Source organism: Copadichromis virginalis, linkage group LG4 (genome assembly GCF_057382275.1).
Source record: "Copadichromis virginalis isolate Kocher_CV1m ecotype Utaka linkage group LG4, C_Virginalis_male_GT1.1, whole genome shotgun sequence".
Classification (NCBI taxonomy): domain Eukaryota; kingdom Metazoa; phylum Chordata; class Actinopteri; order Cichliformes; family Cichlidae; genus Copadichromis; species Copadichromis virginalis.
Window position 1 is genome coordinate 15060688 of NC_140621.1, and position 72089 is coordinate 15132776.

Genomic DNA, 72089 nt, shown 5'->3' on the forward strand with positions numbered 1-72089 from the left:
TATATATAAACACCCAGCACGCCCCTGCGGGCGGTTTATCCTTCAAGCTCGGGTCCTCTACCAGAGGCCTGGGAGCTTGAGGGTCCTGCGCAGTATCTTAGCTGTTCCCAGGACTGCGCTCTTCTGGACAGAGATCTCCGATGTTGTTCCCGGGATCTGCTGGAGCCACTCGCCTAGCTTCGGAGTCACTGCACCTAGTGCTCCGATTACCACGGGGACCACCGTCACCTTCACCGTCCACATCCTCTCGAGCTCTTCTCTGAGCCCTTGGTATTTCTCCAGCTTCTCGTGTTCCTTCTTCCTTATATTGCTGTCATTAGGAACCGCTACATCGGTCACTACGGCCATCTTCTTCTGTTTGTCTACCACCACTATGTCCGGTTGGTTAGCCACCACCATTTTGTCCGTCTGTATCTGGAAGTCCCACAGGATCTTAGCTCGGTCATTCTCCACCACCCTTGGAGGCATCTCCCATTTTGACCTCGGGACTTCCAGGTTATACTCGGCACAGATGTTCCTGTACACTATGCCGGCCACTTGGTTATGGCATTCCATGTATGCCTTGCCTGCTAGCATCTTGCACCCTGCTGTTATGTGCTGGATTGTCTCTGGGGCATCTTTACACAGCCTGCACCTGGGGTCTTGCCTGGTGTGATAGACCCCAGCCTCTATGGATCTTGTACTCAAGCTTGTTCCTGTGCTGCCATGATTAGTGCCTCTGCTGTCTTTCAGTCCAGCTTTGTCCAGCCACTGGTAGGATTTCTGGATATCAGCCACCTCCTCTATCTGCCGGTGGTACATACCGTGCAGGGGCCTGTCCTTCCATGATGGTTCCTCGTCTCCCTCCTCTTTCTTGGGTTTCTGCTGCCTGAGGTATTCACTGAGCACTCGGTCAGTTGGGGCCATCTTCCCAATGTATTCTTGGATGTTCGTTGTCTCATCCTGGACTGTGGTGCTGACACTCACTAGTCCCCGGCCCCCTTCCTTCCGCTTAGCGTACAGCCTCAGGGTGCTGGACTTGGGGTGAAACCCTCCATGCATGGTAAGGAGCTGTCTTGTCTTTATGTCAGTGGCTTCTATCTCCTCCTTTGGCCAGCCTATTACCCCAGCAGGGCCCTGATCACGGGCAGGGCGTACGTGTTGATGGCCCAGATCTTGTTCTTACCATTCAGCTGACTCCTCAGGACTTGCCTGACCCTCTGCAGGTACTTGGTGGTTGCAGCTTTTCTAGCGGCCTCTTCATGGTTCCCATTCGCATGTGGGATCCCCAGGTACTTGTAACTGTCCTCTATGTCTGCAATGTTGCCTTCTGGTAGTTCAATCCCCTCAGTTCTGACTACCTTCCCTCTCTTTGCTACCATCCGACTACACTTCTCCAGTCCGAACGACATTCCAATGTCATTGCTGTATAGCCTGGTAGTGTGGATCAGTGAATCGATGTCTCGTTCACTCTTGGCATACAGCTTGATGTCATCCATGTACAGGAGGTGGCTATATATATATATATATATATATATATATATATAATCTTCTTCTTTAGCTCTCAGCGAAGGCGGTCGCACTTTTCTCCTCTCCTCCTCACCCTTATCTTCCCTGTCCTTGTCTTGTCTTGTGTGCATTACTTTCCCTGGAATAGCCTCCCACTGTCGTTCTCTAAAACCTAAAAGAGAATTATGGATTTAGGCCCAAGGCTGGAGCCGAACAATCACTCCCTGATAATGACTGTGTTACGGCTATTCTTCCCATCCCATGCAAGGACACCTAGATTGGCTGGAGGACTGTTTACTTAGCCTGATAGGCCGAAGGACACTGGCTCAGCTAAACTATGGACACGCACACACACACACTTACACTGATAAGCACTCACTCATCCCCTCTCCCTTTCCAACGCCTTCGATGCTTGTGCCCTACCGGGGAAGATAGCAGTCAACTGGACCAGCACAGATGCTGCAGAACCGGATGCGCTGTCTACACCGGCTCTCTCTTACCCTTTACCCGCCCCTGTTGCTTGTCTTGTGTTTCTATGGTGTATTGATAGTCATGTGCTTTTGTGCTGAGGTGTTTTTTCTGTTATCAAGCTGTTCTCCCACTAGGAGCTCAGTCTGAGTGGAGTTTTTTTTCCACATGTGTATATATATATATATATATATATATATAGGTTTGTAGCTTGAACCTATTCGCTGGAACGTTGAGGACAATATAATTACACAGCAAGCAAGACACGAAGTAGGCAAAGTTCTTCATGTTACTCATGCATGAGGGAGACCTGCCTGGAGCCAAGTGTCGTTCCACCACTTGACCTCCGTCAGACTCTCAGCCAGGCTCCCCATAGCACTCCTTTTATTGTGGTTACATGAATATGCATAGGGTCATTAACATATAGCATCTTACATAGGTATACATGTGAACAAAGAATACTGTGTGTGTGTGTGTGTGTGTGTGTGTGTGTGTGTGTGTGTGTGTGTGTGTTACTGCTTTTCAAAGGGTCATATAACATGAAAGCACGAAGGCAAACATCCTTGGTCAGGAAGAGGCTAGACCCCCCCTCACCCTAGATAACACGGTGAGGAAGTCAAGCAGTTAAAGCACTTAGACTAGAACAGACACAACTACGTTAATCCTACCATAAAACAATAAGACACGGTACGACCTCTCATGCTCCCAGAGTGCTGTCTAATACACACAAGGTTTGCAGACTATCAAGGATCAAAACCTCTACCAATCTACAACTAATTACAAAACTCTAAGCATATATAAGTAAATATTTCTAAGCATAAATGACAATCAACAATACAAATCTAACATATATATTTTAGAGATGGCACGATACAACATTTTTATGTCCGATACTGATATCATAAATTTGGATATCTGCCGATACCGATATGAATCCGATATAGTGTGTTTTTTAATCAATAAAACTGTTTTATTCAATATCTTGCTGCTTTTTGTATAAGTTAATACTCAAGTTTAAAAAAAACAAAAAACCACTAAAGCTATTCTGTTATACCTGTATGCAAAAAATACACTGCACCCAAAATATTTCATAGTTCAGCAATACTGATCAATCTAATAAACTTAAACCTACTCCATCCTCCCTATTCTGGTATTTTAAAGAGTAAGCAACCTAACTAATAGGGCTTTAAAACACCCAGCAAAAAAAAAAAAAAAAGGGAACCACCCACCACCTCGTGGTGCTTAATCGACGTAATAAACTTTCATTTGATGCAGTGTGAAAAAAAATGCACAGAAATCAATTCTTTTTCAAGAATAATTAAATAGATTCAACATCTTTCTTCAACAGAATTGGAGACTGCACAGATTGTACCTTCCCAAAGGAAAAAGTACTATAGCTTACTAGGGTATATTAGACTCAATAGTTACTATATACAGTAATGGACTTCTATACATTTTACATCAGATTAAAACTTTGGGTGTAAGATTCGGATAATTTATTTATTAAAAGCTAGACATTTTAAATGAGAATAAGAAAGAAAAGTATGTCTTTGTGCCCCCCTTTTCCCTGAAAGTTTAGCCAGGCCCCCCTGGGGGGAGATTTTCCGTTTTCGTTTTAAAAAATAATCCCGTCCACACGTAAATGCAGAAATGAATGAAAACGCTGCTAGGAACATGCCAAAGCAACAGGTGGCAATATGTTCCTGACAGTGTAGAAATGTTGGCCAATCAGAAGTCTAGAAGCCTCGGTGGGAAATAGTAAACAAGGATGGGGCATAGAAGCAGAACCGAGTCCTATGTGTGGAGGGACAGTAACTGTGTGTGTATATGTAAGCATTTAAACACTGCAGAGAGTACAATTAACAGTAACAGTATTGTAGAAATTCATTTCACCGAAACAATAACGCGGTGCACAGTGTGACGTCAAAAAAGGCGCACACCTTTGACGCTGCGTTTTCTCCGTTTTTCTCATCCACACGTAAATGCAAAAACTGAGTTTTCAAAAATATCCACCCTGGCCGGAGTTTTTAAAAATCTCAGTTTTCAAATCAAATTCAAATTCAAATTTTATTTGTCACGTACACAGTCATACACAGTACGACATGCAGTGAAATGCTCAGACAACTGCTCGTGACCTAAAGAAAAAAAGAAAAAAAAAGGAAAGGGCTATGAATAAGATAGGAAATAAATATGAAAAATTAAGAAATGTGTAAATTTAACTAGGAAGGAATAAAATATAAGAATATAAAATATAAAAAATGAAATAACTGTACAACACAAATTAGAATGAAGGGTAAATTTAACTGGGAAAGAATAAGATAAAATATATAAATTAAAGTTGAAAATAAAATAACTGTACAACAAAATACACAATACACAGTATAGAACTATATAAGAATGTATGAAGAAATATAAATAAATAAATATATATATATATATATGTTAAGTCTAATTGTTGAATGTCGCCATTGTGTTTCTTAAATTTGTATAGTCTTAGTTTAAGCAGTAGGATCAAAGCCATTCCTTTGATCCTGACCACCTCACCAGCCACTCTGTGCTGGGGGAGGTTTTATTGTAGATACATCCTAACTTGAAGATCTGTTTGATGTTTGGTAGAGCTTCCTACCCTTTGTATGGTTTCACTGTGTTATCTTTGGTAAACCATACATTGGGTGTGGGGGAAGACTACCCTCTTTATGACCAAGGATGTTGTTCCTGCTTTTAGGTTTTATGACCCTTTGACCAACACACACACACACACATTCTCACATAACACACACACATTCTCACACACACACACACACTCAGTGTATACATTTACATACAGTGCCTTGTCTTTGTAACCAAAGGGGGGTTGCAAGGGGAGGTGTTTTGTAAACTATTGTTTGAAGTTTGTCAATAAAAGGCGGCGAGAGGAGGCCACCAGTGTGGTCATTTCAACGTGCTGGTCACAGACGAGAGGCCTCCCTTGCGCAAGAAATCGATCGAACACTGTTGCCTTGCTTTTCTTTCATGGGAATAAGTCTTGGATACAGCGGGGTCTGAGTTTAGACCCAACATTTATTTGGTCCTTCGGAGCCGGAGCCTAACACATTGCATCCACCGAGGAGAGGGAGAGGACGCCACCGCAACGTCTGGGATGATTGACGTAAAGCCCTGGTGTTTTTGGCTTGCCACCAGGCCGGGAAGTTTGCGCCTGACCTCCCCTCGGGATGGATGACGATTGACGGGATCCAGAGACTCTTCCCATGAACGTAAACAAACAGTGAGTACAGAAGGCCTTAGAGAGCGTCTCTATAACCGTGTGAATGAATGTGGGATCCTAGATACGCGTCACCGTGATTCTGCGTGAAACGTTTGAGTCCCGGGGAGCGCTGGTCACGAGAGCGCACGTGGACCCAAAACAATAGAGAGCGGCTACGGGCTGTGCGTTAAACGTGAGTCCGGGAGCGCGCTAGCCGCGTGAGAGAGACGCAGGCTTCTCCGCCGTTTGGGGCGTAGAGAGTTCTCCGCCATTTGGGGCGTGGAGAGAACCTAGGTTCAGAGTCCGGAATCTCCGCCATTTGGGGCGTTGGAGAGTGTCCGAAGGTTGAATTCTCCGCCATATGGGGCGTTTGAGAGTTTTCAACAGAGAGCGCTAGCTGTGCGTGCAGACGCAAGCGATAGGCCTATGTTGTGTGTGTGTGCGGGCCAGACGTGGTCTGCGTGAGTGTGGCTGATTGTTGTCTTGTAATGGAGAATAAAATGTGTAAGTCTGCCTTAGAAGGAGATGTAAAATTTATGCAGAAAGTTTTACCAGGCAGCACGCAGTATGTAGGTTGTTGGTATAAGAAATGTGGATTTGAAGGGACATTAGTGGAAGTTAAGTGTAAAATGCTGGTAGAAAGAATATCTGTAAGTGTAGCAGGTAAAACAGGTAAAGCGAAGCAGAGGAAGGAATTGCAGTTAGCAGTTGCTAAGTTGTGGCTGGAGCAGGCTCAGAAGAGGAGAGAAGCACAGAATGTTAAAAGAGCAATATTGCAAGAAGTAGTTGTGAAACCTGAGGATGAAACTACAGCTCAATCCACTGCAACTACTCTAGAACAACACCGTAGAAAAGCATTAGGAAGAGCAAGAATGTTAGCAGAAAGTAGAGTCAGAGAAGAGCGTGAGAGAGCAGAAGTGGAGGAGAGATTAAAGGCATATTAGGAGCAGCATTGAGTCCAAGACAGACTAGGCAAGAGAGGAGACAGAAAGGAAAGAAAGTGAACACAAACGTTACAACTACATATCCATCCCTGACACAACACACACACAAAAAAAAAACATGGTGTTTCTGTAACAGAGTGTGAAGATGAAGAAAGTTTTTCTCCTGATCAATTCCGCGAGTGTGAGAGTGTCTGACGTCATGGTGTGTGTGAAAGGTATCCAGCTGGGGCAGACGTGATTCTGCAGGTCACCTGCCCAGTGGACAAAAAGAAATAAAATAGTTGTGTGGATGAATGATAGCACGAAGAGTGTTTGGTGTTTCTCAGTCTGAAACAGCTGTAATGCTATTTTCTGTTTTGGAGAAAAGTACAGTTAAAGAAAAAAAACAGAGAGAGATGTGTGTTGTTTTAAGCAGTGATGAGAATAATGGAAGTGTGATGAGAGATGAACACAAAAACATACTGAAAATGCATTAACTATACTAACCCCACATGCATATACACATACAATGATACTCATGAGACCAGACAGCATCTTAAGCATGAGATTCTGTTTGTCATCTTGTCCAAGTCACTAGTAAGATGAAAGTGATACATAGACTAGTGGACTGAATATTATAGGAGGACAGATGGTTGCATCATAGAGGAGGAAACAGAATGCTGATGAGAGGTCTTAAATGAGTGAGTTGAGTGAGCTGATTGTGAGTTTCTGGTGTGTGAAGAAGTTTTACCATGGCACACATTTAGTTACATGAGAACTAAAACTGATTATGTGCTAAGACAACAGGGTTATGCTGTATGTTGTGTGTATGGCTGATTGGATGAATGTTTGAGATTAAACTGGCTGTTTGATTTGTCTTTTATTACTAAAGTTGAACCTGCCAATTGGGTTGTTACGATTTATCCCCCTGGCATGAAGAACACGTGTCATGATTTAAACAAGACCTATCTTTCCTTTATTTTCTTTGATTTCTTTTATTTTCTTTCTTTTATTTTGTTACTTTCATGGTGCACTGAAAGTTTTGTTTGATGATCTCTGTTTGAGCAGATCTGCACGATTAGAACCGAAGCGTCGTCGAGAAAACTGTTGCAAAGTGAGCTTCTCCAAAATTAAAATGGGCTCTTATTTGGGACAATCAGGAAACAAATTCCTGTCCAAAAGGATTCAACGAGGAAATCCAGTCTAAATTATTTTTCTTTTTGAAATGACGTTGTTTTGCTGAGCGTGGAAACGAATGCGACGATAATTTCCACAATTAGCAAAAGAAGGAATCACTGAGTGAATGAGTAAGAATTTTAAAATAAATGGGGAACTGACTGACTGACTTAACACCATTGTGTGAAGTCAACCCCCACCTGACAAAGGTGTGGATGTATCTCTGTGTGTGTCTCTGTTGCAGGAGCAGGAGACCACAGGAGGAAACTTGGGTCACATGACTATGTGAACTCTGAAAATTTAACCTTTTAGTTTATATTTTTCTGTGTCTGTGAATTTACCATGTGTGTGTTATTCATAGGCTTGTGTTGCTCACAGAGATAACTGTGACAAAGTATGCACACACCTGCGCAGCGCTAATATTTGCATTTTCTTTTCTTACAGCATGCCAGTTCTTCATGTGAATTGATGATGCGATTTATACCAGGACAACTGGTTGATGTTCTTTCCCACTACAGGATTTCTGGGTTTATATGTGAATGACATTCTTTCCACGGCTAGGGTTAGCTAACTTTATGGTGTTTTTATGGCACCTCTGGAACCTGTTGACCTGTGTCTGACCTCCGTCTGACCACAGTCAATGGGTATTGCTAATGTTTGTTTCTCTGAGAATGCTGTGGAGGATTCGGCAGAAGCGGACAAGTGACATGAGTAAAACAAATAAGAGATTACGATATTTATGGAATAGTTTATTATGGGCTCATTTGCTGGCCACTTTTGGACCCATAATAAATATATGAGTGGAGTGACTTTGCTTAAGAGAAGTCACCGATTACATTAATGTTAACTGAGCACATGGGATGATCCATGTTTGAGGCGAATTATGGTAATGATAGTGATTTAATGATTTGAGAAAACCTGCACATGACACTTGTCTCGCCCGTGCTGAATGCTTATTACTTTTTGATATAATTGTTTATACGTGTGAAGTTTGATTTTATTTCCAGATCTTGTCTTCCAGGCCATGATGGCCAGTTTTTAAGACAGGGATCCAGGTTTGGTGAGTTGACGCATGAGAGTGTCCATGCGTCAAGAGGTGGGGTCCAGAAGTAACATTAAACAATGTTTTCTATTATTGTTGCAGTGATTTGTGTGATTAGCTGTTTATTTACAAGTATTAAACCTATGCAAGTGGTGCATCCATGTTCAGATGAGGCTTTGATGGCCTATAAGTGAAGTTCACTGATTATAATGTGGAATGACGTTGAGATGTTAAATAATTTGGAACAAATTATGGGAAAAAGTAGAAGTTTAATGAGTTTAGAATAAACCCGCAATGATACTTGTCTCTGTGATGCTGAATACTTTATTACTCTTATGATCTACAGTTGGTTGCAAATGTGAAGTTGTTTAAATTTAAGACTTTGTCTTCTGTGATACAGGAGCTGGGAGTTAAACAAGCTGAACATTTAAGTGCTGATTAATGTTCTTACACAGGGTTACAGCTTGGAGTGAAGCTGCTCCAAGGGACAAACCCTGGAGATTGTTTTAGGGAGACTGTGCAACACTCTTGTACATGTCTCATTGGGGAGTTGACACATGGCGAAAGCCGTGTGGCGAGAGGAGTGTCATTTTTTCAATTTGTAGATGTCGTGAGATGCCATGATGAGAAGGAGTGACTGAGAGGATCGCCCACAAAATGGAACCTGAGGGAGCGTGCCAAGCTCCAAAAAGTGACAGCGCAGAGGAGGTCCAGCGATGGACTTGTGGTTCTGTGAACAGCACAAATGCAAGGTGACTGTAAAATAACTAACAGCACTTTTTCCACAAGTGAAGCCAGTAACTTACTATCCTAAAAGATTAGCTCTAGTTGCTCGTGCTTTACCTCCATGCGTGAGACCAGTATGTGCAGCAGCTTAAGCTGTACAATGTTTCAATAGTTTATTTCACCTTTTGCAATTGTTAGTTCCACACGAGGTAGATGTCTACTACTGCAGACTAAACTTACATTTCTGTCACCTACAAGACACTTGTCTTTAATGTTACTGTTACTCTCACAACCACACATATTACCATAAAGTGGTGCAGAATTCTGAATCTGTCCAACCCTTTTTGCCAATGGAGGAGGGCACTTCTCATGAGAGTAGAGAGCGCGAGGAGAAGAAGTGTAAGCTGAGGGATGACTTAATAGATGTGCCACTCGTTGAGGGAAAGGTTTGGTTTGTTGATGATTTGAGTTTTACAACAGCAGAGGGACAGACTAGAACACGTTTTACTGTAGCTGACAGTGAGAGAGAGTTATCTATGTAGGACAACTAGCATGTTTCATATTTGCTTGAGCAGCAGAGATGCTAGCTTTAACAGAAGCGTGTAAAGCTGTAGAGAGACAATATACACTGATAGGTAGTATACATTTGCTACTGTACATTTCTTTGTAGTGCAGTGAGTGAGATGAGGTGTGACAACCTCTACAGGGAAACCTGCAGAACACACCAAACTCTTGCAAATTCTGCTGGATGCAGCGTTATTAACCAGTGGAATTGCCGTTTGTAAATGTGCAGCACACATGTGAGGGAAAGATCCGGTTGCATTAGGGAAAGTTCTTGCAGATAAGATCACAAAAGAGGCAGCTGTAGTTAAACATGGTGTTAACCTTTTATCAGTACAGCATTAGCAGACATGCAGGCCCACTCACCTACTGCAGGAAAACAGTTGTGACTTACAGAGGGAGCAAGCTTGCAGGATGATTTTTTTATCTGTGTGATAAACCAGTACTGCCTAATAATTTGTATAAGACTGCTGCTATTTTGAGCCATTGGCTATGCCATGTCTCAAACAGGAGGGAGATGAGCAGTCGTTATACTCACTCTAGGATTATTAAATACTTTTAAAAAAAAAACTTTTTTGCAGAGAGAACTAATGGAACAGTAAAGTTAAGATTTAGGAAGACAGGCAGGACATGGTTAGACTGTATAGAATAAGTACACGAGGATTACTCCAACAGAGAATGGTCTGACTCTTTGAGATTACACATGTTAGAGGATTTAGAGTTAGAGTTAGAGTTCCAGTCTTCTGTAGTGATGATAGAAAAGCAGAAGAGAGAGCATATTAGCAGATTAGATGCTTGAAAATGTTTAAAAGTAAAGTAGTTATGAGAACAAATGATCTGCCAGATGATTCTGTTTCTTCGCAGGAGCAGAGCCTGAAGTCTGGAGATTGGATGATGATAAGGCCATGGAGAGGAAGTGCTGGTCCAGTCCACGATGGGAAGGTCCATATCGGATGCTGCTGACGATGACCACAGCAGTGAAGATTGCTGGAAGGAACACTTGGATACATCAAGCGCACTGCAAGAAGGTGACACACATCCAGGCCAGCTCGGAGTAAGTGGCAGGAAGACCGGGAACAAAGGGGGGGGGGAAAGCCTCCAGGGCCCCTCGTCTCAATCCGGTGAAGAAACCAACTGAGCCACAGGTACTCATCAGAATGGCTGGGAATGTGCTGTGCATCTTCTTGTGCCTGTGGACCCTGAGTGGGATGACAGGGAGCGCACTGGGACAGAGCGAACCACACCAAGTACCCGCATGGGTTTTCAACAACTACTGGTGGCAGTTTAAGAACACAACCGCTCACATAAACAACGAGACCAATGGTTATGCTTGTGATGCCACTGGCTACACATTCTTCTGGACTGTGGCCCTGTAGCATCACTGAGAGCGAGACAGTTTGTTTGGTTGCTTTAGCAACACATCCAGGAACACTGCCAACTTTTCAACTGCTCTGAACCTGAATGGAAGGTTGATTCACCAGTAGCTGGGAAGGTGAACTGCTCTGGTAGGACAGACCTGCTCGTCTGACTCAAAGAATATGACTTGTTGCAGGACATTATACAGTTAAACGAACTGGAAACAGGCCAATTGCCTATGTGTATGAAGGACAATGGATTAGCCCAAGTTGGAGATTAACCATGGAACATGGCAACATCACCTATTCTTTTGTCTTTTGCAAGAAGGATGTAAACAGAGAAGCCTTTTGTCTACATTTACATCATGAACACTTGAGGTTTTGAGCCAAGAAGATCAAAACACCTTGATCCAATTTCCTTTACAAAGCTTTTTCTGCGGTGACAACAGGACAGGAGAAGAGTTGTAAATGCAGATAATTCACAAGTTGACTCTAACCCCCACAGGATGCCTACAGTGAGAAGATTTGGGGGGTTGATAGGAGTCATAAAGAAGGGTGTTGACTTGCTGCAGCTTTGAAGTTAGCTGAGAGCCATATGGACAAACAATAAAGTCAACTGATGCATTTAAATACCTATGTCTGTATACAGTTGGATTGTAGAGACATATGATTTTTGAGAATGATGATTCTTCTTGTTTGACCTTTGACATTCAGTTGTTTACTTGAAGAAATACATAATGAATTGCACGACAGGAGTAGATCCGCCACAAGGCTGGATAGCTTGGTTACCGTCTGGTCCTTGGTGGCATCTTCTTTTGAAGATATTAATTCCTGTTTTTGAACTGTTGATACTGATTTGCTTATGTATAGGATGTAGTTTACTGTGCATGAATGAAATCTACACTGACACTGTCTAAACAAAGGGTGCATAAGTTGAAATTTAAGAACAATGACAAAAAGGAGGGAAATGTTAAGTCTAATTGTTGAATGTCGCCATTGTGTTTCTTAAATTTGTATAGTCTTAGTTTAAGCAGTAGGATCAAAGCCATTCCTTTGATCCTGACCACCTCTCCAGCCACTCTGTGCTGGGGGAGGTTTTATTGTAGATACATCCTAACTTGAAGATCTGTTTGATGTTTGGTAGAGCTTCCTACCCTTTGTATGGTTTCACTGTGTTATCTTTGGTAAACCATACATTGGGTGTGGGGGAAGACTACCCTCTTTATGACCAAGGATGTTGTTCCTGCTTTTAGGTTTTATGACCCTTTGACCAACACACACACACACACATTCTCACATAACACACACACATTCTCACACACACACACACACTCAGTGTATACATTTACATACAGTGCCTTGTCTTTGTAACCAAAGGGGGGGGTTGCAAGGGGAGGTGTTTTGTAAACTATTGTTTGAAGTTTGTCAATAAAAGGCGGCGAGAGGAGGCCACCAGTGTGGTCATTTCAACGTGCTGGTCACAGACGAGAGGCCTCCCTTGCGCAAGAAATCGATCGAACACTGTTGCCTTGCTTTTCTTTCATGGGAATAAGTCTTGGATACAGCGGGGTCTGAGTTTAGACCCAACAATATACACACACAATAACAGCAGCTGTACAAGTATTAAGTGGAAATGAAGAATATAGTGACCAGTGTTGTGGAATCCACATTATGTCTTGTGCAGTGCAAATATGCTTAAAGTGATTTAAGTGATGAAGTGAAAACAATGTCCAGAAAGTCCAGTGTGTGTGTAAGAACCATATGTGTGGGTCAGTACTGTGTGGTGGTGTGATTGAGAGACCGTATCGCCTGCGGGAAGAAGCTCCTCCTCAGTCTCTCTGTGTTGGTCTTCAGGGAGCGGAATCGCTTTCCTGACCTCAACAGAGAGAACAGTCTGTTGTTGGGATGGCAGAGGTCCTTCACGATCTTCCTGGCCTTGGTCCAGCACCGCCTGCTGTAGATTGAGTGCAGGTCAGGGAGCTCGGAGCGGATGGTGCGCTCAGCTGACCGTAGAGCTCGTCTGTCCTGCATGGTGCTGTTCCCGAACTAGGTTAAGATGTTTCCCGTCAGGATGCTCTCTATGGTGCACGAGTAAAAGTTCCTGAGCACCTTGGAGGGCAGTTGGAAGTCTCTCAAGCGTCTGAGGTGGTAGAGACGCTGACGGGCGTTTTTCACCACGGTGTTGATGTGACAGGACCATGACAGGTCCTGCGTGATGTGAACTCCGAGGTATTTGAAGCTGTCCACTCTCTCCACTGGGCACTCGTTGATGACAGGGGTCTGGTAGTTCCTCTCCTGCTTAGTGCTGAAGTCCACTATCAGCTCCTTTGTCTTACTGACGTTTAGAAGGAGGTTGTTCCTCTGGCACCAGTTCTCCAGATTCCTAATCTCCTTCAGGTAGGCCGTCTCGTTGACATCAGAGATCAGGCCCACCACGACGGTGTCGTCAGCAAACTTGATGATGGTGGTGGAGCTGGTAGTGGCCACACAGTCATATGTGTACAGAGAGTACAGCAGGGGGCTCAGAACACACCCCTGGGGGGCTCCAGTGCTGAGAGGGGTGGAGGCTGAGACATGTCCGCCCATCCTTACTGCCTGTGGTCTGCCAGTTAGGAAGTTGGAGATCCACTGACACATAGATGAGCTGAGTCCCAGATGCTCCAGCTTGGTGGTGAGTGTGGAGGGAATTATGGTGTTAAATGCAGAGCTGTAGTCTATGAAGAGCATTTTAACATAATTCCCCCTTCTAGTGTCCAAGTGAGTGAGTGATGTGTGGAGGAGATGAGAGATGGCATCGTCTGTGGAACGATTTGGACGGTAAGCAAACTGTAGTGGGTCCAGTGTGTCTGGTAGTGAAGAAATGATGAAGTCTCTGACCAGGTGTTCAAAACACTTCATCACTACTGAGGTGAGGGCTACAGGGCGATAGTCATTGAGAGAAGCAGGGTGGGGTTTCTTCAGGACAGGAACAATGATGGACTCTTTGAAGCATGTGGGGATCACCGACTGAGATAAAGAGATGTTGAATATCTCAGTGAACACAGGAGCTAGCTGGTATGCGCAGTCTCTGAGGATACGACCTGGGATGCCGTCTGGTCCTGCTGCTTTCCTGGTGTTCACTCTCTTGAAGGCTCTCCTTACTTCATGCTCAGAGATGACGAGCACTTTTCCGGTGCTGGCAGTATCTTCCTGTCTGCAGCCGTTAGCGCCGCTAGCACTAGCATTGTTGGAGTCCTTAGCTGCAGCCTCGAAGCGAGCATAGAAAGTGTTCAGCTCGTCTGCCAGAGTCACGGCCGCGTTCGTCATACCGGTTGTTGGTGCTTTATAGTCCGTTATTGTCCTTAGTCCCCGCCATAGGCTCCTAGAGTCACTCTGTTGGAGTTGTGACTCTAGTTTCCTCCCGTAGCGCTGCTTCGCCTCTTTCACCGCCCTCCGCACGTTATATGACGCGGCTTTGTACGGGTCCATGTCCCCCGTCGTGAGTCCCGTGTTGTAGGCAGCGGTGCGGGATCTCAGAGCGTCGCGGATGGTTTTATCCACCCACGGCTTCTGGTTGGGAAACGTTGTGATAGTCTTTGTCTCCACGGTATCATCCGCTAGTTTCCTGATGAATCCCACAACCGTTTCCGTAAACACGTTGGCATCATCATCGGAGCTGTTTCTGAACATGCCCCAGTCTACGTCATCGAGTGCGTCCTGTAATGCGGCCACCGATTGATCCGTCCAGTGCGCGACCTTCCTCTGAACCGGAACTTCCTGTTTCAGCCTTTGTTTGTATTTTGGCATGAGGAAGATGGCGGCGTGATCGGATTTGCCAAATGGAGGGCGGGATTGGTCCTTTCACCTCTGGTGGGGCAGGTGATGGGCAGGTGATGTGTTGATAAAAGTTCGGCGCTGCGCGTTTGAGGTTGGCACTATTAAAGTCCCCCGTCACAATAAGCGCAGCGTCCCGGTGTTGTGTCTGGTGCTGTGTGAGTGCCTCATGCAGCTCGGATAAGGCGGTGACCGTGTCCGCTTGTGGTGGAATATAAACGGCACTTACAATGACCTATTTAAATTCCCGAGGTAGATAAAAAGGACGACACATGATGGATAGTAGTTCCAGATTTGGTGTGCAGGAGCGTGTGAGAGGAACAATGTTCGCACTGTTGCACCAGTTGTTGTTCACCATTAAACACACGCCGCCTCCCCTTGACTTCCCCGAGTCCCGTGTCCTGTCCATGCGGTGAACCGAGAAGAACTCGGCCGGCTGGATGGCGTGGTCCGGCACCGCAGGGTTCAGCCATGTCTCGGTGAAGCAGAGGAGATTGCAGTCCCGAATGTCTCTCTGGAACTTTATCCTGGCCCTGAGGTCATCAAGCTTGTTCTCCAGTGACTGGACGTTGGCGAGCAGGATGCTAGGCAGAGGTGTGCGGTGTGCACGAGCTCTCAGCCTGTTTCCTGACGCCGGCTTGCTTCCCTCTAGGCCGCCGCCACTTCCCTTTGTTCGCCCTCAAGATCTCACTCGGCCAGCTCGGATCCGGAGTTAAAATCTTCGAATTGTGAGTACATTGTATCCCAATAGAAACAAGAGTGTCACTGTCATACCTAATGTACCCAATGGTGATGATTTTGCCGATTTAGAAACGCTGAAAACTAACTTAAAAAACAAAGACAAAGAAAAAGTGGTCGGAGAAGTCGTGACGGCAGCCGACCTCACCGGCGCCATCTTTGTATATGTTCAGTGACCGAAAACGCCGTTTACGTGTGGACGAAAGGCGCAAACGCATAGAAAAATCTGCGTTTTCAAAAATACCCAGGTACGTGTGGACGTAGCCTTGAATTCATTCTTTGAAAACATGGACACCATATCCTCTTGACCAATTAAGGAGAGGGACCAACTATATTATTGCCTAAGGAATTGGCAGTTTCCTCATCTATAACGGCATTGTGGCATGGCTTCATAATAGAAGAGGTTTTTTGCCTACAATCAAGACCTTAAAACAACTGAAACATTTGATAAATTATTAAATGAAACATTTAATGATGTATCAGACAACAGTTTAAACATTTGATGATCATTTTTTATATGCTCTATTGTGAATAAAATACAGGTTTGGATTTGAGGCTTTATTTAAGATACTTATTGCAGCCATTCTGAGGGCTTTTTTATCCTTTACCAAGGTCAAAATGACCAAGTTAACGTTAAAATTATGTGTTTTGGTTGAAATTGGTGGTTTTCCTCTTTACCTACAGCAGAAGATGTCATCAAGGAGGTCTTTAAAAAGAACAAAGAATATCTAAGGCAAAAGTGTCAGTGGGAGTTGGAAGGCAATGAAAAGTCTCGTATGGATGAAAAATCATTGGATAAAATTTACACACAGCTCTACATTATACAAGGAGAGAGTGAACATGTCAATGAACAACATGAGATTTGGGAGATTGAAGATAAAGAATCAAATTGTTGAGGGTACTTGAATCAACTGTAATGATATCTTTAAACATGTGCAAGGCGACAAGGACATGACAGCAATTCGGACTGTGATGACAAAGGGAATTGCTGGCATTGGAAAAACTGTCTCTGTGAAGAAATTCATCCTTGACTGGGCAGATGGAAAAGCCAATCAGGACTTGGACTTCATCTTTATGTTTCCATTCAGGGAGCTAAATCTGGTCCAAGATTATCAGATTAGCTTTGAGAACCTTGTGAAAACATTCCATCCAGAACTTAAAACCATAGCAGTTGCGAGAGCTTTGGCTGATCGTGAAGTTTTGTTCATCTTTGATGGTCTCGATGAAAGTCAACTTCAGCTGAAATTCAAAACGACCACAGTACTGATTTCTTTTGATTTTGTGTCCTTTGGTCTTGCAGTCTTTCTGGCAATACTGAAGGTGTCCTCAGTGGACACTCTGGTGACCAACCTTATCAGGAAATATCTTCTTCCCTCTGCACTTGTTTGGATTACCTCAAGACCAGGAGCAGTTCAACGCATTTCTCGTGAGTATGTTTACCAGTGGACTGAGGTCAGAGGATTTGATGATCCACAAAAAATAGAAAGAGAGTTGAAGACAAAGCAGTCGCTGAAAAAAATAATTGAACACATGACAATGTCACGGAGCCTGTACATTATGTGTCACATACCTATCTTCTGTTGGATTGCTGTAGATGTTTTTGAGTATTTGATGCGTAAAATGAGAAACACCAAAGATGGAAACCAAAAAATACCCACAACTCTTACTGGGATGTACACACACTTCCTTCTTATTCAGACAACGATAGCTAATGGAAAATATGGCGACCAGGAAGAGCCTGATACAGCAGAGATCTTTAAGTCAAATGAAGAGTTCATTTTGAAATTAGGCAGGTTGGCTTTTGAGCAACTAGAAAAAGGCCGGATCATATTCACTGCTAAAGATCTGAAGAAGTATGACATAGATATAACGAAAGCTGGAGTTTAATGTGGGTTGTGTACAGCAATATTCAAAGAAGAGAGTGTGTTCCTAACAAAGAAACTTTACTGCTTTGTGCATCTCACAGTTCAAGAGTATTTTGCTGCTCTCTTTGTATATCACAGTTTTGTAAATAAAAAAATTGATTCTGAAAGTCTCAAGGATTTCATGCTAAAAGGGTCTGATGAAGAGCTCAAGTCTATCTTGGAAACAGTTCCAGTGGATCTACCTTTGAATGAACTGATTGAAATTACAATAGCTAATTCGGCTCCTAGAACGACCGGAGAACTGGACATGTTCCTCAGGTTCCTTATTGGCTTGTCTCTACAATCATCAGAAGAACCACTTCAAAGCCTGATTCAGCAGACTGAAGAGCATTCAACAAATATTGAGGAAATTCGGTCAAGTCTATTAGAAATAGATTTGTTTGACTGCTCAGCTGAAAGATGTCTAAACCTTGTCCACTGCCTGACTGAGTTGAAAGACAATTCCCTACATGATTCAGTATGAAAGTATCTGAAACCAAATTGTTTTCCTGAATCACCGCTCTCTCCTGTTGAGTGTTCAGCTCTGGCTGACTTGATTCTGATGTCAAACACACCTCTGGATGAATTCAATCTCAAGAAATACAGACCATCAGGAAAAGGTATCTTTAGACTTCTTCCAGCTGTGAGAAACTGCAGAAAAGCAAGGTGAGTTGGTGCTTTATACAAGAATGTTATTCAGTTTACCGCACTTTATCTATAATTGTATGTTGTTGTTTTGTTTTGTTTTTTACAATTATTGTTATTGAACAGAACCAGATACCAACTATGTGACTTTTATGCTCAGTTCCTGAATACCCTGTCCTATGCCGTTTTACCTAGGACCGGACTTTTTAATCCATACATTCATGTTAACTGATTTATCTGGCATTTTGACATCAATCATCTGTTTAAAATATTGTTCTTTTCACGCTGCAGGAGGTGTTACAGTTAGCTAATCAGCGCCTTTACCATTTTGTGTGCCACAAAAGGAATATTTGAAACATCTAATGCTTATTTTGATTTGGTATGTTGTTGTGGACTGGTTCTATATAAGTAAAATGAAATTGTAAGATCTAATTGATCTTTTTTTTTTTTAAATGTTCAATTAGGGAAAACTAAATCCTTTCCCCTATGGAAATCCCGTAATATTGGACTGTGTCAGGGTGCAGATGGAAAAGGGGTTTATTGAGTTCACAATTTTCTATTAAGTTAAGAAATAATGTATGCTTTTAAAAACTGTATCTGATATTTAAACAATTGTCCTTTTATTAATTCTACAGAATCTCAGGTGTAAATGTTGGTGTTTGGGAATATAAAACTATCTCTTCAGCTCTTTGCATGCCACACTCTGTGTTAACTGAACTGCACATAGTGAATAGTACTTTTGGCAGTAGGGCGGATAAATGTGCAGAAACCTTGGCTGATGGACTGAAAAATTCTCAGTGTAAACTAGAAGCTCTAAGGTTAGTAAAATTATCATATTTATATGATTGTTTTGTAACATTTTGTACTGATTTCTTTTGATTTTGTGTCCTTTGGTCTTGCAGTCTTTCTGGCAAAGGGCTTGCAGAAAGAGAGATGGAAGATTTTGCATCAGCCATAAAATCAGTCATCTCAAATCTAAGAGAACTAGAGTTGAGTGGTGACATACTTGAGGACTCATTGTTCTCTGTACTGTCTGTTGGTCTAGGCTGCCCTAAACTTGAGAAGCTCAGGTCAGTTTAAGATATCGTGGTATGATGTGTTGCTTTTTGAAATCTTTTAGCCTACTTTACTTTGTCAGACAGGTTCTAGTTAAAGGAAGTCTTGATTCAACAGGTCCGGAAGTAACCAGGCCTGGGTGTAGATAGTGAAATTGAATTGAGCCTTCTAAAAATACCCAGTGGTCAGAACTAGAGCTTCTTCTTCCCTGTAGCTAAAGGAGAAGATTGTGGATCACCAAGTTTTCTGGGGATGAATAAATTTTGTGTTCATGTAAAGTGCTTTGGCTCAGAATGGGAGCACTAATCTGCAGTAGTGGGTCCTGTTTGGCAGAGGAGAAACAGCCTTTGCTGATTTAAGTGGATACATGTGAGGTGACACCATACAGTAACTCTAATTGTAAACAGTGTTTAAAAGATTAACAATTAGTCAAAATCTTCTATGTAAAAGTGTCTCCCCCCACAGTCACTAAAATTCACAACTTAGTGTCTTGTTTTCTTAGATTAGAAGGACATTTGCTAAAACTTGGATAGTATAATCTATGTTTATATCTAATCTAATGTTTTTTATCCTCTGTGCCAAAAGAATGAACTGACATTATAGGACTGCGGAAATCTGCAAAATGCTGGTGACAGCATTCACATCCAAACCTTTTTACCTGAGAGAACTGGAACTAAACTACACCCAGTTTAAAGACTCGGAAATGAAGATCCTCTCAGATGGACTGAAGAACAAAAACTGTAGACTGGAGGTACTGAGGTAAAGCACTGCATCAAAAAAACATTTGAAGCAGGATTTAGATACTTGAGAATTTTTACTTTTGAGTTTAAAATAGCAAAAAATTGTATGTATATATATAGTGTGTGTGTGTGTGTGTGTATATGTACATATCTATCTATCTATCTATCTATCTATCTATCTATCTATCTATCTATCTATCTATCTATCTATCTATCTATCTATCTATCTATCTGTGTATGTATGTGTGTGTGTATATATATATATATATATATATATATATATAGCGTTTTAGGTGATCTATTCAGGCAGTTCCTGGTTTTAGTTAGCAAGGTAGCCGACTCCTGAGGAGTCAGCTGGATGGTAAGAACAAGATCCGGGCTATCCAGACCTACAACCTGCCCATGATCAGGTACCCTGCTGGGATAATAAGCTAGCCAATGGAGGAGATAGAAGCCATCGACATCAAGACAAGGAAGCTCTTCCCCATGGACGGTTTCACCTCAAGTCTAGCACCTGGAGGCTGTATGCTACACGGAAGGAAGGAGGCCGGGGACTGGTGAGTGTCAGCACCACAGTCCAGGATGAGACAACGAACATCCATTACTACATCAGGAAGATGGCCCTGACCAGTCACGCATGCTCAGTGAATACCTCAGGCAGCAGAAACCCAAGAAAGAGGAGGAAAAAGAGGAACTATCATGGAAGGACAGGCCCATGCACAATATGTACCACCGGCAGATAGAGGAGATGGCTGATATCCAGAAATCCTACCAGTGGCTGGACAAAGTTGTACTGAAAGACTGCGCGGCCATATTCTCTTAATATCATATAGCTATTTCTAGAGGCAAGAATTTTTATACTAGATTCTGTTTTAAATCAGGTTGTGATCTTAAAGTCAATAACACTGATTTTAACGTAATTACAACAATTGTAATGTCTTTTAAATCTTAAACTACCTTTTCCCCAGTAAGGGTTATGGTGAAATTTAAGTTGTCCTTCGAAAGAAGCGTACTTATAGTTACACTCTGGTGAACTGTAATCGTGTTAGGTGATCTGTTCAGGCAGTTCCTGGTTTTAGTTAGCAAGGTAGCCGACTTTGTGTAACTTAGGCTAACGCGTTACGGCGAGCCTTTTCAGTGTCCGTCTAGCTTTAACTTGTTAGCAGGCCACAAACCGTATTAGTGTCTCACTAGCATTAGCTTGTTAGTCAACCTCAGGGTTCGGTTAGCATTAAGTTGCTAACGATATTGGCTAGCAGAATGCAGCTAACATATCACAATGACCTGACTCCCGCTACGACTAGCTTGGATTTAATCCCCACTGCTAGCTCTGACTACGAACAGGCTAATGTGTTGCGATGAGCCTGGTGTAGCCTGGTCTCACCCCCTTTCCGCTAACTATGTCTACGGCTCCTACCCCCGCCAAGGGGTCAGAACCAAAGGCCAAAGAGGCTGCATCCCTCATACAATGTGTATTATCTGTATGGGTGCCAAGCATGCTCAGGCTTCACTGGTGGACCCTCAGGGATGCCCCCATTGTGCGTTTATGTCAGAGAAAGTCCTGGAAAGGAGGCTGAGAGTAGCAGCAATGAACATTTTGGACCCCCACCTGTCGGCTGCTATTGCTACGAGTGACATCCGTCATCGGCGAGCCTCCATGAGCTGGGCGGACATGATGAAAGAATAGTCCCTGCTCATGCCCCCATTGTTCGAGGACTTCCTTGATCAAAACGTGGGCGAGTCGGGTGGCGAGGACGGAGAGGGTGATGCCAACTTCGACCTACTCAACCTAGAGGACATGTATGATAAAGAGGAGCATGACTCCACCTACCCTCCCCAGCAGTCCAGGTCACTGAATGGGGCAGAATTTGCACCCCCGGCGTACAGCAATTTATACAAGGTCTGCAAATGGGCTGCTAGGTATCCCATGGCCAGCCGCCCAGGATATCGAAGGGGCAGGACCGAACCTGCATGATGGCAAGAGGCTCCCACCAGCCTCAGTCAGAAATTCTAGAAGACATGGGCTGTCAGCTGGATTCGGGTTCCCTAAATCCAGCCCTCTGGGATGAAATCTGCATGGTTAATGATCTCATCCTTCGCTCCTCCAGGAGAGCAGTCCAAGGTTGTGGGCGTGTAATGGGCCTTGCAGTCTCGGGTGAGAGAGACATGTGTCTAAACCTGTCAGGCTTAGATGATGCTCAGAAGGCTGAGGTCATGGATGCAGCCTATGACCCGACCAAGGGTCTCTTTGGCCCTACCCTGGAGAAAATAAGAGAGACAAGCACCCACAGAAAGCAGGAGGGAAAAGCATTCAATCTCTGCTTGCCCAGAACCCCTAACCCACAACCTCAGCAGGTGCCAAGAGCTGCTTTGCGGCAGCAGCAGTAGCTGTGAGAGGGAGACAGAGTGGGGCCAGGATAGAGAGAGGAGAAGGGAGGCCCTCAATCCGCTTGCTCACCAGGTCAAAGTTGAGAATCCAAGACCTTGGGGCAAGCATTCTGGAAAGAAAATAAAAACAAAAGAAAATCACTGCCATTTCTCCTTGTCCCCAGCTGGGGGAGCTTACGCTCTTTGTGAGGGGGACAGCCCCAACTCCTTCCAGGAGACAAAGGTGACGTCGTCTTTCAGTGGAGGAAAGTTGTGCAGTTTCAACACTGTCTCCGCCTCCTTGGCCTCATAGTCTCGGTGATATCGTGGTACATTTGGAGCTGCTCATGATGAGGGATTTTCAGCAGTGAATTGCCTCTCTGCGGCTCTGCCCTCACCCACATCTCGGTCACAGTGTAAAAATAACACAGTCCTGTATTGCGGCTCTCGGCCATGGAGGAGCCTGACAGCTCTCGCTGCGGGGGTACCTCTGGGGGCAGTATCATCCAGGGGGACTCTGACCATAGACTGTCCCTGTCAGGTTGGGGTGCAACTATGATGGGCAGAGCAGTGAATGGCGTTTGGTCGCGGCGACTGGCTCTGAATCACATAAATCTGCTGGAGCGCAGCGCAGTGCTCTTAGCTTTACAGCATTTTCTGTCATATCTCCGGTGGCAACATGTTTTAGTGAAAACAGACAACTCCATGGTAGTTGCTTTTAAGAACTGCCAGGGCGGTACCCGTTACCGGCAACTACACAGGTTAGCCAGGGAAGCAATTGTGTGGAGCAGCACACAGCTTCTCTCCCTTCGAGCAACTCATGTGCCAGGAATTCTAAATAGGGGGGCCGATCTCCTGTCCAGAGGGAATCCACTGTTCGGAGAATGGAGACTTCACCCACAGGTGGTGGAGCAGATATAGATAGATCTCTTTGCCTTGCGAGAAAACATTGTCCACTGTTTTTCTCCCTGTCAGACACAGATGCCCCACTGGGCGTGGATGAGCTGGCTGATCCTTGGCCAAACACACTACTGTATGCTTTCCTTCCCCTCAGCTTCATCTCCCCAACACTGATCAGAGTGAGGGATCAGGGGCTGTCGCTGATTTTAATAGCCATGAAAAGCAGGCAATCCCTTTTCAGTGTTCAGTGGTGGAGCTGTTGTGTTTTCTTCAGAACATGCTGGACAAAAGGAGAGCTTTTTCCACTATAAAGGTCTGTTTGGCAGCTATCTCAGCCTGCAATGTGGGGTTTGGTGATAAACCTTCCTGTCACCACCTACTTGTATGACGCTTCATGAGGGGTCTGTGTCAAACGCTCCCAGTCTCTAGACCACTGGTCCCTTTATGGGATCTGTCAGTTGGTTTAGACACCCTCTCCCACCACCCCTTTGAGCCTTTTGGGGCAGGGGAGTTGTAGTTTATCTCGTAAGACCGCTCTGCTGTTAGCTCTAACCACAGCTACGCAAGTAAGTGAATTGCAGGCTCTGTCTATCCACCCCTCTTGTTTACAGCTGGCTCCTGTACTCACTAAAGCATGCCTAACCCAGCCTTTGTCCCTAAGGTGATGGAAAGATCATACAGGTGCTCTACAGTAGAGCACCTGTACTTATGTTGACAGGAAAGCTGGATTCAGGAAGGCAGATCAGCTGTTTGTTTCCTGGGCCTCCCCTCACAAGGGCAGGCCCTTACCACGCCAGAGGCTAGCTCATTGTAGAAGCCATACCTCTGGCTTATAGCTGTAAGGGCTCGCAGGCCCCCCCCCCCCGGGACACTGAGCTCAGTCTACTAGGTGTGTGGCCACATACTGGGCTTTGTTCAGAGGTGTTAGTCCAGGATATTTGCGCTGCAGCAAGCTGGGCTACACCACACACGTTTGTCCGGTTTTATAGGCTGGATGTAGTGCCCCAGGTTTGACCTGAGATCCTGGAGTTGTACTGGAGCGTAGCTTTGGAAGCTGGCGCAATCTGGGAGGGTGCCATATCTCCCATAGTGAAACACTGAGCTAAGTTAAAAAAAGAATGTTAGGTTATTTAATGTAATCCCTGGTTCTTTGATAACAGAGAGGGGTATTTCGCCAACACTTCCCCCTTGCTTGGGCACAGAAATCTGCTTGGAATGGGACTGGTCGGTCGTGTTAGAAGGAGGGGGTGGAGCCCTGAGCACGGCTCAACAAGTCTTTCATAGACAGACGTGGTGTCATTAAAGCTTCTGTAGTTGGTTAGGTCAGGGTGATTCCCATAGTGAAACACTTCACTCTGTTATCAAAGAACCAGCAATTACATTAAGTGACCCAATATTCTGAGAGCAGAAACAGTCTGTCTTATAGTTCTCAGATGGATGAATGAATGAATGAGCACACACACACACACACACACACACACACACACACACACACACACACACACACACACATACACACACACACATATACATGTGTGTTTGTGTGTATAAATGTATATCTGTGTGTATGTGAGTGATAAGATTAGAATTACTGAAAAAAATGTAATTGCTAATATTTTTAAAAATTTTGTTAATGATTATATTCCTATATTTTTCTGTCAGCCTCAGTCATAACAGACTCACTGAGAAAGGCTGCAAGATACTCGCCTCAGCAATCAGCTTTACAGCCTCGCACCTGAAAGAGCTGGACCTGAGTTACAATGATCTGCTGGACCAGGGAGTGATGGAACTATCTCAAGCATCGAGGAACCCAAACTGTGGTTTAAAAACACTCAGGTTAATATAATAAATCTCATTTAACTTCAAACCATGTTATCACAGTATATCTAGATTTAGCAATTGCAAAAAAAGGATTAAGTCTGCATTTGTAAAACGGTCTATCTATCTATCTATCTATCTATCTATCTATCTATCTATCTATCTATCTATCTATCTATCTATCTATCTAAAGCTAGAGCACAGCAAAAGGCACTCTACGTGGGACCATGACACACACATGATGCTAGATGTCCAAAGGGAGATTGAAAAAAGACTAATAAAATGGTGCTCAGGTAGAGCTGGGCGATAGAACGATAACGATATGTATTGCGAAATAACTTTCTCGATAGAAAAATGAAACTATTGCGATAGACCTCATCTCTCTCTCTCTTCCTCTCTTATAAAAAATGAATAGCCAATACAAATTAAGTAGCACAGAGCCGAACCAATCACAGCCGCAGTGTCACGTCATGTAACCTGTTACGTACAGCTCAAGTGCCAAGCCGCACATGTGTATTTGTTTGGGAAGCAGCCAGCCGCCATGCAGCCAGGTAATGAAGGAAATGAGTGTGCCGACTAGAGAAAAATCAACCGAGAGCTTAGGTGACCAGGTTACCGAAGAGAACACAGATGACGGTTCCAATGCCGGAGAGATTGTCGAAAGGAAAGGTCAGAGAAGTTCCGTAGTGTGGAGGTATTTCGGCTATTTGAAATCTGACAAAAAACAGAGTAATGTGCACTGTAAATTGTGCCGAAAGCATGTTCCCACAAAGTCTGGAAATACAACAAACCTTTTTTATCACCTGAAGCAGTGCCACCCACTAGAGCACGCTCAATCTCTGACTGAAAGCGCTAATTCGTCATCGAAAACAACCAGGGGAATCCCTGTGAAGCATATGGCAAAGGGGTGTCTTACCATATGAGAAAAAAGCTAAGAGACATAGCAACATAACGAGTGCCATAGCTTACTGTCTTGCTAAAGACATGCTACCAATAAACAAAACACAAAAATGAAGGATTCAAGCAGCTAATTAAGGTAATGGATCCTCGTTACCAACTCCCTGGACATAAACATTTCTCTCAGACAGCGCTTCCAAAGCAATATTATATAAGTTAGTCAATTTTGTCTCTTCTTCTGTAAAATAAACTAAGATTTATTTTTAGAATTAATATTTTGTTTCTAAGTGGAACTGACAATTTAGTAGTCTGTTTTGTTTATTCTATTTTGAAACTGAAATGCTTTAGCGGCTACCTTTTGTGTAGTTTGTAATATTTGCCTTTATTTTGCCTAAACTGAAGCCTCATTTTAAGTACATCTGCCCTGTTGAACTTATTATGGGAAATAAATATTTAAATCAAAACAAGCTGCTGATTATTTCACATTTTACTTGTGAGCAACAGCACATTTAAATCTTACATATATAGTTATTTGGCTTATATCGTGATATATATCATTATCGCCTGAAATGAAAAAAGCATATCGTGATATGAAAAAATCTTATATCGCCCAGCTCTATGCTCAGGCCATGACAGGAAGTGAAAATGTGCCCTGATCATTTAACACACATCTGCTGTTCGATTTTTGTAGGCTGTCATTTTGTAAAATGACGGGAGATGGAGGCTATTCTTTGGTCTTGGCTCTAAACTCAGACCACTGCAGCCTCAAAGATCTGGACCTCAGCTTCAATAACCTCACCAAAGAAGTTGTGAAACTGCTGACTGAAAAACAGAAGGATTTGTGCTGCAGTCTGGAAAATCTCAAGTATGAAAAAAAACTGTTCTGTTTAGAACAGTTTTATATTTTTATAACACTTTATACTGATTTCTGATTCACTTTTATTGTTTTTCATAATCAACAATGTTTGTTTGTCCATCAGTGTGGACCACAATGAAGAATGTTGGGTTGATCTGAAGCTACTGAGACAGTGTAAGAAAATATTTTTTCTTCATGATATTCTACATCTGTGATGTGATTGGAGAAGAATGCGCCCATGCATGCATGCACGTTCATGCACACGTAAATGCGCATGCACACGCACCGTCCAGAACCGTCTCCTCCTGGCGTGTGTTTTAATTAATTTAATTTAATTTTCAGTGTAAATTTTTACAAGCAGGAATGACTTTTTATAGATGGAGCAATAGGGATGGGTACCGGTATCATGGCACCGGTTCTGACATAAACGGTAGTAACCAGACCGAAAAGCAGCGCACATTTCGGTGCTTTATTTCGGTGCTTTTTTTCCTGAGCTGTGATACACTTTAGATTCTAGCCAATCATTTTACGTTTCCGAGGATAGTAGGCGGGTCCAGGTACGTACGTTCTTTTAGAGCAGAGCTACAGATTAAAAATTCCCAAGGCGAAGCGGTCAAAAGTCTGGCTGTACTTCACAGCAAAAGATGCAAACTCAGCAGCATGCAACAAGTGCTTTAAGGTGATACTTTGATACTGTCAAAGGAGGTAACACCTCAAATCCGATGAAACACCTGGCGACGCATAGCGTTTTTTTTTAAAAGCCGAGAAATGCGCCGTATTTGATAGCTTGCTGCGAGACCTCACACCGTGCACATCTACTGCGGGTGTGGTGCCTGTTATCGGACCCGGAGTTAGCAACATCACCCAAAAACACGAAGAGGAGAGTCCTGGCCCCTAGCCCTGCCAGTGTAGCAGAAATGATGACGGATGATGATGGCAGCAGCAGCCGTTCTTCTCTGCATGAGTCGCTTAATGTTGTTCGTGTGTAATTTACGTTGAGTAGGCTAACCACGTTATTACATTAATGCATGTAAGGTGAACTAGCAAACACCGTCATAGTTACATGCGGCTGTCTTCTTGTTTGATGGCAGGTACTCCCTTCACCCTGGCCAAAAAGGCTAAAATGACCAAAGAAAAAGTGGAAAACAGCTAAACATGAGAGGTTTTTGGACAAAGTTTGTTTTTTCCATTGTTTAAGCACTGCTTCCAGCCAAGAGTGATACCATATATGCCCCATAGCTGCAGAAAAGGCTAACATTGTTATCTTTTTACAAAAAAACAGCTGAACATGAGAGGTTTTTGGACCAATTTTTTGTTCTCCATTCTTTAAGCACCGGTTTGAGCACCGTTTAAGCACTGGCACCATTTCAAAAGTACCGGTTTGGCGATACCCATCCCTATGGAGGAACCAATTATTTAATGTCGCTTTATTCTAACACTATGGAGGAGCCTTATAGGAAGACCTATTTGCTTTTTAGTCAGCGATCTGAATGGAGAATAAAGCCTTATGTGGAGTGGAAGACCTATTTGGTTTTGTTAGAAGCAATCTTACTGTATTTGGGGTTTGTTTGTGCGACTCTTTTTACTTGTTTTAACAGCAGGGTGTTTTCCTCAAGTGTCCTCTGTGGTTGTTTATTTCACCTGTTTTGCTTTGAGAGCTTTTATTGCCCTTTGCCTGTCATGTGTAGTCTTTATGTCTGAGAAAACGCAGTCTAAACCTTCAGTATGTCCTTTCATCAAAAGCATTTGTTTCCTGAGAAGCCGGACACCTATGCACGTGTTCGTGTGTGCCCTCAACTGCCCCCACCCAGCTGTCACGTTTACTTGTCCGTGTAAAACCAAGTGCTTTTGGGATCTAAATTTCAAAATGTAAGACAAATACAGTATACTGACTTTGATGCCATCTTTAAAACGTAGATGTGTAATTAACAGGCAATATATTATTTAATTTTGTTTTATCAAGCGTGGCAAGTATTTCAGATTTCAGTGTGAATTAATACAAACAGAAATTACTTTTATAGATGCAGAATCAAATTATTTAATGTTGTTTTTTTAGACTCTGCTCTGAAAGGTAAATTTGATTTGTTTTTAACTTAGAGAAACATAGTGTGAATCTTTCTTCTCTTAAAAAAGCTTTTTCACAGGTTTAAACTGTGTGGTCTGTCTTTCTGGGAAAACGCAGGACAACTTGTGAAATGAGAGCATGCACTACCCTCCAGAACTCTCAGTTTTGCCCGTCCGTTGTTAGTGAAACTTAATATTTTATGGATCTAAATGTTCAGAGAAAATAGCGATGTACTCAACTATGTGTCTCTTTAGATTGTAGATGCTTATTCTAGGCTACTTTATTTATCTCCCACTGAATCTGCTTGTGATATGCTATGTATAAAGGTTCTGAACTTTTCCAAAATGGCGTAGAGCAATCAATTTTCCCTCCTGTGGCTATGAGCAGTGTGGCTGGTGGAAGTTTTTAGTTTATTTGTGCAACTGAACGTGATTGTGGAAAATTAGTGTACCCCTTGATTTGAGTTTCGTGTTGGATCCCTTTCTTCGATTGGCAATTCTCTTGGAGAAATGAAGACACAGATTAGGGCTTACAAGTTTTGTTCTGCCCCTGGGGTGAGTGAGAATTTGTGCAGCAGATCCCAGCGTGGAAGCTGATGGTCCAGAGTGAGGGACCAAGCAGCCAAGGCAGGACAGGTAAAAATGTCTTCAAAATGAGTTTTCTTTATTTTAACCCTCAAAAAAAAGTTCAGAAAGACAGTTCAAAAATATAATTAGCAGGCCCACAAAAGAGGTCAACTAAATATAACTCTACAAAAAGTAATTTCCAGAAACTTAACCAAACAAAGTGAACCCAACTTAACTCACAAACTGACCTAATCACAAACACAGGAGGGTAGTTTTTATAGTGGTTTGGCCAAACCATTTACACACAACAGGTGAAAACAAAAACAAACACCTAACCATACTAACTAAGCACAGAATAACATAAGTAAACCTAAAACATCCCTGTTTCTGATAAGCACTTGGTTGTTCCTGTTGAGTAGGCATTTTGTTTTCAAAGGCCTTAGCCACACCTTTTGCCCAGACAGGAAACAGCCACCTCTGCAAACCAGGTAAAGCAAAGAAAGAAACCTAATTAATATAACAGAAAACATTTTTAGAAAAACCACACAATGCTATTATGTGCGCGCCTCATAATATCAGTATTAGGTTTAAGCAAAAACATTAATGAATTATATTAGTGAAGCAACTGCAAATCAAACTAATGAAGTGAATGGGCATTGCATATGCAAAAGAGAATTACAACAATCCAATGTGTTCCTCTGCTCCAAGACACCTGCGGTCCTTGATGAGCATGTCTGTTATAGCCTGCCCTTCATAAATATCTGCCTGTTAGATCTGATTTTTCAAACCTTGTTTAAAATGTGAGTTACTTGTTGTCCAATGCAATGTCGCTGATTTAAAAATGTATACATATTTTCAAGGTTTTAGCTGGATGTCAAACATATGAAAGAATCTCAAGCAAAGCGTGCACCAGTGCACCCTAATGTAGTCCATTGAACTGTATGTTAATAAGTACATTAAGTGTACCTCTAACTCTGAAAAGAGTCTGTATCCATAATTTGTGGATCTACTAATTTGTTGTCAATGACACCTTTGTTTTCATGATAAGTTTTACAGATGTTTTACAGATAAAAAAATCCTCGCAAAAGCTAAACAGGTGGTTTTGCTTTTTTACAGCTATCATTTATATTCTTCTGATTTGCATGTGTTTTAGTGTAAATGCATATTTTTGGATGTCCTGAGATATCTTTCAAATCAGGATTTCAGTATATACGCATCTTGAAAAAGCATCCTGTTGTGGGCCTCAGTGCATACAGTTGAGTCTATAATTTGTCTGAAAAAGACAAAGTTTTTGCAGATTTGCCTTTGTACACCATCACGGTGTATTTTTGATTGATTGATTGATTGGTAATTTATTTCAACATGTGAACAATATACAAGTACATTTAGAAAAGAAAATAAGAGAGACAAAAAATACTACACAAATTACATACAAAAAAACATTCTGATTAATTTACATGTTGAAAGGGAGTGGGAAGAAGTATACACTTATTTAATCCCACCCCTTTGCCATAAATTATCAGTTAATATTTAGTCAGCTTCCTTACTGATATAATTTGTAATAAAAATAGTGAACAGATTTCTGATATACTATATACTAGAATATCACATCATGAGTTTTTTGTTTGTTTGTTTGTTTTTAAATAGAGACATTCACTTAATTTAAATATTTTCCTTTTCTTTATAGTTTTTGAACAATTGCCACATGTCTGAAGTTCAGACTTTAGTTAAAGAATTTTTAGAAAAAAATATTTTTAATGAACAATGAAGTAGACAGTTTTCTAGTCCCCCAGTTTTAAGAGTCTCATTGGACAATTACCAGAAAAGCCATGGTTTTTCACCATAACGAAAGTTATGAGGCCCAAAAAGATTTCAGTGCAAGTGAAAGAGGCCACCATAAAAAATAAAATAAAATAAACATATTAAAACTTTAGGAATATCCAAATTAGACAAATTGATTCATACTTTAAAAGAAATAAATGAACTAGCCAGCTAAGCAACACCAAAATGCTTGAAAGACCACAGAAGACAATTAAAGTGGATGTCATGGCCAGCGGGAGCTGACTGTGTGTTGCGTGAATGATGAACCCAAAACCAGACAACAATGGATGTGGAAATCAACTTGGATTAACAGAAAGCGAGCCTATATTTGTGGCTGATTACAGGGATACACAAAGCAAGGAAAAGTGAATGGGGAAAAAACTAAACTAAAGCCTAAACTGGAAGAAACTATGACTGACTATGAAACTGTGAAATGAACACGATTCTGCACTGGTGTATGTGAGAAACTGTGAATAACGGAACAGAAACATGAACATAATCTGAGCAGAACCGTGAACGGTTTAATTCTGACGTGATGTGGAGGGTAAATACACAGACGACCTGAGGATGACTGAACGGAAACACACAGGCTAAATGCACACAAGGGGCGATCAGGGGAAGTGGAAACACATGAGGAGATAGCTGACCCAATAAATAATAATGACACCACAGGGGATGTGAAACTAAGCACATAGAACATAGAAACAAGACCTTCATAATAACCAGGAAACATGACGGTACGCAGACATGACACAATGTTGACAGCATGAACCACACTGACATGAAACATGACAAGTAAGACACACTAACCAAAAAGGGAGACTTAACACAGGAGGTGATGACACAACAAATTTTAAATAAACAAGGAGCTATAACTAGGCAACCTAGGACCTTCTGACTGGATGGACTTAACCAAAAACAATGAATAACAAAATACAAGGTAACTCAAATCCAACAGCCACAACAAGAACTTAACATACCTTCAATATACCTAAGAAATCACAAAAATATAACAATAACTCACAATGCTCAGTCACAGACCCAGCACCTGACAGTGAATGATGACAGAATTATTTCCTTAGTTAAGAAAACCAACTTCACTTGACTTGGCTGAGTTGACTTGAATTGGCTGAAAGTCTTTAGACATCATTTGAGTGTGACAAAAACACAACACTATAATGAAGGGCATTGAGGGGAAGCTGCTTGGCCTACAGCTCTTTGTCAGACACCACAGTGTTTTTTTCCGTGTAGCCATTTCTCTTTTTGTCAGGCTTCTAAAAATTATATATAGAAGGGCCTAGTACCAGGTATTACCGCCAAATTGCAAACTCTAAAAGCAGAGTCAAGTCGTCATGGGCCAAGCCAACTAGGTACCAGTGGCAGAGAGTCGTAATGTAATTCTACAATCAAGAGATGCCTTCATAAATGGAAATACAGGGTTTACAACAAAGTGCAACCAATGGTTACAATCAATAACAGGAAAGTCAAATTAGACATTGCCAGAAAACAATGCACTATGCTTTTCAGATTATAGATGCAAAACTGAGCAAATGAGCAGCAACTTAAGGTGGCTACAGTAAAAGCCTGGCAGGGCATCTCAAAAGTGTAAGCACAGCATTTGGTGATGTCTGTGGCTTGTAGACTTTAGGTTTCAACTGACTGCAGAGAATTTTCATCCTAAAATGATTAAAAAAAATTCTTCCATTTAAAATTATCAGAATCATCAGAATCAGAATACTTTATTAATCCTGAGGGAAATTAGGGTTACAGCAGGCAGCACGCTAATGGCGCATGCGCACTTACAAAGGAACCTTCTGACCAACTTTACACAAACATCACATTGGGCAGACATGTCAGAAAGGTAGGCTGATAGGAGAAAACAACGAAAATACACTACATGAGGTAAGAGGAGGAGAAAAAAAACTCCACTCAGACTGAGCTCCTAGTGGGAGAACAGTTTGATAACAGAAAAAACACCTCAGCACAAAAGCACATGACTATCAATACACCATAGAAACACAAGACAAGCAACAGGGGCGGGTAAAGGGTAAGAGAGAGCCGGTGTAGACAGCGCATCCGGTCCTGCAGCATATCTGCGCTGGTCCAGTTGACTGCCATCTTCCCCGGTAGGGCACAAGCATCGGAGGCGTTGGAAAGGGAGGGGGGATGAGTGAGTGCTTATCAGTGTAAGTGTATGTGTGTGCGTGTCCATAGTTCAGCTGAGACAGTGTCCTTCGGCCTATCAGGCTAAGTAAACAGTCCTCCAGCCAATCCAGGTGTCCTTGCATGGGGCGGGAAGAATAGCCGTAACACAGTCGTTATCAGGGAGTGATTGTTCGGCTCCAGCCTTGGGCCTGCAGCTGGCGCCTTTATGGGGGTCCGCAATCTCGATATTGATTTTGTAAATTTCCATGCGAGCAGCCAGGAGAATTTTCAGGCTGCCCTAACACTCCGACACTGGCCTCTCGATCTCCCGTTGGAGAGCCGCGAGCCTCCCCATGATGGTATCAAACTTCTGTTCCATGGTGTTGTCATTCTTTTGATTCTGAGACCTCACAGCTGCAGTGATCCGTTCCGCGATGTCTTCCAACTGTCGCTCATGGGTCCCATTTTGAGCAGGCCTCTCTCTGATGTATCCCCCCATACGCTCAATGTTGTTGCTTTGAGCCTTCACAGCCGATGCAAGCGTCTCCAAGGTGTTGACCATATTACGTTCGTTGTGAGAGGTCGCGCCTCGTCCCATCGCTTCGATTCCAGCGGGCAGCCTTGGGGGGGTTTGAACAGCCGGTTCCGCCCTCTTATTTCTCCGATTATGTCAGGCTGTCTAATTCATTTTGAGCTTCTGAAACTGGAAGACTGTATAAAAATGGCTGTAATTTCTAAACAGTAAATGCAAATGTTTACCAAAACCTTTTTGAATTATCTACCTGATTAAGTTTAATAGTTGCTTCTAGTTTTGTTCTGATCTGAACAAGTGTGTAATTGGTAGTAATTCTTAAAGTTGTGGCCCCAATACCATAATTTTGACTTTATTTTGTAGCTCGCCGCTTATTTCACATCCTGAATATTTAGAGATAAGCCTCATAATAACTCAGTAATTATGATGAAACAGAACAGAGCAGAACTTAGCTAATATAAACTCAGACAGAAACCACACTGACATGATAATGCTGTTACAAATGATTCACTGTTTTTCCTGCACTGATTACAGATGCCTGTGACCTGACACTTGACCCAAACACAGCATCTGTGAGCATTCGTTTAACCGAGGAGAACAGAAAGGCAGAGGCTGTTCCAGAGAACCAACCATATCCTGATCATCCGGAAAGATTTCATGAAGATCAGGTTCTGTGTGAAGAAGGTCTGACAGGTCGCCATTATTGGGAGGTTGAGTATTTTTCTGCAGATATTGCAGTGGCATATAAAAGTATCAACAGGATGCCCGAGTTTTCCTCTTATTCTTCTTCTGACTATGGTTTTGGTGACAATGAAAAGTCTTGGTGCTTTAAAAATCTGGACAATTTTGCTCATAACAAATCATTTGTAAACTTTATTAGAAGTAGAAACTCCGCTGGTGTCATGGGAGTATATCTGGACTGGCCAGCAGGCATTTTGTCCTTTTTTGAAATCTCTCCTGATACAGTTACCCACTTGTACACCGTGCACACAACATTTACTGAACCACTCCACCCTGGTTTTGCTGTTTATTTTAATGGATCAGTTTCCCTCTGTAAAATAAAGTAATTAGACAACTTGGATGAAAGGAAAGAAAAATTATTTTAAGCACCAAAGATTGCACACAACATCCTTATAAAAATATATTTAGTTGTCCTAGACTTCAAAACAGTTTTGAACAGTCCCATATCTCATGCATTACATTTTCAAAAAAAAGATGTGTTGCATTTGTGGCAGTAAGTATTGTCAGCACTGACTTAAGTGTAGTGCTTTACACTTATATGTGTGTAGGTGTGCATGTGTATGGGCTTCCTGTGTTTCCGAAAAATGTAAAAATGCTGTTTCGTATACCTCAATTTTTTATGTGTTCATTCGATTGATATACTACTTTACTGTACTTTACATTTCTGCACCTTTAGCTTCTGAACTTTATTAAACTGTAAAATTAAATAGTTTCATTTTTTCTTTTGTAACATTTGAAAGGTCCTGTATGAATGCATTTATGATTCCAGTATTCATGCACTTTATACTCACCTCATACATGATTGCAGTGCCCCTTGTTTTAACTAAAAAACAGCAGCTATCATAGAAAAAATAACAGTTTTATTCCATGTCAAATAATGAAGTTATTAGTGCACTTTTTGCTCAAATTTGCACAAAATGTTATGGTATGTTATTGCTTTCTAGATGGTACTCTAACTATAAGTCAGAAAATAATTTTGTTAACTATGTCCTTTTGTTTTAAGACCTGAGTCAGTCCTTCTCAAATCATCAAATTTTATTTTAAATCATCTGCAATTTGCAAAAAATTATAGTTATATAATCAAAAAATTATAATTATTATAATAAATTATAAAAATAAATGTGTTCTGTGCAATTTATATTAGCATGTACTCAAGTATGTGACTTTGTTGGATTGTTTGAATTTTCTTAAATATTTTAACTTGTCAAAAGTGGGTGGATGGACTGTTTTTCCAAAACAAACAAACAAACCATTTGATAAATGGAACTCAAATTTCACAGTTATCATTACATTTGTCCAAATTTGTTCTATGAAATTTCTTATCCAAATTGAGGATGGTGAAGCAGAGAAACATTATTGATTTGACATGTGATTTCATTGTTTTTGATCGAGAGAGAGAGAGAGATTGATTTTTGAGTTGTGAGAGATTTGTGACGTTTAGTGTGGAGTGTATAGTTAGTGTGTTGTGTAGTTGTTGTTTTGTTTTGTCTGTCAGTGCGGGCACTAGTGAATGTCACAAAGGCAGATCGCAGGTGGAAAACAGGACGAGTGATACAACTCCTGCTATCAGGTCTGCAGGTTTTATACCTGTGCTGTTCTCCTGTCTTGTGGCAGATAAACATTTTTTTTCACTGGCACAAATAAGTTGTTGGGCACCTTACTGTGAAACCTGATCGTTCTCTAATTTTTCTTTTAGTATTAGGTTTAAATGGTTGTACTAAAAAAAACACCGGATGCATTGTCTGCATTTTTAGATAAATAATTGTATATATTTGTTTAGAAATTTGTGCATAGGTTTTCTTACATTTACAATTTCTATATGCATTTCATGGTTATGAAGATAATTAACTAAACATACCTGTGCTTTTTACAGTAAAAACAAATATACCTACTATAACTATATGTTTTGTTTTTATGTGATTTCAGATGAATTGTGTTAATACAGATGAAAAAAATAACTGTAGCTTCAGACATGTGAGTAAATAATGTGATGTAAATAATGAAAATAAAGGTGAACTACAAAGGTAATATCAAAAGTCTTCAAAAATGGCCAATTATATTTTGGACCCAGAGGGTTAAGAAATCATGAAAATTTGTTGGGTTAATTGTGACCATACGCTTGTATTTGTCACAATAGCTAGCTTACGCAATAGCTAGTTGTTATAACATGCTGTGTATAAAGGAGTTGGAGTGTAGTAAAGGGAGTTATTAGAACCGCACTGAACACCTGCTTCAAGCATCAACAATACTGTGCGTGTATGTATGTGTATAACCAGGGGGATCCAGTGGCGGTGCACACTAGAGTGATGAGCCTCCTAAGACCACTTTAAATTTTTATTTTTATATCTTCTAAAAAACTGGACTTGTTATTTCTAACTGAGACCTGGCAGCGGGACTTGGACTATTCGCCCCTCATTGAACTGTGCCCGAACGGCTATTCCGTCATCAGCCAGCCTCGGGGATCTGGTCGTGGAGGAGGTCTCGATGTGGCATTTCAGGGCCGTTTCTCCTGCCACTCAGTGAAAGTTGGACACTTTCTTTCGTTTGAACTACAGCTGATTAAAATCGGACGTAAGGATCCTTTTTATTGTGCTGTGGTGTATCGTCCACCTGGCCCAAATAGCTTGTTTTTATCGGAGTTTAGCGACTTCCTGTCCTCTACTATGAGATTGTCCAGACTGCTTTTAGTTGGGGATTTTAACCTACATGTTGATGATGACTCCGACCTCTTTGCCAGAGGTTTTATCAACATTATGATTTTTTTTTCATTTTACCCAGCATGTGTCAGGCCCCACACATAACAAAGGACACACACTGGACCTTGTTTGGACCTTGTTTGGGTTTGAATATTGATTCTATTTGTTCTGAGGACATTTTTATCTCTGATCATCGCTGTATTCTTTTTAACATGTCTTCTCACAAGCCTTTGTCTCCTGTTCACCGGACAATTATCTCACGCATCATAAGATGCGTTGAGAGAGTTGAGGGGACTGATAAGGAATGGGAAGGATAGCTACAGGCAGAAGATGGAGAACCAGCTTCAGCAAAACAACGTTGGTGAAGTCTGGAGAGGCCTCAGAACCATCTCAGGCCACAAACAGCAGAACTCTCTGCCTGGGAGGGATGTGAGGTGGGCAAATGAACTGAATCATTTCTTCAACAGATTTGATTCAACCATGAGACAGTCTACAACATCGGCTGCAGACTCACCCACCCCCACTGCTGCTGTTCCACCTCTGACACCTCAGACACTTCACACCTCCTCTATTCACCCTGCTCACTCCTCCCCACCCCCAACAACAGCATCCAATACACACTCAACACAAGGCTCCAGCCTGTCTCTTTCAACCACCCAGGTTAGGAGGGAACTGAGGAGGATTAATGGCAAGAAGGCAGCGGGCCCAGATGGCATCAGCTCGAGGGTCGTCAGGTCCTGCGCGGACCAACTGTGTGGGGTGATGGAGCACCTCTTCAACCTGAGCCTGAGGTTGGGAAGAGTCCCACAGCTCTGGAAAACCTCCTGTGTTGTACCAGTGCCAAAGACTTCACGCCCCAAGGACCTCAACAGCTACAGGCCGGTGGCTCTGACATCCCACCTGATGAAGACCCTGGAGCGGTTGGTCCTGGCTCAGCTTCGGCGCCTAACAAGCTCAACACTGGACCCACTTCAGTTTGCCTACCAGCCTGGCATTGGAGCGGATGATGCCGTCATTCACCTCCTACATCGTTCCCTCGCTCACCTGGAGACCGCTGGAAGCACTGTGAGAATCATGTTCTTTGATTTCTCCAGTGCCTTCAACACCATTCTTCCCTCGGTTCTAAAGGACAAGCTGGTGAACTCTGGAGTGGACCATCACCTCACTACCTGGATCCTGGACTACCTCACCGACCGACCACAGTATGTGAGGACTCAGGGCTGTGTGTCGGACAGGGTCGTCTGCAGTACGGGGGCCCCACAGGGAACGGTTCTGGCTCCGTTCCTCTTCACCATCTACACTGCAGACTTCTCCCACAACTCCACCCAGTGCTTCCTGCAGAAGTTCTCTGATGACTCTGCAATAGTCGGCCTCATCACTGATGGGGACGACAAGGAGTACAGAGGACTGACTCAAGACTTTGTGGACTGGTGCCAGCTGAACTACCTCCAGATCAACGCCAGTAAAACCAAGGAGCTGGTGGTAGACTTCCGCAGGCACAAGCATTCTCCACTGCAACCACTGAACATCCAGGGTATGGACATTGAGGCTGTGGACAGCTACAGGTACCTTGGTGTTCATCTGAACAACAGACTGGACTGGACTCATAACTCAGACGCCCTCTACAGGAAAGGGCAGAGCAGGTTGTACCTGCTGCGGAGACTCAGGTCGTTTGGGGTGGAGGGCCCACTCCTGAAGAAATTCTATGACTCTGTGGTGGCTTCTGCTATCTTTTATGGTGTGGTCTGCTGGGGCAGCAGCATCTCTGCTGGGGACAGGAAGAGACTGAACAGGGTGATCCGAAGGGCCAGCTCTGTTCTAGGATGCCCTCTGGACCCAGTGGAGGTGGTGAGTGACAGGAGAATGGCGGCTAAGCTGTCATCCCTGATGGACAACATCTCCCACCCCATGCAGCAGACTGTGACAGCACTGAGCAGCTCCTTCAGTGGGAGACTGCGGCACCCACGGTGTGGGACGGAGAGATTTCGCAGGTCTTTCCTCCCCACTGCTGTCAGACTCCACAACAAAGACTTTAACTGAACAAACACACACATCCACACATGTGCAATAACACTAAGTGCAATAATCTTTTCTGGCATCGTTGTATATAGCATTCGTATTCTATTTTTATCTTATTGTATATTTTTATTCTATTTTATTCTACTGTATATAGTATATTATTTTATTCTATTCTGTACAGCTGTGTACTGTATTTATTCTTATTGTATTCTAATTTTTGCGTCATAACTTTTGCACTGTCCACTTCCTGCTGTGACAAAACAAATTTCCCACGTGTGGGACTAATACAGGTTATCTTATCTTATCTTATCTTATAAATTCCTCCACAGCGGAGAATTTCTCAGATGCTTTTAATTTAACTCTATCCCCGCAAAACGGTGTTGGTTTCTTAACAAATCTATTTAATAACCATGGTTTTTCGATCTTAGATGAAATCTGTCCGGTTAAAATGAGACCAGTTTCTGTTTCCAAGTCCTGACCCTGGCTAAATGACAACATCCGCTCCATAAAACGTGATTGTTGTAAAGCTGAGCGCTTATGGAGGAAAATTCATTTAAATTTTCATCTCCTTTATTTAAAGGATCTTTTAGCCTCTTTTAACAATGCAATTAGAGATGCGAGGGCTGCTTATTTTTCTCATCTGGTTGCAAAGAGCAGAGGTAATCATAAGATGTTGTTTGACACTATTACTGATATTATTACTCCTGCTCCACCTACTGCCATTATGTCTTCTAATGAAGACTGTGAAACATTTCTTTCCTTCTTTCTAGAAAAAAATTCTAATGTAAGGAAAAAATTGTCCCATCAGCATCTGCATTGTCAGTTCCTACGCCAGCTCAGCCTGTCATCTTAGAAGACTTTTTACCCATCTCACTAGCAGAGCTCGAAAAAATAGTTAATAGTTTTAGACAAACATAATATCTTTGAAAAATTTCAGTCTGGCTTTCTTAGAGCTCATTCTACTGAGACAGCCCTTCTTAGAGTTTCCAGTGACATTCTGATGCAGAAAGATTCAGGAAAATGTTCTGTACTCCTAATGTTGGACCTCACGTCAGCCTTTGACACCGTTGACCATTACATTTTGCTTGAAAGGCTGAAATACTGGCTTGGTGTATCTGGGTCTGCCTTAGAGTGGTTCTCCTTGTATCTCTATGAATGATACTTTTCTGTGGCGTTCTCTAAGAACAGGTCATCTTCCACGTCCCTGTCCTATGGTGTGCCACAAGGTTCTGTGCTGGGGCCCTTATTGTTTTTAATATATCTACTTTTTCTCCAGCATATTTTGAGCCCCTTTGAGGACATTCGCTACCACTGCTACGCAGACGACATCCAGCTACATACATCTTTTAAACCTGAAGATGTTTCTAAGCTGCTGATTCTAAATGAGTGCTTAGAATCCATCAAAGGTTGGATGGCTGACAACTTCCTCCAACTTAGTGAAGAAAAGACTGAAGTCCTTGTATGTACTCCAGACAGACATGTACCTAACATAATGAATGCTTTTGGTCCTCTTTCAACATTTGTGAAATCGTCTATCAGGAACCTAGGGGTAACCTTTGATTCTGCTCTTACCCTGGATGTCCATGTTAAATCTCTGGTTCGGTCCTGCTTCTATCATTTAAGAAACATTTCTAAATTGAGCCCTATAGTGTCTCATACTGAACTGGAGATTGTTATTCATGCATTCATTTCATCATGATTGGACTACTGTAATTCACTGTTTACATGTCTAAACAAAAACTCCCTGGAGCGTCTGCAGATTGTCCAAAATGCTGCAGCAAGTACTCTCATGTAAAACCATTGCTTATACAGTTGCACTGGCTCCCCGTTGAATTCAGAGTTCATTTTAAGATACTGGTTCTGACATTTAAAGCTCTTCAAGGACAAGCACCAGCCTACATCATTGAACTTTTACAGCCCTATGTCCCTAGTAGATTCCTGAGGTCTTGTGATCAGGGCCTACTTGTTATTCAGCATACAAGGCTGAAAACCAAGGGAGATAGAGCTTTTGCCAGAGGTGGGACCAAGTCATTGTTTTGCAAGTCTCAAGTAAGTCTCAAGTCTTTATCCTCAAGTCTCAAGTCAAGTCTCAAGTAATGTCAGGCAAGTCAGAGTCGAGTCTCAAGTCACTGGTGTAAAAGTCCGAGTCAAGTCACAAGTCTGAAACTTTGAATTTCAAGTCCTTTCGAGTCTTTAAAAAAAAAAAAAACGAAAAAATAATGTTGCAGTTATATGCTAAATGTAAATATTAGACCATGTAATTTTAAAATCTGTGTTTTTCTCAACACATGACAAAATAGTGAACTTAGAAAATATACACAAATTGTGAAATTGCACCTCTTTAAAATGCAGCTCAATTAAACCTAGCTCCAAGAATAATTTTCACCGACAGTTCTGAGATAAGCTGCATGTTATTCTTGGATGCGGTTGTAGGACCGGCTTTAAAATCGCATGACAAAAATATCATACACATTAAAAAAAACTGTATCACCAACGTAGCCTGGACAACATTTGCTAGTTAGATGAAGTCAGCTATCTCATCTTAGCATATTTATATGCATATTTATAATCATACGGTTCTTGGAGTGAGTGCACACACTCATGAAGTTTAGTAACTTCCGGTCACTGCAACAAGTCCAGGTACAGTTTACCGACGGATGGGTACAGGACCTTGAAACGCACCGTGTCGAACGAAAGACCATCGTACGTATCATAAGTTTACCGGTCTCACAAATTGTCGTCATAAATACACATTCCTTAACCGTTTTATTAATAGGACCTTTGAGCTCAACGGTAATTAATTAGTAGTGGAAATAATTTCTGGTAGCATCACAGAAATGTAGCAGTGACAACAATATTGTATGCTGTAATCGTACTGGGCAATTAGTGATACAAAAAACCTGTTTTATCCTGTGAATAAAAGCATATGTTTTTGTCAATGTACCATAATAACAGAAGCGAAACGCAATATTGTGTCAGGACAATTCACTATTTATGCACAATAAATAAAGGAGCATAGCGCGACAATTTCTGTTCAGCGCCAGACTTGCTTGTAACCTATATCACCAATTATGTTATGAAAATGACGTATTAACTACTAAAAAACACTGACCTTCGTGTAAATGCTTGGAGCAGACTAACCTGTGAGCTGGTGTTCTGGGACGTTATATTTGATCTTTGAATGGCTGCAATCCAGGCCATCCGTCGCATCTTTGTTACTTCGGAAACATGGCTTGAACAATTTCTCTTCAACGACGTAATCCGATAACAACCGATCTCTTTACCCGTTGGCTTCACGTGGCTGTCATGCGACCGGCTATTGCAGTTAATAATACAACGGCTTCTTGACATTTTTGTGTTTCTTTTTATCGCTATATAACTGATTTTAATTGAAAGCCTGCGTGCGCTAGTACCGCTTGCCACGAGTTCCCAGAATCCTTTGGGGTAAAATATCAAGTCTTTTCAAGTAAACCGGTTCAAGTCCAATTCAAGTCCCAAGTCATTGGTGTAAAAGTCCAAGTCAAGTCACAAGTCTTAGAACATTTTTTCAAGTCAAGTCTAAAGTCATAAAATTAATGACTCGAGTCTGACTCGAGTCCAAGTCATGTGACTCGAGTCCACACCTCTGGCTTTTGCCACTGTGGCCGCCAGACTGTGGAACTCTCTTCCTCAGAACTTAAGATCTGCGGACTCAGTGATCACTTAAAAAAAACAAAAACAACTAAAAACACATCTTTTTAGAATTGCATTTTGTTTACTTTTGTTTGTTTTTGTTTTATACCTTGCGAAGCACTTTGTGATCTTTTATCTAGAAATGTGCTATATAAATAAAATTTTACTTACTTTTTTTTACTTACTAAAACACACGCCCACTTGCATCCTGGCACACACAGTGGCTTCATTAGAGTTGACAACAAATGAGGGAGAGCTTATGTAAAGAGGGCGAGAAAAAGGAGAAAAAAAAATGTAGAAAAAGCAGAGGTGATGCACAGGAAGTTATTAAAGAGTAAATGTTTTCTTTAAAGTGAAGGTTCGGCAAAATGGATCCGGAGCACCACTTCCTGCCATAAAAGACATCTACAGGAAGCGGTGTCTGAAAAGGGCTGGGAAAATCATCAGAGACCCCAGTCACCCATCACAAAGACTCTTCACCCTCCTGCCCTCTGGGAGGCGCTACAGGAGCCTCCGGACTAAGACCACCAGGTACCGGAACAGCTTCTTCCCCACAGCTGTCAGACTCCTGAACTCTGCCTCCTGACATCTGACCCACGTTAAACTCATGGACTGAACATACACACACACACACAATGGACAACTGTACCCTCAAACACACAATAATAACATGGAGTGAACCACCACTCACAACCACAAGCACTTTATATAGCCTCTGTAGAAATTATCCACACCCTCACTTATCTTAACTGCACTACTGTATAGCTCTGTGTAAATAATCATTCTGTACATACGATAATTTTTAACCCTACAACTGTTTACAACTTGCATAGTTCCCATTTCTGTATAGCTGTATATCTCAGATTTCTGTAAAGTTATTTCATATTCTGTATAGTTTTTCATATTTATATCCTGTTCATATCCTGTACATAGCTTGTACTCACTACAGCCTGTACATACCTATAGTTATAGAATATTCACAACATACTTCATACCATGTACCTTATAACATACCATAATAGACCCATTTCTGTAATATACTTACATATCTATATTATTGCTAATATATATTGTAATATATCTATATCACTAAAGCACTTCTGGATGGATGCAAACTGCATTTCGTTGCCCTGTACCTGTGCATGTGCAATGACAATAAAGTTGAATTCTATTCTATTCTATTCTAAAATGATGTCCCACCCACGTTTGCTCCTGTAATGAAGGATGCCTGTGTGTGTGTGTGTGTGTGTGTGTGTAATATTAAAGAGTTTCATAAATATGTGCTTGAAGAAAAAGGTCTACATAACATACTTAACACACTGTTTGCTGCTACAACTACACATGTTTCTTTTTCTTTCTTTTTCAGCTATTTATTTATGAGTGACTTATGTACAGTGGGGCAAAAAAGTATTTAGTCAGCCACCGATTGTGCAAGTTCCCCCACTTAAAATGATGACAGAGGTCAGTAATTTGCACCAGAGGTACACTTCAACTGTGAGAGACAGAATGTGAAAAAAAAATCCATGAATCCACATGGTAGGATTTGTAAAGAATTTATTGGTAAATCAGGGTGGAAAATAAGTATTTGGTCAATAACAAAAATACAACTCAATACTTTGTAACATAACCTTTGTTGGCAATAACAGAGGTCAAACGTTTACTATAGGTCTTTACCAGGTTTGCACACACAGTAGCTGGTATTTTGGCCCATTCCTCCATGCAGATCTTCTCGAGAGCAGTGATGTTTTGGGGCTGTCGCCGAGCAACACGGACTTTCAACTCCCGCCACAGATTTTCTATGGGGTTGAGGTCTGGAGACTGGCTAGGCCACTCCAGGACTTTCAAATGCTTCTTACGGAGCCACTCCTTTGTTGCCCGGGCGGTGTGTTTTGGATCATTGTCATGTTGGAAGACCCAGCCTCGTTTCATCTTCAAAGTTCTCACTGATGGAAGGAGGTTTTGGCTCAAAATCTCACGATACATGGCCCCATTCATTCTGTCCTTAACACGGATCAGTCGTCCTGTCCCCTTGGCAGAAAAACAGCCCCATAGCATGATGTTTCCACCCCCATGCTTCACAGTAGGTATGGTGTTCTTGGGATGCAACTTAGTATTCTTCTTCCTCCAAACACGACGAGTTGAGTTTACACCAAAAAGTTCTACTTTGGTTTCATCTGACCACATGACATCCTCTGCTGTATCATCCATGTGCTCTCTGGCAAACTTCAGACGGGCCTGGACATGCACTGGCTTCAGCAGCGGAACACGTCTGGCACTGCGGGATTTGATTCCCTGCCGTTGTAGTGTGTTACTGATGGTGACCTTTGTTACTTTGGTCCCAGCTCTCTGCAGGTCATTCACCAGGTCCCCCCGTGTGGTTCTGGGATCTTTGCTCACCGTTCTCATGATCATTTTGACCCCACGGGATGAGATCTTGCGTGGAGCCCCAGATCGAGGGAGATTATCAGTGGTCTTGTATGTCTTCCATTTTCTGATGATTGCTCCCACAGTTGATTTTTTCACACCAAGCTGCTTGCCTATTGTAGATTCACTCTTCCCAGTCTGGTGCAGGTCTACAATACTTTTCCTGGTGTCCTTCGAAAGCTCTTTGGTCTTGGCCATGGCGGAGTTTGGAGTCTGACTGTTTGAGGCTGTGGACAGGTGTCTTTTATACAGATGATGAGTTCAAACAGGTGCCATTCATACAGGTAACGAGTGGGGGACAGAAAAGCTTCTTACAGAAGACGTTACAGGTCTGTGAGAGCCAGAGATTTTCCTTGTTTGAGGTGACCAAATACTTATTTTCCACCCTAATTTACGAATAAATTCTTTACAAATCCTACCATGTGAATTCATGGATTTTTTTTTCACATTCTGTCTCTCACAGTTGAAGTGTACCTCTGGTGCAAATTACTGACCTCTGTCATCATTTTAAGTGGGGGAACTTGCACAATCGGTGGCTGACTAAATACTTTTTTGCCCCACTGTATGTATGTATGTATATATATGTATATATTGTACTATTCTTAGTTAGTGTATTGTCTGTCTTGTCTTAATGTTGGTTTATAATGGAGCACTGTAACAAAAAATAATTTCCCCCAGGGATCAATAAAGTATTCTGATTCTGATTCTGATTCCATCCTAAGTTGTTTGCAAATTTATACTCCATCCATCCATCCATCCATCCATCCATCCATCCATCCATCCATTCTCTTTCACTCAGAGAGAACCCACACAAACACAGGGACAACATGCAAACTCCATGCAGAAGGGCCAGGCCTACCCAAAAGGTAAGAACTCAGCATCTTTTTGCTGTGAGGAAAAAGGCTAACCACCCAACTTTGTGCTGCCCCCAAATTTATACTCTATACCCCAAATTAATGTATTTATTTTATATGACATATTTTATATTGTTATGTCCCTACTCTAGCAGGAGGAGTTTTGTGTCTTGAGCTGTGAGTCTTTGAATTTGTGCAGAATGTGTGGATTGGTGTTAGGTGGGTTAGAGGCACTTATGTTTTATGGTTTAAAGAAAAGAACAATTTAAAGAATTATTTAAAGCCATGTAAACATTGCTCAGTTATCTGGATCTCCAGGTTAAAGAGTTGTACCTCATCTAAAAACAGTAACACCACTGCACACTTTCCATGCAGTTAGTCCCCTGGCCACTAGAGGTTGCTTCTCTTTAAAAAATAGCTGGAGTCTGTTGGCTAAGACAGTCTGTCTTAGCCATGTTACGTCCCCCCCACCATGGTGGAGGCAAAGGTAGGAAGGAGACAGCAACACTGGACAACCACAATCAATGAAGGAGGAAGACCACAGAACAGTTAAGTATCAGGCAGGATTTATTGGTTGCTTGCCTGGATAGTCAAACTTAACAACAGAAAAGATGTGGGGGAGGAGGACTGGGCGGTAGGGCTGCTCAATTAATTGAATTTTAATCATGATTACGATCTGGGCTTTCAACGATCATTAAAAATGACTGAGCCGATTATTAGCCCCTCCCTAATTTATCCGCGACACCTTAAAGGCCGGTCCGTGAAAATATTGTCGGGCATAAACCGGTCCGTGGCGCAAAAAAGGTTGGAGACCGCTGATTAAGAGGACCCGAGGGAAGCTCGGAAAGCTAAGCAGAAGTTATTTGGAGAGTGACTGCCGTTGGTTGAAAAGAGAGTTTAAAAAAAAAAACTTCAGTGGTGTTGCACACTATTTTATATTATTTTTTTAAAGTCATTGTTAACCCTTTAAAGCCGGTCAGAGCAGCACGCTCCGTTTTGTGTAACTATTTTTAAATCCCTGTAGAACCTGAACCGTGTAAGCTAGCGCAATAATTTGTTTTGCATATGAAACCGGAGGAGTTGTACTTACATCTGATGCCATCAGCTTGTCCTCGGTCATGGTTTCGTTCCACATATAGCTTTGCAAAAATTGCATAAAAAGCGCTTGCAGGAACAAAAACATAATATTCCAGAAACACGCTTTGCCATTCCTATCAGCTGTTCGTAACACTTCCCACAGTGAAATGATGCACATGCTGTTTTCTTTGCAAATTTGCATCATAGGATTGTTTTTTGTTTTTCCTGCAGTATATAAAAATTGCTGTATCTCCAAAATAAAACTATGAAGACACTCAAAATAAATTTCCTGTGGTGGGAAACTATTTTTTGCAACTTTATTGTATTTAAAGTTTTGAGGGATAAGCCTCTTAAATTTCTCCAAGTAGAAATATATGTAAACAAAACAAAAGCGATTTTCAATTTTTTTTGTAGTTTATTGCACTTTTTTGCAATTTATGTAATTACTATGGACTTAATGCATACATATTATTAAAATATGGGCTATAACAGTTGTATTGATGTATAGCAACTTGAAATGCTCCCACAAATGGCACTACAACATGTAAAAAAATAAAATAAAAATAATATAAGCTCTGGTGGACTTGGTTCTATAGTAGGTCTTAAAGGGTTAAATAAATATCGTCAAATAATCGTGATCTCAATTTCAGTGAAAATAATCGTGATTATCATTTTTGCCATAATCGAGCAGCCCTACTGGGCGGTTGATCCAAATCAAAGAAATTAATAAAACAAAAAGAGGTCGATAGCTTCCAGGGCCTAACTAAAAGAAAAAGTGCAAAACAAAAGGCCTACCTAGCTACTCGAAAAAAAAGGTCAGTGAAAACATACAAGAGTGGCATCAACCGCATAACCTAGTGTGACTAACAGAGTAAAACCTACAACCAGTGTATAGGGTACCCCAGCTTACCTGTCCAGCCTCCCACCACACACAATATAAAGAAGCCTGTTCACGAATGTTTGTCAAAGCAGCCGCCAGCAGTCACCAGCCGGCCAGGGGCTGCTCATTTGTAGTAATCCTCGGCGTGTGATTGGCCAACTGGGCCCAGACCAGCCAACAGACACATGCCAATCAACTTCGAATTGGCCAATAGGTGGCGGCTTGACACCTGAAAGATAAATAGAACACAAAAGCAAAGCCACATCTCTTGGCACATAACAGCCAACATTTGGTTTTATTACTACCTTGATTAAGATTCTCATTAAATAGCAACATGAGAAGCTACACTTGCACAAATTAAGTATTTGACACTTTAAATTTATAGGTTACAAAAGCTTTGTGAATGAGTGGATTATTATTATTTTGTACAAATAACATTTAAGACAAAAGGCCACACTGAAATCATGCACATTTTAGAAGCACAGCTGCAAAAATGGCTTTAATGTTTATTTCAATGGCACGTTACTCTTCACATATAAAACGCAAGGGACACTAATAAAGGTAAATTAAACATTTTAAAACTGGCAGTAGTCTACCGTGAATGGGTTTACCTTAACAAATTAATAACGTGTTTGCTATTACTATCTGAACATAGAAAAAATAACTCACCAAACCGGTGGTGTTACATTGTATCTGATTCTTTACACAATGTACAAAGCAAGAGAGGGAGAGAGAGAAAAAGAGAGCGCAAGAGATAGAGAGATAGAGAGAGTGAAAACGATCAAGTGAACAGAGAGAGATTCACCCAGCCAACTCTCATATTTACTGCAGCTACTACAGGACATCGAACACAAAGGTAAGATAAATATATTAACCACATATCACATTCACCCAATCAAATATCTTAGATGTCAATGATCATTAATTCTCTGAATCCTTCATTTTTTTTTCTTACTTTTACTTTTACAGACACCGGATGCGGTTGTAAAGCCACAGCACTAATGCGATAGAGCGTGGTAGCCTAGATCGCACTTAAACGCTTTGAGTCATTGAGCTGACACAGAAGAACAAACATGGGCAGCCAATGCTCTACGCACAGGAGGGGTCAAAGGCAAAACAACAAATCTGACCAAAAGAAAAAGGTTGTTTGCAGCACAGAGGAAAGTGGAGCAAATTCCTCCCTCCTAAGACGGCCGTCTGTGCAGGGGCTGGGGACTGCATTGAAGGAAGCAGAAGAGCATTTATCCAGACATGCAGAAGAAACATCTGGAAAAAACAACTGTAGTGAGAACAGCAGTGCACATGACTGTGCTACTGCTGAAGGTAACACCTTCAGGTGAGATTTCATTATTTTTCATTCATAAAAAAACTGTTTAGTCTTTTATTATCACACTGATTTTATAAAAAAAAAAAAACCGAATATACAATCAGTGTAACAACATAAATATAAGATGCAACTCTTACCCTTTTCTTTTAAAACATAATATGGTTTACACATTAACCACTTACAGTAACTTTGTTTCTGTCCTTTGTCAGTCCTTGCTTCAGCAACAAAAATGGTGAGTTAAAGTTAATAATTTTAAGACAAACTCTGGTCATAAAATACCCATTAAAATGCAGTCTCTTACAATTAATTTGTGTTTTTTTAAAGAAGCTGACTGGGTGGACAGCAACAGGTCTAAGCTCATTCAAAGCGTCACTTTAGTGATGCCAATAGCAGATGAAATGAGACAGCAAAAAATGATCCATAAAGAGACCTACAACAAAATTGATGCTGCAACAACAAGCCAGGACAAGATGAGGGAACTCTACAACGCCCTGACTACTCAAGAAGTCAAATCTGCTTTCTTCAGAAGCCTCCAAGAAATTCAGCCGGAGACATGTGAAAGTATGTAAGGTGTTTGGGTGAAACATTTTCAACTGCCCTGTTATCTCTTTTGTTTTTCATTTAATGCATAAAATATAAGATAGTTATGACATGCAGATAATTCTGCAAAAGTTGTTGAGAAGGCTTTCTATACTTTGCCACGTTAAAGGATAATACATAACTAAAGGCTAGCTAGTAAGATTTTTGCATAAAATCTAAGCACATAAAATCTGTGGAAATATTTTCTGTGTTAAAAAAATGTTTTAGACTCAGATACTTTAGTGCATATTTGGAACCAAGCTCACTTTTTCAGATCCAAGTAAACTGATCTCAACAAGTAGATCACTGCATTTGGCTATAGGTGTGGTTGTAGCACAAAACGCACACCAGTACCTCCAACACACAGCTACAAGCTGCTCCGGGTCACTCAGCTTTCTGAAATGATTTCTCTGCTTTCTAAGATGTGGTCCCAACTCTGTTAACAAGAGCTCAAACAGCGACACCGAATATATGTATGATAGTGGTGTAATGAAAATTCAAGTGCTCGATCAAACCATGAATTTGCCCCTGCTACTGCCTTTTCAGAAAAAATGGATGAACCCAGAATTTCTTTGTTTTTTGTTTAGAAACAACAGGACGGACTTAATTAGTTTCACAGGTTCTCAGATGGCAAATCTTATGCAAAAACACGTGTTCGGTGTGTAATGGCCTGAACGCTGAACACGTGGATACACATTGTTGGGTGTAACGAGTTATAAAGTAATGCATTGCTGTAATTACTTTGGATTTTTCAGTAATGGAGTAAGTTAACGTGTTACTATACTAAATTCAGTAATTACACAACAGTTACAGTAGAGAGGAAAAAAAATCAGATGTTTATTTTCCTGCGTCCTTCCTGCGCTACAATCAGCTGATTTGTGTTTGTATGCGTGGGGAGGAAAATGCTGAAGAAGTATATCAATGCAGCTTTTGAGAAGTGGCGATATGGACATTACTAATTTGTATTGCCCAAAAGGACAAAAGTGCAACGGTAAAGTCGAAACTATAATTCGGACTAAAAAAATGCATAATTGGTAACACAACTTTGGTTCTTTACAAGGACAGCATGCTAACACCCAACTAGTCAAAAACCCAGAGTAATTTTAAACTGAATCCAACCCCAGCCCAGCACCCAAAGTCTGATCTTCAACAGGTAACAAAGGCAGTGATGAGCAGTCAGGCTTGAAGTGTCTAGAGAAATAGTGGCGATCAATTGGAATTGTCTATGGACTGAAAGTTGATTCTGTTCATCTGAACCAAGCGTTTTCAGCGGGAGAAACATTTCATCACCCGTAACTTCTTCAGTCTTCAGGTTTCCCTGACCTTGTAAACAGTACATTTGCATACAGTTGTGTAACTAACTAAGTCCTCTGGTTAGTAATTAAATAACATGCTGCATTACTTTAAAGAACTCAACACTGTACATATATACATATATAAATAGTTGAGTAATAGAGTCCACACAGACAACAAACAGACTTGTTGGAAGAAACAAGAAATTTAAAAAGAATCTAATGCTGGAACTAGACCAGGGATAATGATAGTTATAAGATTGTTCTTTTTCCTCTTCACCTACAGCAGAAGATGTCATCAAGGAGGTCATCAAAAAGAACAAAGAATATCTGAGGCAGAAGTGTCAGCGGCAGCGAGAAGGCACTGAAAAGACTACTATTGAGGAAAAATCATTGGATAAAATTTACACAGAGCTTCACATTATAAAAGGGGAGAGTGAACATGTCAATGAACAACATGAGATCTGGGAGATTGAAGATAAAGCAAGGAATCAAACTGTTGAGGGTACTAGAATCAACTGTAATGACATCTTTAAACATGAGCAAGACGACAAAGAAGTGAAAGCAATCAGGACTGTGATGACAAAGGGAATCGCTGGCATTGGAAAAACTGTCTCTGTGAAGAAGTTCATCCTTGACTGGGCAGATGGAAAAGCCAATCAGGACTTGGACTTCATCTTTATGTTTCCATTTAGGGAGCTAAATTTGGTCCAAGATGATCAGATTAGCTTTGAGAACCTTGTGAAAACATTCCATCCAGAACTTAAAACCATAGCAGTTGCGAAAGCTTTGGCTGATCGTGAAGTTTTGTTCATCTTTGATGGTCTCGATGAAAGTCAACTTCAGCTGAAATTCAAAACGACCACAATACTGGATGATGCTACGAAGGTGTCCTCAGTGGACACTCTGGTGACCAACCTTATCAGGAAACATCTTCTTCCCTCTGCACTTGTTTGGATTACCTCAAGACCAGGAGCAGTTCAAAGCATTCCTCGTGAGTATGTTTACCAGTGGACCGAGGTCAGAGGATTTGATGATCCACAAAAAATAGAGTACTTCAGAAAAAGAGTTGAGGACAAAGCAGTCGCTGAAAAAATAATTGAACACATAACAATGTCACGGAGCCTGTACATTATGTGTCACATACCTATCTTCTGTTGGATTGCTGTACATGTTTTTGAGTATTTGATGCGTAAAATGGGAAACACCAAAGATGGAAACCAAAAAATACCCACAACTCTTACTGGGATGTACACACACTTCCTTCTTATTCAGATGACGATAGCTAATGAAAAATATGGCAACCAGGAAGACCAGGAAGAGCCTGATACAGCAGAGCTTTTTAAGTCAAATGAAGAGTTCATTTTGAAATTAGGCAGGTTGGCTTTTGAGCAACTGGAAAAACGCCGGATCATATTCACTGCTGGAGATCTGAAGAAGTATGACATAGATATAACGAAAGCTGGAGTTTACTGCGGGTTGTGTACAGCAATATTCAAAGAAGAGAGTGTGTTCCTAACAAAGAAACTTTACTGCTTTGTGCATCTGACAGTTCAAGAGTATTTTGCTGCTCTCTTTGTATATCACAGTTTTGCAAACAAAAAAATAGATTCTGAAAGTCTCAAGGATTTCATGCTAAAAGGGTCTGATGAAGAGCTCAAGACTATCTTGGAAAGTGATCCAGTGGATCTACCTTTGAATGAACTGATTGAAATTACAATAGCTAATTCGGCTCTTAGAACGACCGGAGAACTGGACATGTTCCTCAGGTTCCTTATTGGCTTTTCGCTACAATCATCAGAAGAACCACTTCAAAGCCTGATTCAGCAGACTGAAGAGCATTCAACAAATATTGAGGAAATTCGGTCAAGTCTATTAGAAATAGATTTGTTTGACTGCTCAGCTGAAAGATGTCTAAACCTTGTCCACTGCCTGACTGAGTTGAAAGACAATTCCCTACATGATTCAGTACGAAAGTATCTGAAACCAAATTGTTTTCCTGAATCACCGCTCTCTCCTGTTGAGTGTTCAGCTTTGGCTGACTTGATTCTGATGTCAAACACACCTCTGGATGAATTCAATCTCAAGAAATACAGACCATCAGGAAAAGGTATCTTTAGACTTCTTCCAGCTGTGAGGAACTGCAAAAAGGCAAGGTAAGTCTATAGTGAAGCAAATCTATCAGACAAACACCAGTGAAACTGTAGGTCTAACATATGTCAGTGTACTTTGATATATTGGTATGCCAGTTCAGAAGAGTCATAACAAGACTACAGTGTGAAATATAGTTTACGGTTATGATCAATGGAGTCTTTGCAGTCTTTGCTGCTTTGTCTGGCACTGTGAAATAAAAAAAGCTGTTTAAAATGAAACAGAAAGAAAACACAGCGGAATTGAGGCCTTAGAATTAGGTGCTCAGTGCTATGGGTGATTAGTGGGAATAACTGTGCACATACCATGTTACTGTCCCATATAGAATAAATAAAATTAATCAAAACCATTTAACTGAGCACAGGTTTCTAGTGCTGAGTTGGAAAAAATTATATCATTTTTACTGTAAAAATTCTTCAGATTAGACAACAAATACCGTATTTTCACCGTATATATATATATATATATGTATATATGTATATATATATATATATATATATATGCTAGCAAATGATCTACATGCCTTTAAAACTCTACATTGCACAATGATCTTTTTAAAAAAATTAATTTAATTTAATCAAATTTTTTTTGCAGAATCTCAGGCTTGGATCTTAGTGTTTCGGAATATAAAACGATCTCTTCAGCTCTTTGCATACCACACTCTGTGTTAACTGAGCTGCACCTAGTCAATAACACATTTCTAAGCAGGGACTATGAAGGTGCAGAAATCTTGGCTGACAGACTAAAATATTCTCAGTGTAAACTAGAGGCTCTAAGGTTGGTAAAATTATCATTTTGAGGGTTTTTTCTTTCTTTTTTTTGTACGATCTGTCATTTCTTATTATGATTTTGTGCTTTTTGAACAGTGTGCTTATATATTCACTGGAAACTTTGTTAGGTGTACCTGGCTAGTAGTGGGCTGTACCTTTTAACTTCAGATGTCTTCTTAACTTCTTCATGACATAGATTCAACAAGGTTCTGGGAACATTCTTCAGAGAGCTTTGTATGGTTTCCTGCTTGAAACTGTTGTTTCCAGACAATCCCCCTGTAACCATACACATGTGTATACTATGGTTACAAAGGAATTGACATGGTCAGGTAGACTGTGGTGTTTAAATGATTCTCTATTAGTATTAACTAATCAGTAGTTAGTACTAACAGAGAATCTGAGTGTCTTGTCAAACAAACATGACACATTCCCAGTCACTTAAATCACCTTTCTTTTCCATTGTGACTCTCGGTTTGAAGTTCAGTGGGACATCTTGTTTCTACATGCCTAATTGCACTGGGTTGCTGCTGTGTGACTGGTTGACTAGATTTGTGAACAGGTATAGCTGACATAGTGGTGAATGTTATCATGTGGATCTTTTCACCTATTGTCCTTTACCCTTGCAGTCTTTCTGGTGAAGAACTCACAGAACAACAGGCTGAAGATTTGGCATCAGCCATCCAATCAGTAATCTCAAATCTAAGAGAACTGGAGTTGAGTGGCAACATCCTGAGGGACTCACTATGTTCTGTGCTGTCAGTTGGATTAAGATCCCAGAAACTGGAGAAGCTCAGGTCCGTTTTATATGTTATTCTTCATCTAATTTTTTGGCTTTCTCATATGTCAGAAATTCAGTTGCTCTGAAAAATTTCAGCCAGATAAAAACAACAATCCAATTTTATTCTCTGCAACAAAAGACTGAACCGAAATCCAAAGCCTGAGAAAATCTGTGAAGAGTTAGTGGCAGCGTTTAAATCCAGCACCTGTTATCTGAGAGAGCTGCAACTGAACTACGTCAATTTTAAAGACTCAGAAATGAAGAAACTGTCAGCAGAGCTGATGAGCACGAAATGTAAACTGGAGGCATTAAGGTAAAATTCTTTACTAAAAAGTAATTATTGGTATTATTAAAGTTTAGTCAACAGGAAGAAAGCTCAGTTTGAAATATTTTAACTCTAAGTACTTTTGACATGGAGTATCATGGTTGTGATGCTGGTGAACAGATTCTCAGTGGGGAAATTTAACTTGTTTTTTCTAGTGTTACTATTTAGGAAAAATCTGTTTATTTATTATAAATATCATAAATATAATTTATTTATCATTCAACAACACAAGATTAGAATGAAAAACAAAGATTGTCATTCTAATCTTGTGCTGTTGAATTGAACAGCACTTGGCAAATTTATTAGACTACCTGTCATAAAACAATAAATAATATCGACATATAACTAAAACAATTTTTCTGTTCAGAAATGCAAGTAATAATTGTAACATGGCACAATAATTAGAAAAAAAAAAAAATAAGGTAGTTTTTAAATTCATGGATAATAGCAATGATTGTATATTAGCATTAAAATGTCATTTTGATTAAAGTGCTTTTGCATACTGGTGGATTACACCATTACACAAGCATTAAAAAAGATATGATTATAATTTTTAATAAAGATATAGTTACCACTGCAGCTGTGGCATAAACCTCTCACACAGTCTAATAAATGTGTTAAGAACTGTATATGAGGAAAAATGAGAATTATTGTCACAGTAATGTTTTCTTTCATCTATTTCAAATATTTTGGTAATTATTGTATCGCAACATTTTCCATCCAGTCTCACTCACAACAAAGTCACAGAGAAAGGCTGTGAAATGCTGGCCTCAGCACTCAGCTCCAGACCTCCCCACCTGAAAGAGTTGGACCTGAGCTACAATGACCTACAAGACTCGGGGGTGCTGGCACTGTGCAATGCACTGACAGGTTTAAAAACACTCAGGTTAGTACAAAAAATAACTCAGACAAAAGGTCATGCTTTTTAAAAAGAGAAACTGAATATACGGTACAGTTGAGTTGCATTTCAAAAATGAGAGATAATTAGAAGGAACTGAACATGATTTACTGATATACAGAATTCAGCTAATTTAACGTTCAGTTAAATTTGCTCAGTTAAGTACGTGGATTTGAGGCTGATTGGCCTCAAGAAGGTGCGCAGAAACATGATCGGACTAGTCTGTAATGTCGCAATGAGCTTGACAGCGTGGGAAAGTGAAAGTGACGTAAGCTTAGATTAGCCACCAAACGCATGGGAAGCAGACAGATGTGTGACTGCAGGTCTTCCTTATTGAACTTAAGCATAACACTTTTTTGCAATAATTTTTGCAGTCTAATCATTTGATATCACTCAAAAAAAGTGAGAGGCACAAAGTGCTGTCCAAAGGGACACTGAGAAAAAGCTATGAAATGGCACTTGTGTTATGACAGAAAGTCAAACTTGGCACTGATGAGAGCATCTACCACTCATTGTTTGCTTTCTGTAGGCTATCATTTTGTAAAGTGACAGACGATGGAGGCTCCTCTTTGGTCTCAGCTCTAAACTTGAAACCCTGCAGTCTCAAAGATCTGGACCTCAGCTTTAATAATCTCACTGATGACATAGTCCAGATGCTGAAGGAAAAACAGAGGGATTCATGCTGCAGTCTGGAAAAACTCAAGTATGGAAAACCAATAACAAACACAGTTTTATACTTGATAATATTATAATAATGTTTGCAAGTTGATTTTTATCATTATTCCCATCAGTGTGGACCAAAACGCAGAATGCTGGGTTGACCTGAAGCTGCTGAGACAGTGTAAGAAAACCTTTTCTTGTTCCTGAAATGTTACATGCTACATGTGATTTGCATCCATGCAGTTATATTTGCAAGTGTTTACAAGTCCCTAAACATTTTCCAAATCAGGATGAATATACAAAAATGAACAATGGTGATTTATTATAAATAATATTTCTACATCACGAAAGTGTAAAGTCCAATGCGGCCTTGTGCTTAATCAATGATAGTCTATAGTTTAAAGTCATATCCAAATTAGAGCTTTTTCTGTGGCCAAGGGACAATGTTCTGTATAAAAGCGGCTTTCATTTATTCCAGATCTGTTAACTCAACTGGTATAAGGGCAATCAGATACAATCCACATTCCTCATGCATCAAAGTTAAAACATTTAATGTAAAACAACAAGAATAACAACCAGGAAAGAACTATGCAAAATGAATGTTCACGTAAACAGTTTACACAGCATGTCAATTGTATGAACAGGGACTTGGGGAAATGTATAAATACTAAGTAACCTAGCTTTTTTTTAAAGTTTGATGATACAATAACCAGAGATGAAGAACCATACTTACATAATATTACTATTACAAGTAATTAATTGTTTTTGCATGCTCTGATTCCAGTTGCCTGTGACCTAACACTTGACCCAAACACAGCAGGTGTGAATATTATTTTAACCAAGGAGAACAGAATGGCAGAATATGCCCCAGAAAAGCAACCATATCCTGATCATCCAGACAGATTTAATACCCTCCAGGTTCTCTGTGAAGAAGGTCTGACAGGTCGCCATTACTGGGAGGCTAAGTGTTCTCATGCTAACGTTGGAGTGGCATATAAAAGCATTGACCGGGAGGGAGACTTTGCCTCTGACTATTCATTGGGAAAGAATGAAAAGTCTTGGTGCTGGATGAATGATGGTTGTTTTTATCATAACAATTCCTGTATAAACTTTGCAGCACTTTATAGTCCTATCATAGGAGTTTACCTGGACTGGCCGGCAGGGATTTTGTCCTTCTTTAAAGTCTCTCCTGATACAGTTACCCACCTGTACACCGTGAACACAACCTTCACTGAACCACTCCATGCTGGTTTCAGTCTGGATAATGGATCAGTTTACCTCTGTAAAATTAAGTAGGTAGACATTTTGGATGAAAGGAAAGGGACCCTATACAGTTTACCATACATTGCATTACAGTATACTACAGCCCTGTCACACATGGAACAAGTAAGCCGGTTGGCTATGTGATCGTGGCTTTGATTATTTTTTTTAATGTTTGTCAGGGTCTTATCCAGACATACCAAGAGTAGCAATATATACACACAAAACTGATGGAGAAAGACTCTTTGTATTGTCAGTGTCAGCATTAGTTAACTGTACTTTTTTTGTATTTAGCTCTCCCTTTTTTTGACACCACAAGCAATGTCTGGAAAGGTGCTGTACTTAATTAAAAAGAATAAAAATCGCGTTTGTTCATTTTATTTTCTTGCACCTCATACACTATGGCTGGATCACCCCAGAATTGGGAATGATAGCGATGCAGAACTGCCAAAAAAAAAAAGTATTGTTATTCTTTGCACACTTCATGATTCGATTTCCCTGGAAATAGGTGAACCTCACCCTAAAGGCTTTTATTGGTTGGACTGCATTCCTTGTGACACTCCTCTTTACTTATCTACTTTGACTGACTAGGGTGAAGGGAAAAGACATATCAGATGTTGTTGGTTTTAGGAAGAATATTTATTGCTCAAACACAAGATATAAGAATCACAAACATTTACCAAGAATCACAAACTGACTTAAGACTAATAGAAGCAAAATGCTGGTTTTATCAGTGTTGCCAATTCAAATTCTAAACTAAATCATTCAATCACTGTGTTTCTCTTTGGTTACTAAAGTACAATGGAAAATCTGAATGCAAATAACTTCCTGCCTAAACTAAAGTACAGAATAGTGACAGCTATGTGTCTAAATAAAAGGTGATATAAAGAATTTGTAGTGCGATTCGAGGTTGCGTGACTGTGTTTCTAAACCTGTCCCAGCCCCAGGCAGTGACACAATTAACTCTGCTTTGTACCTGAGCTCAACCTTTTAGACTTTATCTGTTTTCGAATCATGTCGGCCCATAATGAGAAGGTTTGGGGTTATGGGATCAATATCCGCAATGTCTGAGGATACATAGCCTAGGGGTTTTGAGTTCAGAATGCCTTCAATCTCAATTAGGACTGTTCTTAAGACCTCTTCAGTGACCATTTGTGCACCAATGGTTCTCTTCAGAGCATTCTTCACAGAACTTATCTCCCTCTCCCAGGTTCCACCGAAATGGGGTGCATGCGGGGGATTGAATTTGAAATGGATTCTTTTAGTCATCAGGACCGGCTGTAGAGTCGGAGCAAGGTTGTTAAAAGCTGCCCGTAGTTCCTTATCTCCTCCTTTGAAGTTAGTTCCTTGATCACATATAATTTCCAGGGGTGTTCCTCGTCGAGAAATGAATCGCTGGAGGGCCATGAGGAAGCAGTCTGTATCCATGCTGTTTAGGAGGTCAAGATGTATACACCGAGTGGTGAGACATTTGAATATTATTCCCCACCTTTTCTCCGATCTGCGGCCGGTCTTGACCTTGTATGGTCCAAAGCAGTCTATTCCTGTGGAGTAGAAAGGTGGTTTGAATAACCTAAGACGAGCAGCAGGCAAGTCTGACATTTTTGGAATGATGGGCTGTGCTCTCCATTTCTGACATGCGACACAGCTATACTGATGCCTGCGTACGGCTTCCCTTCCTCTGAGAATCCAGAATTTCCGACGTAGTTCAGCAAAAAGTCTTTCTGAACCAGCATGATGCAGTTTGTCATCATAATTTTGTATGATCAGTTTGGTCACTGGATGAACAGGATCAAGTACTATTGGGTGAATGACATTCAATTCCAAGTCTGGGCTTTGCCGTAGTCGGCCTCCTACATGGATAAGTCCAGAATTCCTGCACAACACTGGTGACAAACACAATAGACTGTAAACGGGCTAAATCTTCGCCGAAACTGTCCAGTTGTGCCTGACGAAGGATTTCTTGTTCTGCTGTTTGATAATCAGCTGCAGAAGGAATGTTACCCTTTTGGTTGGAGAGTGAACGAGCCGTGAAATCCAATAGCTCTTGATACGTTCTAAAGCTGGCTGTGTATGTATGGGAGGGTATACTGACAATACCAAAGAAGTAGGCTTTCTTTAACTCAGTCTGATCATCATCAGGATGGAGATCTGTAACTGTGGGCCAGTTATTTGGAGGTTCATGCAGAAACGAGGGACCCTCGGTCCACCTGTTTGAGCTAAGGAACTCTTTCAGGGATTTACCTCTCGTAACATCATCAGCAGGATTTGTGGCTGAATTGATGTATCTCCAGTCTTGGCTGTTTGTGAGGTTTTGAATTTCTGAGACTCTGGCTCCTACGAATACCTTGAAACGGCAGGAATCTGACTGAAGCCAGTGAAGTACAGTTGTCGAGTCAGACCAAAGGGTGGTAGTCCTGACTGGTAAGGTGAGTTCTGTTTGTATGAGCTCACAGAGGCGTGCGCCTAGTAGGGCTGCGCATAGCTCCAGTCTGGGTATTGTTAAATGCCGTTTAGGAGCAACACGTGAGCGAGCTAACAAGAAACTCAGTTCTACATGGCCTTCAAGATCATCTGATCTCAAATATGCGACAGCACCATATGCTCGCTCTGAAGCGTCACAGAAGATATGAATGTCTCGAACTGTGGTAGAAACATCCATTTCCTTAGAAGTATAGCAACGTGGGATGGCAATTTGTGGGAGATAACAAAGTTCTTCTTCCCAGGACTTCCATGCCTCTAAGAGGTCGTGTGGAAGGGAAGGGTCGTCCCAATCTCTCTCTTTTCTCCATAGCTCTTGCACCAAGGTTTTGGCGCGTGTTGTGAATGGGAGTAAGTAGCCTAATGGGTCATACAGACGAGCAAGTACTGCATAGATACGACACATTGTGGTGGGGTGTGAGGCTAGAGTTCTGTATTTATAGGCAAACAAATCAATCTCACAATTCCACAATAATCCTAATGTGCATTCATGTGGGCCAGATGGCTTGTCTTCAGTCAGGCAAAGTTCATTACTTGCCGTTCTTACCTCAGATGGTAGATGGCTAATCACAACAGGATTATTGCTGGCCCACTGGCGAAGGTCGAAGCCTCCTTCTGATAGATGGTTTCTTAATTTGTCTAGGAGTGTTCGAGCTAACTCTGCTGATGGAAAACTCTGCAAGCAGTTATCAACATAGAAACACTGCATTACTGAAGACTGCACATCTTTGTCAGATTGATATTCCTTCACATGTTTCTGCAGTGCATAGATTGCACAACAAGGGCTGCAGGTCGTACCAAAGGGGAGTACCTGCCACTCATACACTGAAGGGGGAGCTGCTTTGTTCATGTCACGCCACAGGAATCGGAGGAGTGGTTTATCAGGAGGCAGAAGACGGACTTGGTGAAACAAGCCTTTGATGTCGCCACTTATTGCCACTGAATGTTGCCTAAAACGCAACAAAACACCGAGAAGTGTTGGGCCTAGGATTGGTCCTGGCAATAGGTACTTATTGAGACACTGACCTTGAAATGTGAAAGAGCAGTCACATCTTTATTGTTGTGACTTGTCATATGATGAGGAATATACCAGGTTTCTTTGCTATTGTGCATCTCCTCCGGGCTAAGTTTGACTACATAGCCTGCCTGCTCCAATTTCAAAATCTGATCCTTGTAAGACATGGCTTTGTCAGGATCTTTAGCTAACCGAGCCTCAGTGTTGCGGAGTCTAGACATGACTACAGTTGGAGGGACATTCAAAGGAGGAAAGTTTGCCATCCGAAGAAGAGGAGTGGCGTAGCGATTAACACCATTGATCTCAACCCTTTTTGTGGCCTGTTCAAGGAGTTCCAGTGCCAGTTGATCTTGCTTTGATCGGATCACAGATTTCTCACTGTATTCAGGTAAAGTGTCTAGTTGCCATAGCTTCTCAACATGATAACGCAGTACATCTGCAGATGAACTGAGAGATGTGAACAAACACTGCACATGCTCTGTACTGCTCTGGGGCTGAAAATCTGTGATCGGACCTTGAAGTGTCCATCCTAATTGGGTTTTAACTCCTGCAGGAGACCCATATGGTCCCTGCCTCAATGGAGCATTAGGCGTGATGAGGTGAGTATGATCTGAGCCTATGAGCAGGAGTGGCGCTGCTTTATTAATAATGGGTAATGGGATACCTTGAAGATGCTTGTATCTCCGTTGGAGAGATGATACAGGGTAGGTGTGGTCTGAAAGTGCTAGGTGACTTGCAGTGAAGGCATTATTAATTGTATAGGTTTTCTCTGGGTGTGCGATGGGTGAGATTTTGAAACTTACGGAAGAACCATGAATAGTTTCAACTTCTTGACGGACCGTTCTAAGTGATAATCTCTCTGCTTCCCCAGTTAGGTTGAGATGCTGTGCAGCTGATGTCAGAAGAATGGTACGCTGGGAGCCATCATCAAGTACTGCATATTTTTCAAGGGTTCTTTTGCCGTTTCGCAGGAGCACTTTCACAACCTTTAAAAGGACACTAGGACAGTCACTAGGTCTATCAAAGTACAGTGTCCTCACTTCAGGATTAGTTTCAGTTTTAGATCTCTTATTTACATCACATAGGATCTGTAGATGTAGTCCCATACAGGTGGCACATGCTTTCCTCAGGTCGCACTTTGCGGCCTGATGAGTCCTAGCACAACGCCAACACCGTTTGTTTGCTTTTATCCAGTTTATTTTCTCATCCTTTGTCTTCTGAATGAACTCGGGACACTTACTAATGTGGTGTTCAGGTGAGCGGCAATATGCACATGTTGCCTTAGTTATGATGGGTTGTGCTGCCTGTACAGGATCATCAGATGTATTTGCCCCATGTAATATTGTTGTAAGTGGAGAGGTGTACTTACGGGAAGGTCGTGGCTGGTTGAAGGATGAAACAGGACTGGCCTTCCTTGGTTGACACTTGCATTCCATTTGCAACCAGGATGAGAACAAAGGCAAAGTATACGTCATTTCTCCCTGTTCCCTGTAAACATGCCGTTTGAAGTGACTGAAATGCTCTGCAGGCAACTTCGCTAACAAGCGATCGACATGGGAGCCACAATCTAGTTCTGCACGTCCTTGTTCTCCCATAGTGCTAAGCAACCCAACTAAAGCCTGTACTCGAAGAGCAAAATTATCAAGGCTCTGACCATCACCTGCTCTGATAGGAGGCAGTTCCAGTATATTCTTTAGCTCTTTCAATGCCAGCTGTCTTGGTTGCCCATAACGCTCATCAAGGGCTTTGATGGCTTGTGTGTATGGGTCAGGAGCATAGGAAAAGGCAAGAGCTAATCGTTTAGCTTGGTCTACTTTGAGGTGATCAAGAAGGACGTGATATTTGAAGTGCTCTGTCTCATGAGGATCAAGAAGGTTTGTAAGGGCCATCCGTAACATCCTGTATTGCATTTCGTCTTCTCTACTAAGGTCTGGAAACGAAGGACCTTCAAGCTTATATACATGTGTTCTCGTGCTAGAGGAGTGACCCGAGCTAGCAGTACCAGGTATCAAAGGTTTCTGGTCATATGAGGCATTGGATGTAGCTGGTTGCTGCTCTAGAGGAGGGCAATGCTTGTGGTCAGATATGCGAATGAGAGGTTGAACAGGGTCTTCAGCTAAAGGAACAGCAGGTTGAACACATGAGATCTGGTGGGGATCCTGCCGTGATAAGGCCAGGAAATCAAAGGGAGTCTCATCTTCTGTAGCAAGGACTGGTCTAGGCAAACCAGTTGAAGGGATAGCAGCATCTAGTATTGTTGAATTAGGTAAAGGAGGGCTGGCAGCTGTAACTAAGCCAGACTGACGGCTAATCTGCGGGGGCTGGAAGGGTGATTGACAGGTTACTGTATCAATCACTGGGAGCTGCTCATGTCGTTGATGTGTTTGAGGACTGGCTCGTAAACTGCATACAGAAGCTTTGATTCCATCAGATGAGACTGTGCGAATGGAAGATCTGGAGCTACGAGAATGGGAAGGAGATGATTGAATCATAAATTGCCTAATCTCCCTCATTGTTGTCAGGAGTTCCCTCATGACCTCATCTTGGTTGGTGGGTAAAGGAGCAGGGGATGTCTCTGGTTGTCTTTCTGACTCTCCGACAGGATCCTGCGGCCCATGTGTGTCTTTGTCACTATGCTGGCATTCAGTTTGGCTCTCTGTCTCACATGTAGCTCTTCTAGCTCCAGGATACTGAACGTCATATTGCTGCAGGTAGGCAGGAGGTCGACTATCACGACTGGATCTTCTCAAACCTTCAGTCAATGGCTGCTTTGAATCCATGACGCTAACACTGCTCCGGCTCGGAGGACCATGTTTTGAAGGAAGGAAGGTTCAGGGCTGAAGCAATCAGCATCATGGGCTCATCCGGTTAGAATAAGAAAAAGCAGCCATCTAATTCAGAATTATTCTCAGGGTTCTCCTTTTATTCTCAAATAAATAAGGCAAAGAAGGAAGGAAACAAAGACACACATGGACTGCCACAGCTGAAAGAAAACAGGAAAACAGATTTAAGTTACTCATTCCCTTAAACAATACATAAAATAAAACCCAAATAGAACCTCACCTCAGCTGCCGCCCCGTGTGGAAGTGAAGAAAAAGTGAGCCAAAAGTGAATGCAGTCCTTATATAATGTGTGACATATAATGTGTGACAGGTGATTGCAATCGAGGACAAGCACCACACCCAATCAAAGGTGAGAGAACTAAACAAGGTGCATCTGGTGAAGTGAGTGGGTGTGCTGGGATGTGCCAAAGGGTGGGTCTCTACAACATTATCATAGTCGTACATTCTCCAAATGTCTGTCTGTTCACAAACTAAAAAGGAATTTCAGACAAGAGGCACAAAGGGGTGACTGCTCACATTAAATCCAAGACCATGTCACTGAGTGAAATTTTAATAAGAGGAGATCTTTAGGGTAAATTTAACATAATTTATTGATAAACAGAATTGAAACAAGCCGTCTGGTGATTGGACTCTGATGGCTAAATAGATCCAGATCGTTTATAGGGCAGGACCCCGCCCGGAGTCGAGATGCTTGTGATGGTGATGAAGATAGAGACTTGGATAGAGCTCTGAGTAAGGTGGGTTGAAGCAGAGATGGAGAGGAGGTGGGTTGCGGGAAGTAGTCAGAGGAACCGTGAGATTTAAAGTATGTGAAGTGGAGGCTGATTGGCTTGAAAGTGGCAAGTTGAAAGATGATTGGACTCGACCTGAGCTTGATGGTTTGGGAAAGTGGAAGTTGTGCTGGGCCCCGGTCTGGATGGGCCTGGGCCCCCTTTCCCTGGCGGGTCGCGGAGTATGGGAGTGCCTACTGGGTCAGCGGGGGAGCTGGCCCCAGGGAGGGGTCACCTGCCCCTCCCTTCCTTCCCTCTCCATCTCCAGCTGCCTCCCTCTTCCCGCTCCACCACAACCACCCACACATGTAGGGCCTTGGAGTAGGGGTATGTCACCAGGGTGCAGAGGAGGCTACCCCCCCCGTCCCCTTCTGGCTGCCTCTGCCTCAATTTTATCCCACAACTTAGACATTCACATTACTCACACTCTCATTACGCATACATATAGGATCTTGGGGGTGGGCACGATACACGGAGTCCAAATTACCATCAGGGTGTACACCCCACCCCTGGTGTCGTTGCCCACCTCTCAATGTTAAATACACGTAGACATTGAGGGCTAGCAGGAGGGACTATGCACTTACCTGCTGCTCTCTGGCAGGTAGCTCCAAGCCCTCCTGGGTTTTAATTGCACCTTAGAACACACATGCATCAACACTACAATGAGCGAGTGGAGGGAGGTTTGGAGTCTTCTCTCACCCCCGTTCTCTGCGGCCTGCTGGAGCGGGGGGGCTAGGAGGAGGAGTTGGCCGTCCGACTGCGGTCTGGAGTGTGGGGCCTCCCTGCTGCTGCGGAGTCGGGGCGGTCTGCCTCTCCCCACCGCAGGGAAAAGGGTAACACCACCTGGGTCTGGGTGCAGTTCCCCCCTCCAGGGGCAAGGGTACCTAGACCCGGTTCGTAGAGTACGCTTGGGGAGTGTGACCGTGTGTACAGCGTCTCTTTATGTCTGTCTCCATGTTGGTTGAGTGTGGAGTAAGTGCATATGAGAGCATGAGGGTGGGAATGGATGTTTGTGTCTGTGTGTGCCTGTATGTCTGTGTCTATATGTCAGGTTGGGTATCAGACACCACCTCTCTGGGGACATCTCAGGCCCTCCAAGGTTTGGAGACCTATCTCCACCCACCACCACTTCCCCTGCCAGTGGCGGACTCCCTCAGGTGTCGGTGCGTTGGTGGTTCTTTGTGTCTGGGGGTGGGCGTCCGGGTACACACCAGCTCACTCCTTGGCGGCCGCTTATCGGGGCCTGGAGCCTGGGGCTTGCTCGGGCCACTTCGGAGGTGGGGTGCCCCCGGCCTCTCGGCCTGGGGCTCGGTCACTCAGGCACAGCTGGCTGCCGGCGGAGCTCACGGGCGCGTCACTGCAACTCCCCCTGGCTTCTGCTCCGCGGCTGCTGAGTGAGCCCTCATCTGGGACTCTCCTCAGCTCTTACTGGGACAGTGGCGCGGCTGCCCCTCTGTTGGTCTTCCTTGGTCTCTTGTGTTCTGGGGGCCTCTGGATGTCTGGAGTTTTGATCTCCTCCATACCTGCTTCATGCCCTGGAGGACGGGGCTGTGGCTCCCCACACTCCCTAGCAGATCGTTACATGGAGAAACCTTTGGAATGCAAGCATGCTGATCCACACAGGTATGCACACAGGTGTACACACGGGTATTCACAGACGCGGACTACAGCTTTCTTGGCTGCTGCCTCAAAGCACATTGTGCGCTGTCTATCTTGCGTGCTGCACAATATCGTTTATTATTTAGTATCTACTGATATCTACTGCTAGCTAGTTTATTGTGATGGTGCCGTTTTTTTTATTTTATTTATTATGTTGCTCTTTGTTGTTTGCTTTCTCTTCTGTTTTTTTTTCTCCATACAGGTGACCCAGGAGTTTTGTTCTTTTTTTTTTTTTTTTCTTTCTTCCCCCCCTTCTCACCGTCTCTTCTCCCATTTGGTTTTCTTTCTCTCCCTCTCTTTCTTTCATTCTTTCTCCCTGTCCTATCCTCCAGTCATGTCTGTCCCGTTTGTAGCAACTGAAAATAAAATAAATTCATAATTATAATAAAGGTCAATCAAATGGACCAATATGGCAAGGCCATGATGATCCACTTGGTAAAATAAATCCGCTTGGCATCTTTCTTGGCCTTAAGACAACAATTCTGATGGCTATAGATCCAAACGGGACACAAAAAAAAAAAAAAAAAGAAAAAAAAAAAAAAAAAAAGAAAGTGGAAGTTGTGATAGATGTGTGATTATTGATCTGGCAATAATCAGATGAATCTCCTGATTGGTGGGCTGGACTGGGCTGTTTACCAAAAATCAGTTCAGCCAGGAAGCCAAATGCTTTCATACACAAATGAAAACCAACCAAAAGACAATTCACTAACCTAACTTTCTAACAAAAAACAGGAGAATACTTAATCATCAAAAATGGCTTCTCACGCCTACTAGGCTGCTGCAGTGAACAATATATACAAGGTAAAAAAAATACACAATTGCTACTTTACAAATCTATTTACAAGATTAAGGTTCTATTGCCAGACACACACACACAAAAACATTGTACTTGGTTATACTTGCAAATCAATCAACTTTAATTTAAATACACCCTCAATAAAAAAAGTTCAGAGTACTGAATTTTTCCATTGCAGAAAAGTAACTGATCAATTTAAAATCTCAGCCTTCAAAGAACATCTCTTTCACTGGTAAAAGTGACGGGCTCTTCAAGTTCATTTATGGCATCCTGAACAATTAAAAGGCGCATCCTGATTGGCAGATGCTAACAAGAAGTATCAAATACTTTAAATGCTGGCGTCCTCCTCTGATTTTGGGCTAGCCCTGGCATAGCTGCACCATTCTCCTATAGACTATCTGTGCCTTTGTTACATTGACAACTAGACTAACATTTTACATTATCATGACGTAATTTTATTGGCCTCACTACCAAAATATTTACCTCTTTTACAATCATGCTACAATCTTGGAATAATTTTACACCAAAATTTGAGAAATACAGACGATTTAAAAATAGATCTTAAGGCCATTGCTCCCTTTGGCTTCAGTGCACTGGTCATGTGCCAACTGTGTCTATATGGTAGTCTTTCTTTGCTTGTTATTACCAAACAGCTAAGCAGCTGAAAATGCAGAAGGGCAGGTTAATTTTCAGGTTAATTTGGCCAAGTGGTAAAAAGTCATGTCTTTGCTGCTGAACTAACACACAGGTTAGACACATTGTTTTATATGACAAGTTCTCAGTAAATTCTTCCCACAGGTTGACACCTGGTTTTCTGGAAAGGAGTCAACCTACCACCATGCAGCATGTACAGACAGGTTCGAATTATTCATCATAATCCGCTCCTTCCCGTGTACTTTTCTAACTGAGATACCTGCAGTGTTTGATATTTTTCTCATTACCTGCTTGAATGAACTTTCTGGTCATTTTGATAGCTCAGAAAAAACAAACAGAAAACAGTTCATTTACTAAAATATGATATTTTTGTTTCCACCTTTGATATTCATTTAAAATGTTAGTTCAAACAGAAGGATAATTGCAGGGTGTCAGTTTGTTGAAAGGAGTCCTCTTCTTCATTATTGTTTGTTTTATGTGTGCATACTGATTTACTCAAAGATATCATCTCAGCTGCTGCTGCTGCGCTGAGATAACCAGAGTGCAATTTTCTGCCTCGTACAGGATTCATATCCCACTGCAGAAAACTTCAAACTCACATATAATGATGTAGCTGTCATATCATTTTTTTTTTATCATTGCCAGATACAGTTAAAAATGAAGAATTAAAAATGAAAAACAAGACAACTAGTCAATCAAATAAAACCTATGACACAGTGCATACAGGAGATGACAAAAAAATAATGTGAAAGGATACAACAGCAATATTTTTCCACAATTTTAACAATAAAAAGACTTCATATGACTTTTCTGTGAGATGAGAAGATTTTAATGAGTTTAAAATCTTTAAATCTCCAGCCAGTTTGGATAATATGTACAGATTATTTTTAAGAAAGCAATAATACCTACTAGAGTACAGCTGTGCATTGTATACACTCACCAGCAACTTTTTTTAGGCCTGTTCGTCGCAATTACCAGTATATAATCAGCCAGTCATCATCAAGACAACCTGCTTAAGTCCAAACCAAGCATCAGAAAAGTTATTTAAGTGATCTTGAATTTGGCATGGTTTTCGATCTGACTGGTTCAGAAACTGCTGAAATTTTCCAGGGTTTACAGAGAATGGTCCACAAAAGGGAAAACATCCAGTGAGCAGCAGTTCTCTGCGTGAAATTGCCTTGTTGATGCAAGAGGTCAGATGAAAATGACCAGACTGCTTCCAAATGATAGAAAAGCAAAGGTAACTCAAATACCTATGTGGTACAACGAAGGCAGACAAGCATCTCTGAACACACAACACTTTGTTAGGGTTCAAATATTGAGGAAGGATACAGGAGGAATTCCAAAATAACAACACTGGTCCGGCTGGGTTAAGTCAAACGATGATTTTAATGAACACGCATGGGGAGATGTACACTGCAGAACATCAGCTGTAGATCTCCGCCCCAAAACTACACAGGAATGGTTTTATAACATCAGGGTATATTTTCTTGACGACCCCTCATGCGTCATCACATGCATAAGTTTCAAAACCACAGTGACATTTAACACAATTAGAAAAGAACATCACCATGTCTCCATCCCAGGTGTCTTCCTGTCGCTCGTCCTGCCCGCGCTTATCTTCTGAAACATCAGGCCCACATTCTGCAACAAACTGTTCTTTTGCAGGCACAATTTTGCAGTCACAAGAAAAATATGTCTGAACTCTCACCTAGACCTAAGTTCACTTACTCTGTATGTGTATATGTGTACGTGTGTGTGTGTGTGTGTGTACGTGTGTGTGTGTGTGTGTGTGTGTGTGTGTGTGTGTGTGTGTGTCTCGACCTCACACGAACTTTGTCTTATGAGAAGAGAGGCCAATTCTCATCTATATCTGTAATATGTTGAATAAATGTTTTAATCAAGAACCTCTACTAAAAGCTTAATCAAAAGATATAAATGAATAAAAGACAATAATGAATAACCTGGTTATTCAAATAGCATCCTCCCAACAGCTCCTCAAAGTAACTTATACTTAGACTCTGCTTTAGTTTCACTTTCACAAGCACACTCTGCAAAAGCATGCGCTTCCTGTCTATTTTGGCACAGAGTGTACTCAGAGTTAGGCCTTTCTTTTATAATGCAATATAATCTGCATATAAACATTTAAGATTATGAAAAGTATTCAAAAGCATTTAAGATTATAGATTTAACTCAACAGTTTAAAGTGGTTATAACTGCACCTGTAATAAAGGCTAATTGGGTGCCAATAAGTTTAAACATCTGAATACAATATCAATGCTGTAGATTATATTATTAATGCAATGGTAGTGACGATGACCATGAACAATAGCAATAAAATATTTCCCTCATATCAATAACTTCAAAGCTTGAAGTAGATTGCCTGTATCAGGGGCCTCTCCTGCCAGCTAAGAACTGGAAATTGAGGCTGCTATCCACATGGACTCACCAAAATGTGACAATAAAATTGGAAAAAATTTTCCCTCGTATGATGAGTCAAGTCCTACAACAACATTTAAATGTTAGGTTAGAATTTTGTGTAAACAACACAAAAGCATGGATCCATCCAGACTTGTATCCATGGCTCCTTCTAGTGGTGATGGTGGTGTAATGTCATGTACAACCTGATGGCTGTTTTAAATGCAACAGCCTACCCTAGAAGAGTTGCTGTCCATCTCTATACCCTTATCAAAACACCTATGTTCTGATGAGGCTCAGATCATCTCAAACTGGTTTCTTAAACATGACAATGACTTCATTGTGTTCGAATGGGCTTCACAATCCATCAGATCTCAATTTAATAAAGTACCTTTGGGAACATGGTGGAGTGAAGATCCATATCATGGATGTGCATCCAGCAAGTCTGCACCAAGTGTGTGATGCTATTTTGTCAGTATCAACCAAAATCTCTAAAGAATGTTTCCAGCACTGTGATGAAAGCCCTTCTGAATAACATTAGTTATGAAAGTGTACCTTATATAGTGGACATTTGTATAAATATGTGTATATTGCTCAGGTTTCCACATCTTCTGTGCTTTGCTAGTCTCCCTTATCTTTAGTGGAATCCAAATATATAAGAGGGGATTTCTTTCTGCTGAGTTCAAATGTTGTTGGGTTAGCCTGGGTGGGATGTGCAGTTTGAGGGTGTGATCTGTCTCTTTAAAACTTGATTTGACAACATTAAAGCAGTATGTGCAGCCTTCTGTCAGCTGTGTGACACACATGGGGATTGTCCCGTCTGCTGTTTGTTTTGTCACTTTGTTTCTCCCATGGTTCCTTTCAGTTGTCAGCAGAGCAGCAGCCTTGTTAGCGTAGCTCCCTCTGAGTTTCACTGACACACACACCTCAGCACCAACAGATACACACACACACACACACACACACACACACACACACACACACACACACACACACACACACACACACACACACACACACACACACATACTGGTATGAACCCTCAGGTTTACAAAAGTTTTCCAAGTTATTTGGTTTGACAACCACAGTATCACAACATAGTGAGGCATACTTCATCTTATACTTAGGCACCTATTGTGAATGTATGCACAGTAACATTAAAGATTAGTCAGAAGATATTGAGAAATAAATACACTTATGCTTT

General features: G+C 41.6%; 1 protein-coding gene and 2 pseudogenes across 3 annotated transcripts; all 3 read left to right on the plus strand.

The window, feature by feature from the left end:
- The first annotated feature begins 3253 nt into the window (after positions 1-3253).
- Positions 3254-35631, plus strand: LOC146711072 (uncharacterized; annotated as a pseudogene). Its single transcript, XR_014920094.1, has 10 exons — positions 3254-5221; positions 8947-15524; positions 16835-18104; positions 18719-18901; positions 18986-19153; positions 19725-19898; positions 24809-24982; positions 26553-26726; positions 26842-26891; positions 34381-35631. The product of XR_014920094.1 is annotated as an uncharacterized LOC146711072 (transcript).
- LOC146711073 (uncharacterized) lies at positions 21280-21948 on the plus strand (annotated as a pseudogene).
- Positions 35632-48909: 13278 nt separating the features above from the next.
- On the plus strand, positions 48910-58614 carry LOC146711074 (NACHT, LRR and PYD domains-containing protein 3-like). Of its 2 annotated transcripts, XM_085453774.1 has the most exons (12): positions 48910-49065; positions 49179-49545; positions 49746-49768; positions 49861-50097; positions 51694-53563; positions 54153-54335; positions 54955-55122; positions 55246-55419; positions 56156-56317; positions 56859-57032; positions 57121-57170; positions 57774-58614. In XM_085453774.1, the coding sequence occupies exons 2-12, from the start codon at positions 49283-49285 to the stop codon at positions 58283-58285; spliced, it is 3816 nt and encodes a 1271-aa protein (XP_085309900.1). In that variant the 5' UTR covers positions 48910-49065; positions 49179-49282; the 3' UTR covers positions 58286-58614. The 2 variants fall into 2 exon arrangements, with proteins under 2 accessions (XP_085309900.1, XP_085309901.1); XM_085453775.1 differs by lacking the exon at positions 54153-54335.
- The last annotated feature ends 13475 nt before the right edge of the window (positions 58615-72089 follow it).

Coding starts and splice junctions, on each gene's coding strand:
- LOC146711074 (XM_085453774.1), top strand. CDS start 49,283: ATGGGCAGCCAATGCTCTACGCACAGGAGGGGTCAAAGGCAAAACAAC. Junction 55,420..56,155: donor TGTAAACTGGAGGCATTAAG/GTAAAATTCTTT, acceptor TTTTCCATCCAG/TCTCACTCACAACAAAGTCA. Junction 57,033..57,120: donor TGCAGTCTGGAAAAACTCAA/GTATGGAAAACC, acceptor TATTCCCATCAG/TGTGGACCAAAACGCAGAAT.